Here is a 69,529-nt window from a genome sequence, read left to right as displayed (position 1 = left end):
TGGTGGTACGACCATGGAGTTCCTCTCGCCTTTCCTGTTGAGAGTGCCTCCTCTTGAGATGCGACGGGAACGCCGGGAATTCTTTCCCGTTCAAAGCAGGGAAAGGATCCCTCATCTCGAGCTACGAGGGGGAAACGGGGCTCCTCTGGATGTGGGCGGGACCATCGTGCTTCCTCTCGAGTGGAGAAGGGTATGGCGGTGAACTTCTTGAGTTGCAGCAAGGGTTTGAAAAACCCTTTCGAAGTTCCAGAGGTTAGGTGTCATTAGTCTCCAGACGCCTCATCGGAAATAGGCCTCATCTCGCCTGGAAGGGAGAACTTCCTGGATTTTCTCGAGTTGCGGCAGGTGTTCTCGAGTTACGACGGGGACCTCAGGGACCCGCCCTGGTGGCCTCAGGAGAGGCCAGTCCCCATGCGAGTTGCTAGGGGGCCTCTCGGGATTCCTCTCCCGTCGATACCGGGGCCAAAAACCTTGTGTGGAGTCAGGGCCGGAACCGAGGATTCCTCTCAGGCGCTGACATGGATCTTTGGGAACTTCTGGAGTCTCCCCAGGGGAGTCAGGCCTCGTCTCGAGTGGGGGCATGCACGTGCGCTTTCCTTCCAGGCTGTAGCAGCAATGTCACGCTTCCCGTCACGTGGATCAAAGGATCTGTGGTTTTCCCTCGAGGCTTTCCCTCGAAGCTTTCCTACAGGGCTGTCCCACGTGCCACCGTGGTGTGAGTCGATCCTCGGCGTGAAACATGAGCCAGTGCAGGGCAAAGAGGTTCCTCTGGAATGGACTGAGACATCTGGGGGACTCTTGGCATGGTAGTACGACCATGGAGTTCCTCTCGCTTTTCCTGTTGAGAGTGCCTCCTCTTGAGATGTGACGGAAACGCCGGGAATTCTTTCCCGTTGAATGCAGGGAAAGGATCCCTCATCTCGAGCTACGAGGGGGAAACTGGGCTCCTCTGGATGTGGGCGGGACCATCGTGCTTCCTCTCGAGTGGAGACGGGTATGGCGGTGAACTTCTTGAGTTGCAGCAAGGGTGTGAAAAACCCTTTCGAAGTTCCAGAGGTTAGGTGTCATTAGTCTCCAGACGCCTCATCGGAAATGGGCCTCATCTCGCCTGGAAGGGAGAACTTCCTGGATTTTCTCGAGTTGCGGCAGGTGTTCTCGAGTTACGACGGGGACCTCAGGGACCCGCCCTGGTGGCCTCAGGAGAGGCCAGTCCCCATGCGAGTTGCTAGGGGGCCTCTCGGGATTCCTCTCCCGTCGATACCGGGGCCAAAAACCTTGTGTGGAGTCAGGGCCGGAACCGAGGATTCCTCTCAGGGGCTGACATGGATCTTTGGGTAGTTCTGGATTCTCCCCAGGGAAGTCAGGCCTCGTCTCGAGTGGGGGCATGCACGTGCGCTTTCCTTCCAGGCTGGAGCAGCAATGTCACGCTTCCCGTCGCGTCGATCAAAGGATCTGTGGTTTTCCCTCCAGGCTTTCCCACAGGGCTGTCCCACGTGCCACCGTGGTGTGAGTCGATCCTCGGCGTGAAAGATGAGCCAGTGCAGGGCAAAGAGGTTCCTCTGGAATGGACTGAGACATCTGGGGGACTCTTGACATGGTAGTACGACCATGGAGTTCCTCTCGCCTTTCCTGTTGAGAGTGCCTCCTCTTGAGATGCGACCGGAACGCCGGGAATTCTTTCCCGTTGAAAGCAGGGAAAGGATCCCTCATCTCGAGCTACGAGGGGGAAACTGGGCTCCTCTGGATGTGGGCGGGACCATCGTGCTTCCTCTCGAGTGGAGAAGGGTATGGCGGTGAACTTCTTGAGTTGCAGCAAGGGTTTGAAAGACCCTTTCGAAGTTCCAGAGGTTAGGTGTCATTAGTCTCCAGACGCCTCATCGGAAATAGGCCTCATCTCGCCTGGAAGGGAGAACTTCCTGGATTTTCTCGAGTTGCGGCAGGTGTTCTCGAGTTACGACGGGGACCTCAGGGACCCGCCCTGGTGGCCTCAGGAGAGGCCAGTCCCCATGCGAGTTGCTAGGGGGCCTCTCGGGATTCCTCTCCCGTCGATACCGGGGCCAAAAACCTTGTGTGGAGTCAGGGCCGGAACCGAGGATTCCTCTCAGGCGCTGACATGGATCTTTGGGAACTTCTGGAGTCTCCCCAGGGGAGTCAGGCCTCGTCTCGAGTGGGGGCATGCACGTGCGCTTTCCTTCCAGGCTGTAGCAGCAATGTCACGCTTCCCGTCACGTGGATCAAAGGATCTGTGGTTTTCCCTCGAGGCTTTCCCTCGAAGCTTTCCTACAGGGCTGTCCCACGTGCCACCGTGGTGTGAGTCGATCCTCGGCGTGAAACATGAGCCAGTGCAGGGCAAAGAGGTTCCTCTGGAATGGACTGAGACATCTGGGGGACTCTTGGCATGGTAGTACGACCATGGAGTTCCTCTCGCTTTTCCTGTTGAGAGTGCCTCCTCTTGAGATGTGACGGGAACGCCGGGAATTCTTTCCCGTTGAATGCAGGGAAAGGATCCCTCATCTCGAGCTACGAGGGGGAAACTGGGCTCCTCTGGATGTGGGCGGGACCATCGTGCTTCCTCTCGAGTGGAGACGGGTATGGCGGTGAACTTCTTGAGTTGCAGCAAGGGTGTGAAAAACCCTTTCGAAGTTCCAGAGGTTAGGTGTCATTAGTCTCCAGACGCCTCATCGGAAATGGGCCTCATCTCGCCTGGAAGGGAGAACTTCCTGGATTTTCTCGAGTTGCGGCAGGTGTTCTCGAGTTACGACGGGGACCTCAGGGACCCGCCCTGGTGGCCTCAGGAGAGGCCAGTCCCCATGCGAGTTGCTAGGGGGCCTCTCGGGATTCCTCTCCCGTCGATACCGGGGCCAAAAACCTTGTGTGGAGTCAGGGCCGGAACCGAGGATTCCTCTCAGGGGCTGACATTGATCTTTGGGTAGTTCTGGATTCTCCCCAGGGAAGTCAGGCCTCGTCTCGAGTGGGGGCATGCACGTGCGCTTTCCTTCCAGGCTGGAGCAGCAATGTCACGCTTCCCGTCGCGTCGATCAAAGGATCTGTGGTTTTCCCTCCAGGCTTTCCCACAGGGCTGTCCCACGTGCCACCGTGGTGTGAGTCGATCCTCGGCGTGAAAGATGAGCCAGTGCAGGGCAAAGAGGTTCCTCTGGAATGGACTGAGACATCTGGGGGACTCTTGGCATGGTAGTACGACCATGGAGTTCCTCTCGCCTTTCCTGTTGAGAGTGCCTCCTCTTGAGATGCGACCGGAACGCCGGGAATTCTTTCCCGTTGAAAGCAGGGAAAGGATCCCTCATCTCGAGCTACGAGGGGGAAACTGGGCTCCTCTGGATGTGGGCGGGACCATCGTGCTTCCTCTCGAGTGGAGACGGGTATGGCGGTGAACTTCTTGAGTTGCACCAAGGGTGTGAAAGACCCTTTCGAAGTTCCAGAGTTTAGGTGTCATTAGTCTCCAGACGCCTCATCGGAAATGGGCCTCATCTCGCCTGGAAGGGAGAACTTCCTGGATTTTCTCGAGTTGCGGCAGGTGTTCTCGAGTTACGACGGGGACCTCAGGGACCCGCCCTGGTGGCCTCAGGAGAGGCCAGTCCCCATGCGAGTTGCTAGGGGGCCTCTCGGGATTCCTCTCCCGTCGATACCGGGGCCAAAAACCTTGTGTGGAGTCAGGGCCGGAACCGAGGATTCCTCTCAGGGGCTGACATGGATCTTTGGGAACTTCTGGAGTCTCCCCAGGGGAGTCAGGCCTCGTCTCGAGTGGGGGCATGCACGTGCGCTTTCCTTCCAGGCTCTAGCAGCAATGTCACGCTTCCCGTCGCGTGGATCAAATGATCTGTGGTTTTCCCTCGAGGCTTTCCCTCGAGGCTTTCCCACTGGGCTGTCCCACATGCCACCGTGGTGTGAGTCGATCCTCGGCATGAAAGATGAGCCAGTGCAGGGGAAAGAGGTTCCTCTGCAATGGACTGAGACATCTGGGGGACTCTTGGCATGGTGGTACGACCATGGAGTTCCTCTCGCCTTTCCTGTTGAGAGTGCCTCCTCTTGAGATGCGACGGGTACGCCGGGAATTCTTTCCCGTTGAAAGCAGGGAAACGATCCCTCATCTCGAGCTACGAGGGGGAAACGGGTCTCCCATGGATGGGGGCGGGACCATCGTGCTTCCTCTCGAGTGGAGACGGGTATGGCGGTGAACTTCTTGAGTTGCAGCAAGGGTGGGAAAGACCCTTTCGAAGTTCCAGAGGTTAGGTGTCATTAGTCTCCAGACGCCTCATCGGAAATAGGCCTCATCTCGCCTGGAAGGGAGAACTTCCTGGATTTTCTCGAGTTGCGGCAGGTGTTCTCGAGTTACGACGGGGACCTCAGGGACCGGCCCTGGTGGCCTCAGGAGAGGCCAGTCCCCATGCGAGTTGCTAGGGGGCCTCTCGGGATTCCTCTGCCGTCGATACCGGGGCCAAAAACCTTGTGTGGAGTCAGGGCCAGAACCGAGGATTCCTCTCAGGGGCTGACATGGATCTTTGGGTACTTCTGGAGTCTCCCCAGGGGAGTCAGGCCTCGTCTCGAGTGGGGACATGCACGTGCGCTTTCCTTCCAGGCTGTAGCAGCAATGTCACGCTTCCCGTCGCGTGGATCAAAGGATCTGTGGTTTTCCCTCGAGGCTTTCCCTCGAGGCTTTCCCTCAGGGCTGTCGCACGTGACACCGCGGTGTGAGTCGATCCTCGGCGTGAAAGATTAACCAGTGCAGGGCATAGAGTTTCCTATGGAATGGACTGAGACATCTGGGGGACTCTTGGCATGGTGGTACGACCATGGAGTTCCTCTCGCCTTTCCTGTTGAGAGTGCCTCCACTTGAGATGCGACGGGAACGCCGGGAATTCTTTCCCGTTGAAAGCAGGGAAAGGATCCCTCATCTCGAGCTACGAGGTGGAAACGGGGCTCCTCTGGATGTGGGCGGGACCATCGTGCTTCCTCTCGAGTGGAGACGGGTATGGCGGTGAACTTCTTGAGTTGCAGCAAGGGTGTGAAAGCCCCTTTGAAGTTCCAGAGGTTAGGTGTCATTAGTCTCCAGACGCCTCATCGGAAATAGGCCTCATCTCGCCTGGAAGGGAGAACTTCCTGGATTTTCTCGAGTTGCGGCAGGTGTTCTCGAGTTACGACGGGGACCTCAGGGACCCGCCCTGGTGGCCTCAAGAGAGGCCAGTCCCCATGCGAGTTGCTAGGGAGCCTCTCGAGATTCCTCTCCCGTCGATACCTGGGCCAAAAACCTTGTGTGGAGTCAGGGCCGGAACCGAGGATTCCTCTCAGGGGCTGACATGGATCTTTGGGTACTTCTGGACTCTCCCCAGGGGAGTCAGGCCTCGTCTAGAGTGGGGTCATGCACGTGCGCTTTCCTTCCAGGCTGTAGCAGCAATGTAACACTTCCCGTCGCGTGGATCAAAGGATCTGTGGTTTTCCCTCAAGGCTTTCCCTCGAGGCTTTCCCACAGGGCTGTCCCACGTGCCACCGTGGTGTGAGTCGATCCTCGGCGTGAAAGATGAGCCAGTGCAGGGCAAAGAGGTTCCTCTGGAATGGACTGAGACATCTGGGGGACTCTTGGCATGTTGGTACGACCATGGAGTTCCTCTCGCCTTTCCTGTTGAGAGTGCCTCCTCTTGAGATGCGACGGGTACGCCGGGAATTCTTTCCCGTTGAAAGCAGGGAAAGGATCCCACATCTCGAGCTACGAGGGGGAAGCGGGGCTTCTCTGGATGTTGGCGGGACCATCGTGCTTTCTCTCGAGTGGAGACGGGTATGGCGGTGAACTTCTTGAGTTGCAGCCAGGGTGTGAAAGACTCTTTCGAAGTTCCAGAGGTTAGGTGTCATTAGTCTCCAGACGCCTCATCGGAAATAGGCCTCATCTCACCTGGAAGGGAGAACTTCCTGGATTTTCTCGAGTTACGGCACGTGTTCTCGAGTTACGACGGGGACCTCAGGGACCCGCCCTGGTGGCCTCAGGAGAGGCCAGTCCCCATGCGAGTTGCTAGGGGGCCTCTCGGGATTCCTCTCCCGTCGATACCGGGGCCAAAAACCTTGTGTGGAGTCAGGGCCGGAACCGAGGATTCCTCTCAGGGGCTGACATGGATCTTTGGGTACTTCTGGACTCTCCCCAGGGGAGTCAGGCCTCGTCTCGAGTGGGGGCATGCACGTGCGCTTTCCTTCCAGGCTGTAGCAGCAATGTAACACTTCCCGTCGCGTGGATCAAAGGATCTGTGGTTTTCCCTCGAGGCTTTCCCTCGAGGCTTTCCCACAGGGCTGTCCCACGTGCCACCGTGGTGTGAGTCAATCCTCGGCGTGAAAGATGAGCCAGTGCAGGGCAAAGAGGTTCCTCTGGAATGGACTGAGACATCTGGGGGACTCTTGGCATGTTGGTACGACCATGGAGTTCCTCTCGTCTTTCCTGTTGAGAGTGCCTCCTCTTGAGATGCGACGGGTACGCCGGGAATTCTTTCCCGTTGAAAGCAGGGAAAGGATCCCACATCTCGAGCTACGAGGGGGAAGCGGGGCTCCTCTGGATGTTGGCGGGACCATCGTGCTTCCTCTCGAGTGGAGACGGGTATGGCGGTGAACTTCTTGAGTTGCAGCCAGGGTGTGAAAGACTCTTTCGAAGTTCCAGAGGTTAGGTGTCATTAGTCTCCAGACGCCTCATCAGAAATAGGCCTCATCTCACCTGGAAGGGAGAACTTCCTGGATTTTCTCGAGTTGCGGCAGGTGTTCTCGAGTTACGACGGGGACCTCAGGGACCCGCCCTGGTGGCCTCAGGAGAGGCCAGTCCCCATGCGAGTTGCTAGGGGGCCTCTCGGGATTCCTCTCCCGTCGATACCGGGGCCAAAAACCTTGTGTGGAGTCAGGGCCGGAACCGAGGATTCCTCTCAGGGGCTGACATGGATCTTTGGGTACTTCTGGACTCTCCCCAGGGGAGTCAGGCCTCGTCTCGAGTGGGGGCATGCACGTGCGCTTTCCTTCCAGGCTGTAGCAGCAATGTCACGCTTCCCGTCGCGTGCATTAAAGGATCTGTGGTTTTCCCTCGAGGCTTTCCCTCGAGGCTTTCCCACAGGACTGTCCCACGTGCCACCGTGGTGTGAGTCGATCCTCGGCGTGAAAGATGAGCCAGTGCAGGGCAAAGAGGTTCCTCTGGAATGGACTGAGACATCTGGGGGACTCTTGGAATGGTGGTACGACCATGGAGTTCCTCTCGCCTTTCCTGTTGAGAGTGCCTTCTCTTGAGATGCGACAGGAACGCCGGGAATTCTTTTCCGTTGAAAGCAGGGAAAGGATCCCTCATCTCGAGCTACGAGGGGGAAACGGGGCTCCTCTGGATGGGGGCGGGACCATCGTGCTTCCTCTCGAGTGGAGACGGGTAAGGCGGTGAACTTCTAGAGTTGCAGCAAGGGTGTGAAAGACCCTTTCGAAGTTCCAGAGCTTAGGTGTCATTAGTCTCCAGACGACTCATCGGAAATAGGCCTCATCTCGCCTGGAAGGGAGAACTTCCTGGATTTTCTCGAGTTGCGGCAGGTGTTCTCGAGTTACGACGGGGACCTCAGGGACCCGCCCTGGTGGCCTCAGGAGAGGCCAGTCCCCATGCGAGTTGCTAGGGGGCCTCTCGGGATTCCTCTCCCGTCGATACCGGGGCCAAAACCTTGTGTGGAGTCAGGGCTGGAACCGAGGATTCCTCTCAGGGGCTGACATGGATCTTTGGGTACTTCTGGAGTCTCCCCAGGGGAGTCAGGCCTCGTCTCGAGTGGGGGCATGCACGTGCGCTTTCCTTCCAGGCTGTAGCAGCAATGTCATGCTTCCCGTCGCGTGGATCAAAGGATCTGTGGTTTTCCCTCGAGGCTTTCCCTCGAGGCTTTCCCACAGGGCTGTCCCACGTGCCACCGTGGTGTGAGTCGATCCTCGGCGTGAAAGATGAGCCAGTGCAGGGCAAAGATGTTCCTCTGGAATGGACTGAGACATCTGGGGGACTCTTGGCATGGTGGTACGATCATGGAGTTCCTATCGCCTTTCCTGTTGAGAGTGCCTCCTCTTGAGATGCGACGGGAACGCCGGGAATTCTTTCCCGTTGAAAGCAGGGAAAGGATCCCTCATCTCGAGCTACGAGGGGGAAACGGGGCTCCTCTGGATGTGGGCTGGACCATCGTGCTTCCTCTCGAGTGGAGACGGGTATGGCGGTGAACTTCTTGAGTTGCAGCAAGGGTTTGAAAGACCCTTTCGAAGTTCCAGAGGTTAGGTGTCATTAGTCTCCAGACGCCTCATCGGAAATAGGCCTCATCTCGCCTGGAAGGGAGAACTTCCTGGATTTTCTCGAGTTGCTTCAGGTGTTCTCGAGTTACGACGGGAACATCAGGGACCCGCCCTGGTGGCCTCAGGAGAGGCCAGTCCCCATGCGAGTTGCTAGGGGGCCTCTCGGGATTCCTCTCCCGTCGATACCGGGGCCAAAAACCTTGTGTGGAGTCAGGGCCGGAACCGAGGATTCCTCTCAGGGGCTGACATGGATCTTTGGGTACTTCTGGACTCTCCCCAGGGGAGTCAGGCCTCGTCTCGAGTGGGGGCATGCACGTGCGCTTTCCTTCCAGGCTGTAGCAGCAATGTAACACTTCCCGTCGCGTGGATCAAAGGATCTGTGGTTTTCCCTCGAGGCTTTCCCTCGAGGCTTTCCCACAGGGCTGTCCCACGTGCCACCGTGGTGTGAGTCAATCCTCGGCGTGAAAGATGAGCCAGTGCAGGGCAAAGAGGTTCCTCTGGAATGGACTGAGACATCTGGGGGACTCTTGGCATGTTGGTACGATCATGGAGTTCCTCTCGTCTTTCCTGTTGAGAGTGCCTCCTCTTGAGATGCGACGGGTACGCCGGGAATTCTTTCCCGTTGAAAGCAGGGAAAGGATCCCAAATCTCGAGCTACGAGGGGGAAGCGGGGCTCCTCTGGATGTTGGCGGGACCATCGTGCTTCCTCTCGAGTGGAGACGGGTATGGCGGTGAACTTCTTGAGTTGCAGCCAGGGTGTGAAAGACTCTTTCGAAGTTCCAGAGGTTAGGTGTCATTAGTCTCCAGACGCCTCATCGGAAATAGGCCTCATCTCACCTGGAAGGGAGAACTTCCTGGATTTTCTCGAGTTGCGGCAGGTGTTCTCGAGTTACGACGGGGACCTCAGGGACCCGCCCTGGTGGCCTCAGGAGAGGCCAGTCCCCATGCGAGTTGCTAGGGGGCCTCTCGGGATTCCTCTCCCGTCGATACCGGGGCCAAAAACCTTGTGTGGAGTCAGGGCCGGAACCGAGGATTCCTCTCAGGGGCTGACATGGATCTTTGGGTACTTCTGGCCTCTCCCCAGGGGAGTCAGGCCTCGTCTCGAGTGGGGGCATGCACGTGCGCTTTCCTTCCAGGCTGTAGCAGCAATGTCACGCTTCCCGTCGCGTGCATTAAAGGATCTGTGGTTTTCCCTCGAGGCTTTCCCTCGAGGCTTTCCCACAGGACTGTCCCACGTGCCACCGTGGTGTGAGTCGATCCTCGGCGTGAAAGATGAGCCAGTGCAGGGCAAAGAGGTTCCTCTGGAATGGACTGAGACATCTGGGGGACTCTTGGAATGGTGGTACGACCATGGAGTTCCTCTCGCCTTTCCTGTTGAGAGTGCCTTCTCTTGAGATGCGACAGGAACGCCGGGAATTCTTTTCCGTTGAAAGCAGGGAAAGGATCCCTCATCTCGAGCTACGAGGGGGAAACGGGGCTCCTCTGGATGGGGGCGGGACCATCGTGCTTCCTCTCGAGTGGAGACGGGTAAGGCGGTGAACTTCTAGAGTTGCAGCAAGGGTGTGAAAGACCCTTTCGAAGTTCCAGAGCTTAGGTGTCATTAGTCTCCAGACGACTCATCGGAAATAGGCCTCATCTCGCCTGGAAGGGAGAACTTCCTGGATTTTCTCGAGTTGCGGCAGGTGTTCTCGAGTTACGACGGGGACCTCAGGGACCCGCCCTGGTGGCCTCAGGAGAGGCCAGTCCCCATGCGAGTTGCTAGGGGGCCTCTCGGGATTCCTCTCCCGTCGATACCGGGGCCAAAACCTTGTGTGGAGTCAGGGCCGGAACCGAGGATTCCTCTCAGGGGCTGACATGGATCTTTGGGTACTTCTGGAGTCTCCCCAGGGGAGTCAGGCCTCGTCTCGAGTGGGGGCATGCACGTGCGCTTTCCTTCCAGGCTGTAGCAGCAATGTCATGCTTCCCGTCGCGTGGATCAAAGGATCTGTGGTTTTCCCTCGAGGCTTTCCCTCGAGGCTTTCCCACAGGGCTGTCCCACGTGCCACCGTGGTGTGAGTCGATCCTCGGCGTGAAAGATGAGCCAGTGCAGGGCAAAGATGTTCCTCTGGAATGGACTGAGACATCTGGGGGACTCTTGGCATGGTGGTACGACCATGGAGTTCCTCTCGCCTTTCCTGTTGAGAGTGCCTTCTCTTGAGATGCGACAGGAACGCCGGGAATTCTTTTCCGTTGAAAGCAGGGAAAGGATCCCTCATCTCGAGCTACGAGGGGGAAACGGGGCTCCTCTGGATGGGGGCGGGACCATCGTGCTTCCTCTCGAGTGGAGACGGGTAAGGCGGTGAACTTCTAGAGTTGCAGCAAGGGTGTGAAAGACCCTTTCGAAGTTCCAGAGCTTAGGTGTCATTAGTCTCCAGACGACTCATCGGAAATAGGCCTCATCTCGCCTGGAAGGGAGAACTTCCTGGATTTTCTCGAGTTGCGGCAGGTGTTCTCGAGTTACGACGGGGACCTCATGGACCCGCCCTGGTGGCCTCAGGAGAGGCCAGTCCCCATGCGAGTTGCTAGGGGGCCTCTCGGGATTCCTCTCCCGTCGATACCGGGGCCAAAACCTTGTGTGGAGTCAGGGCCGGAACCGAGGATTCCTCTCAGGGGCTGACATGGATCTTTGGGTACTTCTGGAGTCTCCCCAGGGGAGTCAGGCCTCGTCTCGAGTGGGGGCATGCACGTGCGCTTTCCTTCCAGGCTGTAGCAGCAATGTCATGCTTCCCGTCGCGTGGATCAAAGGATCTGTGGTTTTCCCTCGAGGCTTTCCCTCGAGGCTTTCCCACAGGGCTGTCCCACGTGCCACCGTGGTGTGAGTCGATCCTCGGCGTGAAAGATGAGCCAGTGCAGGGCAAAGATGTTCCTCTGGAATGGACTGAGACATCTGGGGGACTCTTGGCATGGTGGTACGACCATGGAGTTCCTCTCGCCTTTCCTGTTGAGAGTGCCTCCTCTTGAGATGCGACGGGAACGCCGGGAATTCTTTCCCGTTGAAAGCAGGGAAAGGATCCCTCATCTCGAGCTACGAGGGGGAAAAGGGGCTCCTCTGGATGTGGGCTGGACCATCGTGCTTCCTCTCGAGTGGAGACGGGTATGGCGGTGAACTTCTTGAGTTGCAGCAAGGGTTTGAAAGACCCTTTCGAAGTTCCAGAGGTTAGGTGTCATTAGTCTCCAGACGCCTCATCGGAAATAGGCCTCATCTCGCCTGGAAGGGAGAACTTCCTGGATTTTCTCGAGTTGCTTCAGGTGTTCTCGAGTTACGACGGGAACCTCAGGGACCCGCCCTGGTGGCCTCAGGAGAGGCCAGTCCCCATGCGAGTTGCTAGGGGGCCTCTCGGGATTCCTCTCCCGTCGATACCGGGGCCAAAAACCTTGTGTGGAGTCAGGGCCGGAACCGAGGATTCCTCTCATGGGCTGACATGGATCTTTGGGTACTTCTGGAGTCTCCCCAGGGGAGTCAGGCCTCGTCTCGAGTGGGGGCATGCACGTGCGCTTTCCTTCCAGGCTGTAGCAGCAATGTCACGCTTCCCGTCGCGTGCATTAAAGGATCTGTGGTTTTCCCTCGAGGCTTTCCCTCGAGGCTTTCCCACAGGACTGTCCCACGTGCCACCGTGGTGTGAGTCGATCCTCGGCGTGAAAGATGAGCCAGTGCAGGGCAAAGAGGTTCCTCTGGAATGGACTGAGACATCTGGGGGACTCTTGGAATGGTGGTACGACCATGGAGATCCTCTCGCCTTTCCTGTTGAGAGTGCCTTCTCTTGAGATGCGACAGGAACGCCGGGAATTCTTTTCCGTTGAAAGCAGGGAAAGGATCCCTCATCTCGAGCTACGAGGGGGAAACGGGGCTCCTCTGGATGGGGGCGGGACCATCGTGCTTCCTCTCGAGTGGAGACGGGTAAGGCGGTGAACTTCTAGAGTTGCAGCAAGGGTGTGAAAGACCCTTTCGAAGTTCCAGAGCTTAGGTGTCATTAGTCTCCAGACGACTCATCGGAAATAGGCCTCATCTCGCCTGGAAGGGAGAACTTCCTGGATTTTCTCGAGTTGCGGCAGGTGTTCTCGAGTTACGACGGGGACCTCAGGGACCCGCCCTGGTGGCCTCAGGAGAGGCCAGTCCCCATGCGAGTTGCTAGGGGGCCTCTCGGGATTCCTCTCCCGTCGATACCGGGGCCAAAACCTTGTGTGGAGTCAGGGCCGGAACCGAGGATTCCTCTCAGGGGCTGACATGGATCTTTGGGTACTTCTGGAGTCTCCCCAGGGGAGTCAGGCCTCGTCTCGAGTGGGGGCATGCACGTGCGCTTTCCTTCCAGGCTGTAGCAGCAATGTCATGCTTCCCGTCGCGTGGATCAAAGGATCTGTGGTTTTCCCTCGAGGCTTTCCCTCGAGGCTTTCCCACAGGGTTGTCCCACGTGCCACCGTGGTGTGAGTCGATCCTCGGCGTGAAAGATGAGCCAGTGCAGGGCAAAGATGTTCCTCTGGAATGGACTGAGACATCTGGGGGACTCTTGGCATGGTGGTACGACCATGGAGTTCCTCTCGCCTTTCCTGTTGAGAGTGCCTTCTCTTGAGATGCGACAGGAACGCCGGGAATTCTTTTCCGTTGAAAGCAGGGAAAGGATCCCTCATCTCGAGCTACGAGGGGGAAACGGGGCTCCTCTGGATGGGGGCGGGACCATCGTGCTTCCTCTCGAGTGGAGACGGGTAAGGCGGTGAACTTCTAGAGTTGCAGCAAGGGTGTGAAAGACCCTTTCGAAGTTCCAGAGCTTAGGTGTCATTAGTCTCCAGACGACTCATCGGAAATAGGCCTCATCTCGCCTGGAAGGGAGAACTTCCTGGATTTTCTCGAGTTGCGGCAGGTGTTCTCGAGTTACGACGGGGACCTCAGGGACCCGCCCTGGTGGCCTCAGGAGAGGCCAGTCCCCATGCGAGTTGCTAGGGGGCCTCTCGGGATTCCTCTCCCGTCGATACCGGGGCCAAAACCTTGTGTGGAGTCAGGGCCGGAACCGAGGATTCCTCTCAGGGGCTGACATGGATCTTTGGGTACTTCTGGAGTCTCCCCAGGGGAGTCAGGCCTCGTCTCGAGTGGGGGCATGCACGTGCGCTTTCCTTCCAGGCTGTAGCAGCAATGTCATGCTTCCCGTCGCGTGGATCAAAGGATCTGTGGTTTTCCCTCGAGGCTTTCCCTCGAGGCTTTCCCACAGGGCTGTCCCACGTGCCACCGTGGTGTGAGTCGATCCTCGGCGTGAAAGATGAGCCAGTGCAGGGCAAAGATGTTCCTCTGGAATGGACTGAGACATCTGGGGGACTCTTGGCATGGTGGTACGACCATGGAGTTCCTCTCGCCTTTCCTGTTGAGAGTGCCTCCTCTTGAGATGCGACGGGAACGCCGGGAATTCTTTCCCGTTGAAAGCAGGGAAAGGATCCCTCATCTCGAGCTACGAGGGGGAAAAGGGGCTCCTCTGGATGTGGGCTGGACCATCGTGCTTCCTCTCGAGTGGAGACGGGTATGGCGGTGAACTTCTTGAGTTGCAGCAAGGGTTTGAAAGACCCTTTCGAAGTTCCAGAGGTTAGGTGTCATTAGTCTCCAGACGCCTCATCGGAAATAGGCCTCATCTCGCCTGGAAGGGAGAACTTCCTGGATTTTCTCGAGTTGCTTCAGGTGTTCTCGAGTTACGACGGGAACCTCAGGGACCCGCCCTGGTGGCCTCAGGAGAGGCCAGTCCCCATGCGAGTTGCTAGGGGGCCTCTCGGGATTCCTCTCCCGTCGATACCGGGGCCAAAAACCTTGTGTGGAGTCAGGGCCGGAACCGAGGATTCCTCTCATGGGCTGACATGGATCTTTGGGTACTTCTGGAGTCTCCCCAGGGGAGTCAGGCCTCGTCTCGAGTGGGGGCATGCACGTGCGCTTTCCTTCCAGGCTGTAGCAGCAATGTCACGCTTCCCGTCGCGTGCATTAAAGGATCTGTGGTTTTCCCTCGAGGCTTTCCCTCGAGCCTTTCCCACAGGGCTGTCCCACGTGCCACCGTGGTGTGAGTCGATCCTCGGCGTGAAAGATGAGCCAGTGCAGGGCAAAGAGGTTCCTCTGGAATGGACTGAGACATCTGGGGGACTCTTGGCATGTTGGTACGACCATGGAGTTCCTCTCGCCTTTCCTGTTGAGAGTGCCTCCTCTTGAGATGCGACGGGTACGCCGGGAATACTTTCCCGTTGAAAGCAGGGAAAGGATCCCACATCTCGAGCTACGAGGGGGAAGCGGGGCTCCTCTGGATGTGGGCGGGACCATCGTGCTTCCTCTCGAGTGGAGACGGGTATGGCGGTGAACTTCTTGACTTGCAGCAAGGTTGTGAAAGACCCTTTCGAAGTTCCAGAGGTTAGGTGTCATTAGTCTCCAGACGCCTCATCGGAAATGGGCCTCATCTCTCCTGGAAGGGAGAACTTCCTGGATTTTCTCGAGTTGCGGCAGGTGTTCTCGAGTTACGACGGGGACCTCAGGGACCCGCCCTGGTGGCCCCAGGAGAGGCCAGTCCCCATGCGAGTTGCTAGGGGGCCTCTCGGGATTCCTCTCCCGTCGATACCGGGGCCAAAAACCTTGTGTGGAGTCAGGGCCGGAACCGAGGATTCCTCTCAGGGGCTGACATGGATCTTTGGGTACTTCTGGACTCTCCCCAGGGGAGTCAGGCCTCGTCTCGAGTGGGGGCATGCACGTGCGCTTTCCTTCCAGGCTGTAGCAGCAATGTAACACTTCCCGTCGCGTGGATCAAAGGATCTGTGGTTTTCCCTCGAGGCTTTCCCTCGAGGCTTTCCCACAGGGCTGTCCCACGTGCCACCGTGGTGTGAGTCAATCCTCGGCGTGAAAGATGAGCCAGTGCAGGGGAAAGAGGTTCCTCTGGAATGGACTGAGACATCTGGGGGACTCTTGGCATGTTGGTACGACCATGGAGTTCCTCTCGTCTTTCCTGTTGAGAGTGCCTCCTCTTGAGATGCGACGGGTACGCCGGGAATTCTTTCCCGTTGAAAGCAGGGAAAGGATCCCACATCTCGAGCTACGAGGTGGAAGCGGGGCTCCTCTGGATGTTGGCGGGACCATCGTGCTTCCTCTCGAGTGGAGACGGGTATGGCGGTGAACTTCTTGAGTTGCAGCCAGGGTGTGAAAGACTCTTTCGAAGTTCCAGAGGTTAGGTGTCATTAGTCTCCAGACGCCTCATCGGAAATAGGCCTCATCTCACCTGGAAGGGAGAACTTCCTGGATTTTCTCGAGTTGCGGCAGGTGTTCTCGAGTTACGACGGGGACCTCAGGGACCCGCCCTGGTGGCCTCAGGAGAGGCCAGTCCCCATGCGAGTTGCTAGGGGGCCTCTCGGGATTCCTCTCCCGTCGATACCGGGGCCAAAAACCTTGTGTGGAGTCAGGGCCGGAACCGAGGATTCCTCTCAGGGGCTGACATGGATCTTTGGGTACTTCTGGCCTCTCCCCAGGGGAGTCAGGCCTCGTCTCGAGTGGGGGCATGCACGTGCGCTTTCCTTCCAGGCTGTAGCAGCAATGTCACGCTTCCCGTCGCGTGCATTAAAGGATCTGTGGTTTTCCCTCGAGGCTTTCCCTCGAGGCTTTCCCACAGGACTGTCCCACGTGCCACCGTGGTGTGAGTCGATCCTCGGCGTGAAAGATGAGCCAGTGCAGGGCAAAGAGGTTCCTCTGGAATGGACTGAGACATCTGGGGGACTCTTGGAATGGTGGTACGACCATGGAGTTCCTCTCGCCTTTCCTGTTGAGAGTGCCTTCTCTTGAGATGCGACAGGAACGCCGGGAATTCTTTTCCGTTGAAAGCAGGGAAAGGATCCCTCATCTCGAGCTACGAGGGGGAAACGGGGCTCCTCTGGATGGGGGCGGGACCATCGTGCTTCCTCTCGAGTGGAGACGGGTAAGGCGGTGAACTTCTAGAGTTGCAGCAAGGGTGTGAAAGACCCTTTCGAAGTTCCAGAGCTTAGGTGTCATTAGTCTCCAGACGACTCATCGGAAATAGGCCTCATCTCGCCTGGAAGGGAGAACTTCCTGGATTTTCTCGAGTTGCGGCAGGTGTTCTCGAGTTACGACGGGGACCTCAGGGACCCGCCCTGGTGGCCTCAGGAGAGGCCAGTCCCCATGCGAGTTGCTAGGGGGCCTCTCGGGATTCCTCTCCCGTCGATACCGGGGCCAAAACCTTGTGTGGAGTCAGGGCCGGAACCGAGGATTCCTCTCAGGGGCTGACATGGATCTTTGGGTACTTCTGGAGTCTCCCCAGGGGAGTCAGGCCTCGTCTCGAGTGGGGGCATGCACGTGCGCTTTCCTTCCAGGCTGTAGCAGCAATGTCACGCTTCCCGTCGCGTGCATTAAAGGATCTGTGGATTTCCCTCGAGGCTTTCCCTCGAGCCTTTCCCACAGGGCTGTCCCACGTGCCACCGTGGTGTGAGTCGATCCTCGGCGTGAAAGATGAGCCAGTGCAGGGCAAAGAGGTTCCTCTGGAATGGACTGAGACATCTGGGGGACTCTTGGCATGTTGGTACGACCATGGAGTTCCTCTCGCCTTTCCTGTTGAGAGTGCCTCCTCTTGAGATGCGACGGGTACGCCGGGAATTCTTTCCCGTTGAAAGCAGGGAAAGGATCCCACATCTCGAGCTACGAGGGGGAAGCGGGGCTCCTCTGGATGTGGGCGGGACCATCGTGCTTCCTCTCGAGTGGAGACGGGTATGGCAGTGAACTTCTTGACTTGCAGCAAGGTTGTGAAAGACCCTTTCGAAGTTCCAGAGGTTAGGTGTCATTAGTCTCCAGACGCCTCATTGGAAATGGGCCTCATCTCTCCTGGAAGGGAGAACTTCCTGGATTTTCTCGAGTTGCGGCAGGTGTTCTCGAGTTACGACGGGGACCTCAGGGACCCGCCCTGGTGGCCTCAGGAGAGGCCAGTCCCCATGCGAGTTGCTAGGGGGCCTCTCGGGATTCCTCTCCCGTCGATACCGGGGCCAAAAACCTTGTGTGGAGTCAGGGCCGGAACCGAGGATTCCTCTCAGGGGCTGACATGGATCTTTGGGTACTTCTGGAGTCTCCCCAGGGGAGTCAGGCCTCGTCTCGAGTGGGGGCATCACGTGCGCTTTCCTTCCAGGCTGTAGCAGCAATGTCACGCTTCCCGTCGCGTGGATCAAAGGATCTGTGGTTTTCCCTCGAGGCTTTCCCTCGTGGCTTTCCCACTGGGCTGTCCCACGTGCCACCGTGGTGTGAGTCGATCCTCGGCGTGAAAGATGAGCCAGTGCAGGGCAAAGAGGTTCCTCTGGAATGGACTGAGACATCTGGGGGACTCTTGGCATGGTGGTACGACCATGGAGTTCCTCTCGCCTTTCCTGTTGAGAGTGCCTCCTCTTGAGATGCGACGGGAACGCCGGGAATTCTTTCCCGTTGAAAGCAGGGAAAGGATCCCTCATCTCGAGCTACGAGGGGGAAACGGGGCTCCTCTGGATGTGGGCGGGACCATCGTGCTTCCTCTCGAGTGGAGAAGGGTATGGCGGTGAACTTCTTGAGTTGCAGCAAGGGTTTGAAAGACCCTTTCGAAGTTCCAGAGGTTAGGTGTCATTAGTCTCCAGACGCCTCATCGGAAATAGGCCTCATCTCGCCTGGAAGGGAGAACTTCCTGGATTTTCTCGAGTTGCGGCAGGTGTTCTCGAGTTACGACGGGGACCTCAGGGACCCGCCCTGGTGGCCTCAGGAGAGGCCAGTCCCCATGCGAGTTGCTAGGGTGCCTCTCGGGATTCCTCTCCCGTCGATACCGGGGCCAAAAACCTTGTGTGGAGTCAGGGCCGGAACCGAGGATTCCTCTCAGGGCCTGACATGGATCTTTGGGAACTTCTGGAGTCTCCCCAGGGGAGTCAGGCCTCGTCTCGAGTGGGGGCATGCACGTGCGCTTTCCTTTCAGGCTGTAGCAGCAATGTCACGCTTCCCGTCACGTGGATCAAAGGATCTGTGGTTTTCCCTCGAGGCTTTCCCTCGAGGCTTTCCCATAGGGCTGTCCCACGTGCCACCGTGGTGTGAGTCGATCCTCGGCGTGAAACATGAGCCAGTGCAGGGCAAAGAGGTTCCTCTGGAATGGACTGAGACATCTGGGGGACTCTTGGCATGGTAGTACGACCATGGAGTTCCTCTCGCCTTTCCTGTTGAGAGTGCCTCCTCTTGAGATGTGACGGGAACGCCGGGAATTCTTTCCCGTTGAAAGCAGGGAAAGGATCCCTCATCTCGAGCTACGAGGGGGAAACTGGGCTCCTCTGGATGTGGGCGGGACCATCGTGCTTCCTCTCGAGTGGAGACGGGTATGGCGGTGAACTTCTTGAGTTGCAGCAAGGGTGTGAAAGACCCTTTCGAAGTTCCAGAGGTTAGGTGTCATTAGTCTCCAGACGCCTCATCGGAAATGGGCCTCATCTCGCCTGGAAGGGAGAACTTCCTGGATTTTCTCGAGTTGCGGCAGGTGTTCTCGAGTTACGACGGGGACCTCAGGGACCGGCCCTGGTGGCCTCAGGAGAGGCCAGTCCCCATGCGAGTTGCTAGGGGGCCTCTCGGGATTCCTCTGCCGTCGATACCGGGGCCAAAAACCTTGTGTGGAGTCAGGGCCAGAACCGAGGATTCCTCTCAGGGGCTGACATGGATCTTTGGGTACTTCTGGAGTCTCCCCAGGGGAGTCAGGCCTCGTCTCGAGTGGGGGCATGCACGTGCGCTTTCCTTCCAGGCTGTAGCAGCAATGTCACGCTTCCCGTCGCGTGGATAAAAGGATCTGTGGTTTTCCCTCGAGGCTTTCCCTCGAGGCTTTCCCTCAGGGCTGTCCCACGTGCCACCGCGGTGTGAGTCGATCCTCGGCGTGAAAGATGAGCCAGTGCAGGGCATAGAGTTTCCTATGGAATGGACTGAGACATCTGGGGGACTCTTGGCATGGTGGTACGACCATGGAGTTCCTCTCGCCTTTCCTGTTGAGAGTGCCTCCACTTGAGATGCGACGGGAACGCCGGGAATTCTTTCCCGTTGAAAGCAGGGAAAGGATCCCTCATCCTGAGCTACGAGGGGGAAACGGGGCTCCTCTGGATGTGGGCGGGACCATCGTGCTTCCTCTCGAGTGGAGACGGGTACGGCGGTGAACTTCTTGAGTTGCAGGCAGGGTGTGAAAGACTCTTTCGACGTTCCAGAGGTTAGGTGTCATTAGTCTCCAGACGCCTCATCAGAAATAGGCCTCATCTCACCTGTAAGGGAGAACTTCCTGGATTTTCTCGAGTTGCGGCAGGTGTTCTCGAGTTACGATGGGGACCTCAGGAACCCGCCCTGGTGGCCTCAGGAGAGGCCAGTCCCCATGCGAGTTGCTAGGGGGCCTCTCGGGATTCCTCTCCCGTCGATACCGGGGCCAAAAACCTTGTGTGGAGTCAGGGTCGGAACCGAGGATTCCTCTCAGGGGCTGACATGGATCTTTGGGTACTTCTGGAGTCTCCCCAGGGGAGTCAGGCCTCGTCTCGAGTGGGGGCATGCACGTGCGCTTTCCTTCCAGGCTGTAGCAGCAATGTCACGCTTCCCGTCGCGTGGATCAAAGGATCTGTGGTTTTCCCTCGAGGCTTTCCCTCGAGGCTTTCCCACAGGGCTGTCCCACGTGCCACCGTGGTGTGAGTCGATCCTCGGCGTGAAAGATGAGCCAGTGCAGGGCAAAGAGGTTCCTCTGGAATGGACTGAGACATCTGGGGGACTCTTGGCATGGTGGTACGACCATGGAGTTCCTCTCGCCTTTCCTGTTGAGAGTGCCTCCTCTTGAGATGCGACAGGAACGCCGGGAATTCTTTCCCGTTGAAAGCAGGGAAAGGATCCCTCATCTCGAGCTACGAGGGGGAAACGGGGCTCCTCTGGATGGGGGCGGGACCATCGTGCTTCCTCTCGAGTGGAGACGGGTAAGGCGGTGAACTTCTAGAGTTGCAGCAAGGGTGTGAAAGACCCTTTCGAAGTTCCAGAGCTTAGGTGTCATTAGACTCCAGACGACTCATCGGAAATAGGCCTCATCTCGCCTGGAAGGGAGAACTTCCTGGATTTTCTCGAGTTGCAGCAGGTGTTCTCGAGTTACGACGGGGACCTCAGGGACCCGCCCTGGTGGCCTCAGGAGAGGCCAGTCCCCATGCGAGTTGCTAGGGGGCCTCTCGGGATTCGTCTCCCGTCGATACCGGGGCCAAAAACCTTGTGTGGAGTCAGGGCCGGAACCGAGGATTCCTCTCAGGGGCTGACATGGATCTTTGGGTAGTTCTGGATTCTCCCCAGGGAAGTCAGGCCTCGTCTCGAGTGGGGGCATGCACGTGCGCTTTCCTTCCAGGCTGGAGCAGCAATGTCACGCTTCCCGTCGCGTCGATCAAAGGATCTGTGGTTTTCCCTCGAGGCTTTCCCACAGGGCTGTCCCACGTGCCACCGCGGTGTGAGTCGATCCTCGGCGTGAAAGATGAGCCAGTGCAGGGCAAAGAGGTTCCTCTGGAATGGACTGAGACATCTGGGGGACTCTTGGCATGGTGGTACGACCATGGAGTTCCTCTCGCCTTTCCTGTTGAGAGTGCCTCCTCTTGAGATGCGACCGGAACGCCGGGAATTCTTTCCCGTTGAAAGCAGGGAAAGGATCCCTCATCTCGAGCTACGAGGGGGAAACGGGGCTCCTCTGGATGTGGGCGGGACCATCGTGCTTCCTCTCGAGTGGAGACGGGTATGGCGGTGAACTTCTTGAGTTGCAGCAAGGGTGTGAAAGACCCTTTCGAAGTTCCAGAGGTTAGGTGTCATTAGTCTCCAGACGCTTCATCGGAAATGGGCCTCATCTCGCCTGGAAGGGAGAACTTCCTGGATTTTCTCGAGTTGCGGCAGGTGTTCTCGAGTTACGACGGGGACCTCAGGGACCCGCCCTGGTGGCCTCAGGAGAGGCCAGTCCCCATGCGAGTTGCTAGGGGGCCTCTCGGGATTCCTCTCCCGTCGATACCGGGGCCAAAAACCTTGTGTGGAGTCAGGGCCGGAACCGAGGATTCCTCTCAGGGGCTGACATGGATCTTTAGGAACTTCTAGAGTCTCCCCAGGGGAGTCAGGCCTCGTCTCGAGTGGGGGCATGCACGTGCGCTTTCCTTCCAGGCTGTAGCAGCAATGTCACGCTTCCCGTCGCGTGGATCAAAGGATCTGTGGTTTTCCCCCGAGGCTTTCCCTCGAGGCTTTCCCACAGGGCTGTCCCACGTGCCACCGTGGTGTGAGTCAATCCTCGGCGTGAAAGATGAGCCAGTGCAGGGCAAAGAGGTTCCTCTGGAATGGACTGAGACATCTGGGGGACTCTTGGCATGTTGGTACGACCATGGAGTTCCTCTCGTCTTTCCTGTTGAGAGTGCCTCCTCTTGAGATGCGACGGGTACGCCGGGAATTCTTTCCCGTTGAAAGCAGGGAAAGGATCCCTCATCTCGAGCTACGAGGGGGAAGCGGGGCTCCTCTGGATGTTGGCGGGACCATCGTGCTTCCTCTCGAGTGGAGACGGGTATGGCGGTGAACTTCTTGAGTTGCAGCCAGGGTGTGAAAGACTCTTTCGAAGTTCCAGAGGTTAGGTGTCATTAGTCTCCAGACGCCTCATCGGAAATAGGCCTCATCTCACCTGGAAGGGAGAACTTCCTGGATTTTCTCGAGTTGCGGCAGGTGTTCTCGAGTTACGACGGGGACCTCAGGGACCCGCCCTGGTGGCCTCAGGAGAGGCCAGTCCCCATGCGAGTTGCTAGGGGGCCTCTCGGGATTCCTCTCCCGTCGATACCAGGGCCAAAAACCTTGTGTGGAGTCAGGGCCGGAACCGAGGATTCCTCTCAGGGGCTGACATGGATCTTTGGGTACTTCTGGACTCTCCCCAGGGGAGTCAGGCCTCGTCTCGAGTGGGGGCATGCACGTGCGCTTTCCTTCCAGGCTGGAGCAGCAATGTCACGCTTCCCGTCGCGTGCATTAAAGGATCTGTGGTTTTCCCTCGAGGCTTTCCCTCGAGGCTTTCCCACAGGACTGTCCCACGTGCCACCGTGGTGTGAGTCGATCCTCGGCGTGAAAGATGAGCCAGTGCAGGGCAAAGAGGTTCCTCTGGAATGGACTGAGACATCTGGGGGACTCTTGGAATGGTGGTACGACCATGGAGTTCCTCTCGCCTTTCCTGTTGAGAGTGCCTTCTCTTGAGATGCGACAGGAACGCCGGGAATTCTTTTCAGTTGAAAGCAGGGAAAGGATCCCTCATCTCGAGCTACGAGGGGGAAACGGGGCTCCTCTGGATGGGGGCGGGACCATCGTGCTTCCTCTCGAGTGGAGACGGGTATGGCGGTGAACTTCTTGAGTTGCAGCCAGGGTGTGAAAGACTCTTTCGAAGTTCCAGAGGTTAGGTGTCATTAGTCTCCAGACGCCTCATCGGAAATAGGCCTCATCTCACCTGGAAGGGAGAACTTCCTGGATTTTCTCGAGTTGCGGCAGGTGTTCTCGAGTTACGACGGGGACCTCAGGGACCCGCCCTGGTGGCCTCAGGAGAGGCCAGTCCCCATGCGAGTTGCTAGGGGGCCTCTCGGGATTCCTCTCCCGTCGATACCAGGGCCAAAAACCTTGTGTGGAGTCAGGGCCGGAACCGAGGATTCCTCTCAGGGGCTGACATGGATCTTTGGGTACTTCTGGACTCTCCCCAGGGGAGTCAGGCCTCGTCTCGAGTGGGGGCATGCACGTGCGCTTTCCTTCCAGGCTGTAGCAGCAATGTCACGCTTCCCGTCGCGTGCATTAAAGGATCTGTGGTTTTCCCTCGAGGCTTTCCCTCGAGGCTTTCCCACAGGACTGTCCCACGTGCCACCGTGGTGTGAGTCGATCCTCGGCGTGAAAGATGAGCCAGTGCAGGGCAAAGAGGTTCCTCTGGAATGGACTGAGACATCTGGGGGACTCTTGGAATGGTGGTACGACCATGGAGTTCCTCTCGCCTTTCCTGTTGAGAGTGCCTTCTCTTGAGATGCGACAGGAACGCCGGGAATTCTTTTCAGTTGAAAGCAGGGAAAGGATCCCTCATCTCGAGCTACGAGGGGGAAACGGGGCTCCTCTGGATGGGGGCGGGACCATCGTGCTTCCTCTCGAGTGGAGACGGGTAAGGCGGTGAACTTCTAGAGTTGCAGCAAGGGTGTGAAAGACCCTTTCGAAGTTCCAGAGCTTAGGTGTCATTAGTCTCCAGACGACTCATCGGAAATAGGCCTCATCTCGCCTGGAAGGGAGAACTTCCTGGATTTTCTCGAGTTGCGGCAGGTGTTCTCGAGTTACGACGGGGACCTCAGGGACCCGCCCTGGTGGCCTCAGGAGAGGCCAGTCCCCATGCGAGTTGCTAGGGGGCCTCTCGGGATTCCTCTCCCGTCGATACCGGGGCCAAAACCTTGTGTGGAGTCAGGGCCGGAACCGAGGATTCCTCTCAGGGGCTGACATGGATCTTTGGGTACTTCTGGAGTCTCCCCAGGGGAGTCAGGCCTCGTCTCGAGTGGGGGCATGCACGTGCGCTTTCCTTCCAGGCTGTAGCAGCAATGTCATGCTTCCCGTCGCGTGGATCAAAGGATCTGTGGTTTTCCCTCGAGGCTTTCCCTCGAGGCTTTCCCACAGGGCTGTCCCACGTGCCACCGTGGTGTGAGTCGATCCTCGGCGTGAAAGATGAGCCAGTGCAGGGCAAAGATGTTCCTCTGGAATGGACTGAGACATCTGGGGGACTCTTGGCATGGTGGTACGACCATGGAGTTCCTCTCGCCTTTCCTGTTGAGAGTGCCTCCACTTGAGATGCGACGGGAACGCCGGGAATTCTTTCCCGTTGAAAGCAGGGAAAGGATCTCTCATCCTGAGCTACGAGGGGGAAACGGGGCTCCTCTGGATGTGGGCGGGACCATCGTGCTTCCTCTCGAGTGGAGACGGGTACGGCGGTGAACTTCTTAAGTTGCAGGCAGGGTGTGAAAGACTCTTCCGACGTTCCAGAGGTTAGGTGTCATTAGTCTCCAGACGCCTCATCAGAAATAGGCCTCATCTCACCTGTAAGGGAGAACTTCCTGGATTTTCTCGAGTTGCGGCAGGTGTTCTCGAGTTACGATGGGGATCTCAGGAACCCGCCCTGGTGGCCTCAGGAGAGGCCAGTCCCCATGCGAGTTGCTAGGGGGCCTCTAGGGATTCCTCTCCCGTCGATACCGGGGCCAAAAACCTTGTGTGGAGTCAGGGTCGGAACCGAGGATTCCTCTCAGGGGCTGACATGGATCTTTGGGTACTTCTGGAGTCTCCCCAGGGGAGTCAGGCCTCGTCTCGAGTGGGGGCATGCACGTGCGCTTTCCTTCCAGGCTGTAGCAGCAATGTCACGCTTCCCGTCGCGTGGATCAAAGGATCTGTGGTTTTCCCTCGAGGGTTTCCCTCGAGGCTTTCCCACAGGGCTGTCCCACGTGCCACCGTGGTGTGAGTCGATCCTCGGCGTGAAAGATGAGCCAGTGCAGGGCAAAGAGGTTCCTCTGGAATGGACTGAGACATCTGGGGGACTCTTGGCATAGTGGTACGACCATGGAGTTCCTCTCGCCTTTCCTGTTGAGAGTGCCTCCTCTTGAGATGCGACAGGAACGCCGGGAATTCTTTCCCGTTTAAAGCAGGGAAAGGATCCCTCATTTCGAGCTACGAGGGGGAAACGGGGCTCCTCTGGATGGGGGCGGGACCATCTTGCTTCCTCTCGAGTGGAGACGGGTAAGGCGGTGAACTTCTAGAGTTGCAGCAAGGGTGTGAAAGACCCTTTCGAAGTTCCAGAGCTTAGGTGTCATTAGACTCCAGACGACTCATCGGAAATAGGCCTCATCTCGCCTGGAAGGGAGAACTTCCTGGATTTTCTCGAGTTGCGGCAGGTGTTCTCGAGTTACGACGGGGACCTCAGGGACCCGCCCTGGTGGCCTCAGGAGAGGCCAGTCCCCATGCGAGTTGCTAGGGGGCCTCTCGGGATTCCTCTCCCGTCGATACCGGGGCCAAAAACCTTGTGTGGAGTCAGGGCCGGAACCGAGGATTCCTCTCAGGGGCTGACATGGATCTTTGGGTAGTTCTGGATTCTCCCCAGGGAAGTCAGGCCTCGTCTCGAGTGGGGGCATGCACGTGCGCTTTCCTTCCAGGCTGGAGCAGCAATGTCATGCTTCCCGTCGCGTCGATCAAAGGATCTGTGGTTTTCCCTCGAGGCTTTCCCACAGGGCTGTCCCACGTGCCACCGTGGTGTGAGTCGATCCTCGGCGTGAAAGATGAGCCAGTGCAGGGCAAAGAGGTTCCTCTGGAATGGACTGAGACATATGGGGGACTCTTGGCATGGTGGTACGACCATGGAGTTCCTCTCGCCTTTCCTGTTGAGAGTGCCTCCTCTTGAGATGCGACCGGAACGCCGGGAATTCTTTCCCGTTGAAAGCAGGGAAAGGATCCCTCATCTCGAGCTACGAGGGGGAAACTGGGCTCCTCTGGATGTGGGCGGGACCATCGTGCTTCCTCTCGAGTGGAGACGGGTATGGCGGTGGACTTCTTGACTTGCAGCAAGGTTGTGAAAGACCCTTTCGAAGTTCCAGAGGTTAGGTGTCATTAGTCTCCAGACGCCTCATCGGAAATGGGCCTCATCTCTCCTGGAAGGGAGAACTTCCTGGATTTTCTCGAGTTGCGGCAGGTGTTCTCGAGTTACGACGGGGACCTCAGGGACCCGCCCTGGTGGCCCCAGGAGAGGCCAGTCCCCATGCGAGTTGCTAGGGGGCCTCTCGGGATTCCTCTCCCTTCGATACCGGGGCCAAAAACCTTGTGTGGAGTCAGGGCCGGAACCGAGGATTCCTCTCAGGGGCTGACATGGATCTTTGGGTACTTCTGGACTCTCCCCAGGGGAGTCAGGCCTCGTCTCGAGTGGGGGCATGCACGTGCGCTTTCCTTCCAGGCTGTAGCAGCAATGTAACACTTCCCGTCGCGTGGATCAAAGGATCTGTGGTTTTCCCTCGAGGCTTTCCCTCGAGGCTTTCCCACAGGGCTGTCCCACGTGCCACCGTGGTGTGAGTCAATCCTCGGCGTGAAAGATGAGCCAGTGCAGGGCAAAGAGGTTCCTCTGGAATGGACTGAGACATCTGGGGGACTCTTGGCATGTTGGTACGATCATGGAGTTCCTCTCGTCTTTCCTGTTGAGAGTGCCTCCTCTTGAGATGCGACGGGTACGCCGGGAATTCTTTCCCGTTGAAAGCAGGGAAAGGATCCCAAATCTCGAGCTACGAGGGGGAAGCGGGGCTCCTCTGGATGTTGGCGGGACCATCGTGCTTCCTCTCGAGTGGAGACGGGTATGGCGGTGAACTTCTTGAGTTGCAGCCAGGGTGTGAAAGACTCTTTCGAAGTTCCAGAGGTTAGGTGTCATTAGTCTCCAGACGCCTCATCGGAAATAGGCCTCATCTCACCTGGAAGGGAGAACTTCCTGGATTTTCTCGAGTTGCGGCAGGTGTTCTCGAGTTACGACGGGGACCTCAGGGACCCGCCCTGGTGGCCTCAGGAGAGGCCAGTCCCCATGCGAGTTGCTAGGGGGCCTCTCGGGATTCCTCTCCCGTCGATACCGGGGCCAAAAACCTTGTGTGGAGTCAGGGCCGGAACCGAGGATTCCTCTCAGGGGCTGACATGGATCTTTGGGTACTTCTGGCCTCTCCCCAGGGGAGTCAGGCCTCGTCTCGAGTGGGGGCATGCACGTGCGCTTTCCTTCCAGGCTGTAGCAGCAATGTCACGCTTCCCGTCGCGTGCATTAAAGGATCTGTGGTTTTCCCTCGAGGCTTTCCCTCGAGGCTTTCCCACAGGACTGTCCCACGTGCCACCGTGGTGTGAGTCGATCCTCGGCGTGAAAGATGAGCCAGTGCAGGGCAAAGAGGTTCCTCTGGAATGGACTGAGACATCTGGGGGACTCTTGGAATGGTGGTACGACCATGGAGTTCCTCTCGCCTTTCCTGTTGAGAGTGCCTTCTCTTGAGATGCGACAGGAACGCCGGGAATTCTTTTCCGTTGAAAGCAGGGAAAGGATCCCTCATCTCGAGCTACGAGGGGGAAACGGGGCTCCTCTGGATGGGGGCGGGACCATCGTGCTTCCTCTCGAGTGGAGACGGGTAAGGCGGTGAACTTCTAGAGTTGCAGCAAGGGTGTGAAAGACCCTTTCGAAGTTCCAGAGCTTAGGTGTCATTAGTCTCCAGACGACTCATCGGAAATAGGCCTCATCTCGCCTGGAAGGGAGAACTTCCTGGATTTTCTCGAGTTGCGGCAGGTGTTCTCGAGTTACGACGGGGACCTCAGGGACCCGCCCTGGTGGCCTCAGGAGAGGCCAGTCCCCATGCGAGTTGCTAGGGGGCCTCTCGGGATTCCTCTCCCGTCGATACCGGGGCCAAAACCTTGTGTGGAGTCAGGGCCGGAACCGAGGATTCCTCTCAGGGGCTGACATGGATCTTTGGGTACTTCTGGAGTCTCCCCAGGGGAGTCAGGCCTCGTCTCGAGTGGGGGCATGCACGTGCGCTTTCCTTCCAGGCTGTAGCAGCAATGTCATGCTTCCCGTCGCGTGGATCAAAGGATCTGTGGTTTTCCCTCGAGGCTTTCCCTCGAGGCTTTCCCACAGGGCTGTCCCACGTGCCACCGTGGTGTGAGTCGATCCTCGGCGTGAAAGATGAGCCAGTGCAGGGCAAAGATGTTCCTCTGGAATGGACTGAGACATCTGGGGGACTCTTGGCATGGTGGTACGACCATGGAGTTCCTCTCGCCTTTCCTGTTGAGAGTGCCTTCTCTTGAGATGCGACAGGAACGCCGGGAATTCTTTTCCGTTGAAAGCAGGGAAAGGATCCCTCATCTCGAGCTACGAGGGGGAAACGGGGCTCCTCTGGATGGGGGCGGGACCATCGTGCTTCCTCTCGAGTGGAGACGGGTAAGGCGGTGAACTTCTAGAGTTGCAGCAAGGGTGTGAAAGACCCTTTCGAAGTTCCAGAGCTTAGGTGTCATTAGTCTCCAGACGACTCATCGGAAATAGGCCTCATCTCGCCTGGAAGGGAGAACTTCCTGGATTTTCTCGAGTTGCGGCAGGTGTTCTCGAGTTACGACGGGGACCTCAGGGACCCGCCCTGGTGGCCTCAGGAGAGGCCAGTCCCCATGCGAGTTGCTAGGGGGCCTCTCGGGATTCCTCTCCCGTCGATACCGGGGCCAAAACCTTGTGTGGAGTCAGGGCCGGAACCGAGGATTCCTCTCAGGGGCTGACATGGATCTTTGGGTACTTCTGGAGTCTCCCCAGGGGAGTCAGGCCTCGTCTCGAGTGGGGGCATGCACGTGCGCTTTCCTTCCAGGCTGTAGCAGCAATGTCATGCTTCCCGTCGCGTGGATCAAAGGATCTGTGGTTTTCCCTCGAGGCTTTCCCTCGAGGCTTTCCCACAGGGCTGTCCCACGTGCCACCGTGGTGTGAGTCGATCCTCGGCGTGAAAGATGAGCCAGTGCAGGGCAAAGATGTTCCTCTGGAATGGACTGAGACATCTGGGGGACTCTTGGCATGGTGGTACGACCATGGAGTTCCTCTCGCCTTTCCTGTTGAGAGTGCCTCCTCTTGAGATGCGACGGGAACGCCGGGAATTCTTTCCCGTTGAAAGCAGGGAAAGGATCCCTCATCTCGAGCTACGAGGGGGAAAAGGGGCTCCTCTGGATGTGGGCTGGACCATCGTGCTTCCTCTCGAGTGGAGACGGGTATGGCGGTGAACTTCTTGAGTTGCAGCAAGGGTTTGAAAGACCCTTTCGAAGTTCCAGAGGTTAGGTGTCATTAGTCTCCAGACGCCTCATCGGAAATAGGCCTCATCTCGCCTGGAAGGGAGAACTTCCTGGATTTTCTCGAGTTGCTTCAGGTGTTCTCGAGTTACGACGGGAACCTCAGGGACCCGCCCTGGTGGCCTCAGGAGAGGCCAGTCCCCATGCGAGTTGCTAGGGGGCCTCTCAGGATTCCTCTCCCGTCGATACCGGGGCCAAAAACCTTGTGTGGAGTCAGGGCCGGAACCGAGGATTCCTCTCATGGGCTGACATGGATCTTTGGGTACTTCTGGAGTCTCCCCAGGGGAGTCAGGCCTCGTCTCGAGTGGGGGCATGCACGTGCGCTTTCCTTCCAGGCTGTAGCAGCAATGTCACGCTTCCCGTCGCGTGCATTAAAGGATCTGTGGTTTTCCCTCGAGGCTTTCCCTCGAGCCTTTCCCACAGGGCTGTCCCACGTGCCACCGTGGTGTGAGTCGATCCTCGGCGTGAAAGATGAGCCAGTGCAGGGCAAAGAGGTTCCTCTGGAATGGACTGAGACATCTGGGGGACTCTTGGCATGTTGGTACGACCATGGAGTTCCTCTCGCCTTTCCTGTTGAGAGTGCCTCCTCTTGAGATGCGACGGGTACGCCGGGAATACTTTCCCGTTGAAAGCAGGGAAAGGATCCCACATCTCGAGCTACGAGGGGGAAGCGGGGCTCCTCTGGATGTGGGCGGGACCATCGTGCTTCCTCTCGAGTGGAGACGGGTATGGCGGTGAACTTCTTGACTTGCAGCAAGGTTGTGAAAGACCCTTTCGAAGTTCCAGAGGTTAGGTGTCATTAGTCTCCAGACGCCTCATCGGAAATGGGCCTCATCTCTCCTGGAAGGGAGAACTTCCTGGATTTTCTCGAGTTGCGGCAGGTGTTCTCGAGTTACGACGGGGACCTCAGGGACCCGCCCTGGTGGCCCCAGGAGAGGCCAGTCCCCATGCGAGTTGCTAGGGGGCCTCTCGGGATTCCTCTCCCGTCGATACCGGGGCCAAAAACCTTGTGTGGAGTCAGGGCCGGAACCGAGGATTCCTCTCAGGGGCTGACATGGATCTTTGGGTACTTCTGGACTCTCCCCAGGGGAGTCAGGCCTCGTCTCGAGTGGGGGCATGCACGTGCGCTTTCCTTCCAGGCTGTAGCAGCAATGTAACACTTCCCGTCGCGTGGATCAAAGGATCTGTGGTTTTCCCTCGAGGCTTTCCCTCGAGGCTTTCCCACAGGGCTGTCCCACGTGCCACCGTGGTGTGAGTCAATCCTCGGCGTGAAAGATGAGCCAGTGCAGGGGAAAGAGGTTCCTCTGGAATGGACTGAGACATCTGGGGGACTCTTGGCATGTTGGTACGACCATGGAGTTCCTCTCGTCTTTCCTGTTGAGAGTGCCTCCTCTTGAGATGCGACGGGTACGCCGGGAATTCTTTCCCGTTGAAAGCAGGGAAAGGATCCCACATCTCGAGCTACGAGGTGGAAGCGGGGCTCCTCTGGATGTTGGCGGGACCATCGTGCTTCCTCTCGAGTGGAGACGGGTATGGCGGTGAACTTCTTGAGTTGCAGCCAGGGTGTGAAAGACTCTTTCGAAGTTCCAGAGGTTAGGTGTCATTAGTCTCCAGACGCCTCATCGGAAATAGGCCTCATCTCACCTGGAAGGGAGAACTTCCTGGATTTTCTCGAGTTGCGGCAGGTGTTCTCGAGTTACGACGGGGACCTCAGGGACCCGCCCTGGTGGCCTCAGGAGAGGCCAGTCCCCATGCGAGTTGCTAGGGGGCCTCTCGGGATTCCTCTCCCGTCGATACCGGGGCCAAAAACCTTGTGTGGAGTCAGGGCCGGAACCGAGGATTCCTCTCAGGGGCTGACATGGATCTTTGGGTACTTCTGGCCTCTCCCCAGGGGAGTCAGGCCTCGTCTCGAGTGGGGGCATGCACGTGCGCTTTCCTTCCAGGCTGTAGCAGCAATGTCACGCTTCCCGTCGCGTGCATTAAAGGATCTGTGGTTTTCCCTCGAGGCTTTCCCTCGAGGCTTTCCCACAGGACTGTCCCACGTGCCACCGTGGTGTGAGTCGATCCTCGGCGTGAAAGATGAGCCAGTGCAGGGCAAAGAGGTTCCTCTGGAATGGACTGAGACATCTGGGGGACTCTTGGAATGGTGGTACGACCATGGAGTTCCTCTCGCCTTTCCTGTTGAGAGTGCCTTCTCTTGAGATGCGACAGGAACGCCGGGAATTCTTTTCCGTTGAAAGCAGGGAAAGGATCCCTCATCTCGAGCTACGAGGGGGAAACGGGGCTCCTCTGGATGGGGGCGGGACCATCGTGCTTCCTCTCGAGTGGAGACGGGTAAGGCGGTGAACTTCTAGAGTTGCAGCAAGGGTGTGAAAGACCCTTTCGAAGTTCCAGAGCTTAGGTGTCATTAGTCTCCAGACGACTCATCGGAAATAGGCCTCATCTCGCCTGGAAGGGAGAACTTCCTGGATTTTCTCGAGTTGCGGCAGGTGTTCTCGAGTTACGACGGGGACCTCAGGGACCCGCCCTGGTGGCCTCAGGAGAGGCCAGTCCCCATGCGAGTTGCTAGGGGGCCTCTCGGGATTCCTCTCCCGTCGATACCGGGGCCAAAACCTTGTGTGGAGTCAGGGCCGGAACCGAGGATTCCTCTCAGGGGCTGACATGGATCTTTGGGTACTTCTGGAGTCTCCCCAGGGGAGTCAGGCCTCGTCTCGAGTGGGGGCATGCACGTGCGCTTTCCTTCCAGGCTGTAGCAGCAATGTCACGCTTCCCGTCGCGTGGATCAAAGGATCTGTGGTTTTCCCTCGAGGCTTTCCCTCGTGGCTTTCCCACTGGGCTGTCCCACGTGCCACCGTGGTGTGAGTCGATCCTCGGCGTGAAAGATGAGCCAGTGCAGGGCAAAGAGGTTCCTCTGGAATGGACTGAGACATCTGGGGGACTCTTGGCATGGTGGTACGACCATGGAGTTCCTCTCGCCTTTCCTGTTGAGAGTGCCTCCTCTTGAGATGCGACGGGAACGCCGGGAATTCTTTCCCGTTGAAAGCAGGGAAAGGATCCCTCATCTCGAGCTACGAGGGGGAAACGGGGCTCCTCTGGATGTGGGCGGGACCATCGTGCTTCCTCTCGAGTGGAGAAGGGTATGGCGGTGAACTTCTTGAGTTGCAGCAAGGGTTTGAAAGACCCTTTCGAAGTTCCAGAGGTTAGGTGTCATTAGTCTCCAGACGCCTCATCGGAAATAGGCCTCATCTCGCCTGGAAGGGAGAACTTCCTGGATTTTCTCGAGTTGCGGCAGGTGTTCTCGAGTTACGACGGGGACCTCAGGGACCCGCCCTGGTGGCCTCAGGAGAGGCCAGTCCCCATGCGAGTTGCTAGGGTGCCTCTCGGGATTCCTCTCCCGTCGATACCGGGGCCAAAAACCTTGTGTGGAGTCAGGGCCGGAACCGAGGATTCCTCTCAGGGCCTGACATGGATCTTTGGGAACTTCTGGAGTCTCCCCAGGGGAGTCAGGCCTCGTCTCGAGTGGGGGCATGCACGTGCGCTTTCCTTTCAGGCTGTAGCAGCAATGTCACGCTTCCCGTCACGTGGATCAAAGGATCTGTGGTTTTCCCTCGAGGCTTTCCCTCGAGGCTTTCCCATAGGGCTGTCCCACGTGCCACCGTGGTGTGAGTCGATCCTCGGCGTGAAAGATGAGCCAGTGCAGGGCAAAGAGGTTCCTCTGGAATGGACTGAGACATCTGGGGGACTCTTGGCATGGTAGTACGACCATGGAGTTCCTCTCGCCTTTCCTGTTGAGAGTGCCTCCTCTTGAGATGTGACGGGAACGCCGGGAATTCTTTCCCGTTGAAAGCAGGGAAAGGATCCCTCATCTCGAGCTACGAGGGGGAAACTGGGCTCCTCTGGATGTGGGCGGGACCATCGTGCTTCCTCTCGAGTGGAGACGGGTATGGCGGTGAACTTCTTGAGTTGCAGCAAGGGTGTGAAAGACCCTTTCGAAGTTCCAGAGGTTAGGTGTCATTAGTCTCCAGACGCCTCATCGGAAATGGGCCTCATCTCGCCTGGAAGGGAGAACTTCCTGGATTTTCTCGAGTTGCGGCAGGTGTTCTCGAGTTACGACGGGGACCTCAGGGACCGGCCCTGGTGGCCTCAGGAGAGGCCAGTCCCCATGCGAGTTGCTAGGGGGCCTCTCGGGATTCCTCTGCCGTCGATACCGGGGCCAAAAACCTTGTGTGGAGTCAGGGCCAGAACCGAGGATTCCTCTCAGGGGCTGACATGGATCTTTGGGTACTTCTGGAGTCTCCCCAGGGGAGTCAGGCCTCGTCTCGAGTGGGGGCATGCACGTGCGCTTTCCTTCCAGGCTGTAGCAGCAATGTCACGCTTCCCGTCGCGTGGATAAAAGGATCTGTGGTTTTCCCTCGAGGCTTTCCCTCGAGGCTTTCCCTCAGGGCTGTCCCACGTGCCACCGCGGTGTGAGTCGATCCTCGGCGTGAAAGATGAGCCAGTGCAGGGCATAGAGTTTCCTATGGAATGGACTGAGACATCTGGGGGACTCTTGGCATGGTGGTACGACCATGGAGTTCCTCTCGCCTTTCCTGTTGAGAGTGCCTCCACTTGAGATGCGACGGGAACGCCGGGAATTCTTTCCCGTTGAAAGCAGGGAAAGGATCCCTCATCCTGAGCTACGAGGGGGAAACGGGGCTCCTCTGGATGTGGGCGGGACCATCGTGCTTCCTCTCGAGTGGAGACGGGTACGGCGGTGAACTTCTTGAGTTGCAGGCAGGGTGTGAAAGACTCTTTCGACGTTCCAGAGGTTAGGTGTCATTAGTCTCCAGACGCCTCATCAGAAATAGGCCTCATCTCACCTGTAAGGGAGAACTTCCTGGATTTTCTCGAGTTGCGGCAGGTGTTCTCGAGTTACGATGGGGACCTCAGGAACCCGCCCTGGTGGCCTCAGGAGAGGCCAGTCCCCATGCGAGTTGCTAGGGGGCCTCTCGGGATTCCTCTCCCGTCGATACCGGGGCCAAAAACCTTGTGTGGAGTCAGGGTCGGAACCGAGGATTCCTCTCAGGGGCTGACATGGATCTTTGGGTACTTCTGGAGTCTCCCCAGGGGAGTCAGGCCTCGTCTCGAGTGGGGGCATGCACGTGCGCTTTCCTTCCAGGCTGTAGCAGCAATATCACGCTTCCCGTCGCGTGGATCAAAGGATCTGTGGTTTTCCCTCGAGGCTTTCCCTCGAGGCTTTCCCACAGGGCTGTCCCACGTGCCACCGTGGTGTGAGTCGATCCTCGGCGTGAAAGATGAGCCAGTGCAGGGCAAAGAGGTTCCTCTGGAATGGACTGAGACATCTGGGGGACTCTTGGCATGGTGGTACGACCATGGAGTTCCTCTCGCCTTTCCTGTTGAGAGTGCCTCCTCTTGAGATGCGACAGGAACGCCGGGAATTCTTTCCCGTTGAAAGCAGGGAAAGGATCCCTCATCTCGAGCTACGAGGGGGAAACGGGGCTCCTCTGGATGGGGGCGGGACCATCGTGCTTCCTCTCGAGTGGAGACGGGTAAGGCGGTGAACTTCTAGAGTTGCAGCAAGGGTGTGAAAGACCCTTTCGAAGTTCCAGAGCTTAGGTGTCATTAGACTCCAGACGACTCATCGGAAATAGGCCTCATCTCGCCTGGAAGGGAGAACTTCCTGGATTTTCTCGAGTTGCAGCAGGTGTTCTCGAGTTACGACGGGGACCTCAGGGACCCGCCCTGGTGGCCTCAGGAGAGGCCAGTCCCCATGCGAGTTGCTAGGGGGCCTCTCGGGATTCGTCTCCCGTCGATACCGGGGCCAAAAACCTTGTGTGGAGTCAGGGCCGGAACCGACGATTCCTCTCAGGGGCTGACATGGATCTTTGGGTAGTTCTGGATTCTCCCCAGGGAAGTCAGGCCTCGTCTCGAGTGGGGGCATGCACGTGCGCTTTCCTTCCAGGCTGGAGCAGCAATGTCACGCTTCCCGTCGCGTCGATCAAAGGATCTGTGGTTTTCCCTCGAGGCTTTCCCACAGGGCTGTCCCACGTGCCACCGCGGTGTGAGTCGATCCTCGGCGTGAAAGATGAGCCAGTGCAGGGCAAAGAGGTTCCTCTGGAATGGACTGAGACATCTGGGGGACTCTTGGCATGGTGGTACGACCATGGAGTTCCTCTCGCCTTTCCTGTTGAGAGTGCCTCCTCTTGAGATGCGACCGGAACGCCGGGAATTCTTTCCCGTTGAAAGCAGGGAAAGGATCCCTCATCTCGAGCTACGAGGGGGAAACGGGGCTCCTCTGGATGTGGGCGGGACCATCGTGCTTCCTCTCGAGTGGAGACGGGTATGGCGGTGAACTTCTTGAGTTGCAGCAAGGGTGTGAAAGACCCTTTCGAAGTTCCAGAGGTTAGGTGTCATTAGTCTCCAGACGCTTCATCGGAAATGGGCCTCATCTCGCCTGGAAGGGAGAACTTCCTGGATTTTCTCGAGTTGCGGCAGGTGTTCTCGAGTTACGACGGGGACCTCAGGGACCCGCCCTGGTGGCCTCAGGAGAGGCCAGTCCCCATGCGAGTTGCTAGGGGGCCTCTCGGGATTCCTCTCCCGTCGATACCGGGGCCAAAAACCTTGTGTGGAGTCAGGGCCGGAACCGAGGATTCCTCTCAGGGGCTGACATGGATCTTTAGGAACTTCTGGAGTCTCCCCAGGGGAGTCAGGCCTCGTCTCGAGTGGGGGCATGCACGTGCGCTTTCCTTCCAGGCTGTAGCAGCAATGTCACGCTTCCCGTCGCGTGGATCAAAGGATCTGTGGTTTTCCCCCGAGGCTTTCCCTCGAGGCTTTCCCACAGGGCTGTCCCACGTGCCACCGTGGTGTGAGTCAATCCTCGGCGTGAAAGATGAGCCAGTGCAGGGCAAAGAGGTTCCTCTGGAATGGACTGAGACATCTGGGGGACTCTTGGCATGTTGGTACGACCATGGAGTTCCTCTCGTCTTTCCTGTTGAGAGTGCCTCCTCTTGAGATGCGACGGGTACGCCGGGAATTCTTTCCCGTTGAAAGCAGGGAAAGGATCCCTCATCTCGAGCTACGAGGGGGAAGCGGGGCTCCTCTGGATGTTGGCGGGACCATCGTGCTTCCTCTCGAGTGGAGACAGGTATGGCGGTGAACTTCTTGAGTTGCAGCCAGGGTGTGAAAGACTCTTTCGAAGTTCCAGAGGTTAGGTGTCATTAGTCTCCAGACGCCTCATCGGAAATAGGCCTCATCTCACCTGGAAGGGAGAACTTCCTGGATTTTCTCGAGTTGCGGCAGGTGTTCTCGAGTTACGACGGGGACCTCAGGGACCCGCCCTGGTGGCCTCAGGAGAGGCCAGTCCCCATGCGAGTTGCTAGGGGGCCTCTCGGGATTCCTCTCCCGTCGATACCAGGGCCAAAAACCTTGTGTGGAGTCAGGGCCGGAACCGAGGATTCCTCTCAGGGGCTGACATGGATCTTTGGGTACTTCTGGACTCTCCCCAGGGGAGTCAGGCCTCGTCTCGAGTGGGGGCATGCACGTGCGCTTTCCTTCCAGGCTGTAGCAGCAATGTCACGCTTCCCGTCGCGTGCATTAAAGGATCTGTGGTTTTCCCTCGAGGCTTTCCCTCGAGGCTTTCCCACAGGACTGTCCCACGTGCCACCGTGGTGTGAGTCGATCCTCGGCGTGAAAGATGAGCCAGTGCAGGGCAAAGAGGTTCCTCTGGAATGGACTGAGACATCTGGGGGACTCTTGGAATGGTGGTACGACCATGGAGTTCCTCTCGCCTTTCCTGTTGAGAGTGCCTTCTCTTGAGATGCGACAGGAACGCCGGGAATTCTTTTCAGTTGAAAGCAGGGAAAGGATCCCTCATCTCGAGCTACGAGGGGGAAACGGGGCTCCTCTGGATGGGGGCGGGACCATCGTGCTTCCTCTCGAGTGGAGACGGGTAAGGCGGTGAACTTCTAGAGTTGCAGCAAGGGTGTGAAAGACCCTTTCGAAGTTCCAGAGCTTAGGTGTCATTAGTCTCCAGACGACTCATCGGAAATAGGCCTCATCTCGCCTGGAAGGGAGAACTTCCTGGATTTTCTCGAGTTGCGGCAGGTGTTCTCGAGTTACGACGGGGACCTCAGGGACCCGCCCTGGTGGCCTCAGGAGAGGCCAGTCCCCATGCGAGTTGCTAGGGGGCCTCTCGGGATTCCTCTCCCGTCGATACCGGGGCCAAAACCTTGTGTGGAGTCAGGGCCGGAACCGAGGATTCCTCTCAGGGGCTGACATGGATCTTTGGGTACTTCTGGAGTCTCCCCAGGGGAGTCAGGCCTCGTCTCGAGTGGGGGCATGCACGTGCGCTTTCCTTCCAGGCTGTAGCAGCAATGTCATGCTTCCCGTCGCGTGGATCAAAGGATCTGTGGTTTTCCCTCGAGGCTTTCCCTCGAGGCTTTCCCACAGGGCTGTCCCACGTGCCACCGTGGTGTGAGTCGATCCTCGGCGTGAAAGATGAGCCAGTGCAGGGCAAAGATGTTCCTCTGGAATGGACTGAGACATCTGGGGGACTCTTGGCATGGTGGTACGACCATGGAGTTCCTCTCGCCTTTCCTGTTGAGAGTGCCTCCACTTGAGATGCGACGGGAATGCCGGGAATTCTTTCCCGTTGAAAGCAGGGAAAGGATCTCTCATCCTGAGCTACGAGGGGGAAACGGGGCTCCTCTGGATGTGGGCGGGACCATCGTGCTTCCTCTCGAGTGGAGACGGGTACGGCGGTGAACTTCTTAAGTTGCAGGCAGGGTGTGAAAGACTCTTCCGACGTTCCAGAGGTTAGGTGTCATTAGTCTCCAGACGCCTCATCAGAAATAGGCCTCATCTCACCTGTAAGGGAGAACTTCCTGGATTTTCTCGAGTTGCGGCAGGTGTTCTCGAGTTACGATGGGGATCTCAGGAACCCGCCCTGGTGGCCTCAGGAGAGGCCAGTCCCCATGCGAGTTGCTAGGGGGCCTCTAGGGATTCCTCTCCCGTCGATACCGGGGCCAAAAACCTTGTGTGGAGTCAGGGTCGGAACCGAGGATTCCTCTCAGGGGCTGACATGGATCTTTGGGTACTTCTGGAGTCTCCCCAGGGGAGTCAGGCCTCGTCTCGAGTGGGGGCATGCACGTGCGCTTTCCTTCCAGGCTGTAGCAGCAATGTCACGCTTCCCGTCGCGTGGATCAAAGGATCTGTGGTTTTCCCTCGAGGGTTTCCCTCGAGGCTTTCCCACAGGGCTGTCCCACGTGCCACCGTGGTGTGAGTCGATCCTCGGCGTGAAAGATGAGCCAGTGCAGGGCAAAGAGGTTCCTCTGGAATGGACTGAGACATCTGGGGGACTCTTGGCATGGTGGTACGACCATGGAGTTCCTCTCGCCTTTCCTGTTGAGAGTGCCTCCTCTTGAGATGCGACAGGAACGCCGGGAATTCTTTCCCGTTGAAAGCAGGGAAAGGATCCCTCATTTCGAGCTACGAGGGGGAAACGGGGCTCCTCTGGATGGGGGCGGGACCATCTTGCTTCCTCTCGAGTGGAGACGGGTAAGGCGGTGAACTTCTAGAGTTGCAGCAAGGGTGTGAAAGACCCTTTCGAAGTTCCAGAGCTTAGGTGTCATTAGACTCCAGACGACTCATCGGAAATAGGCCTCATCTCGCCTGGAAGGGAGAACTTCCTGGATTTTCTCGAGTTGCGGCAGGTGTTCTCGAGTTACGACGGGGACCTCAGGGACCCGCCCTGGTGGCCTCAGGAGAGGCCAGTCCCCATGCGAGTTGCTAGGGGGCCTCTCGGGATTCGTCTCCCGTCGATACCGGGGCCAAAAACCTTGTGTGGAGTCAGGGCCGGAACCGAGGATTCCTCTCAGGGGCTGACATGGATCTTTGGGTAGTTCTGGATTCTCCCCAGGGAAGTCAGGCCTCGTCTCGAGTGGGGGCATGCACGTGCGCTTTCCTTCCAGGCTGGAGCAGCAATGTCATGCTTCCCGTCGCGTCGATCAAAGGATCTGTGGTTTTCCCTCGAGGCTTTCCCACAGGGCTGTCCCACGTGCCACCGTGGTGTGAGTCGATCCTCGGCGTGAAAGATGAGCCAGTGCAGGGCAAAGAGGTTCCTCTGGAATGGACTGAGACATATGGGGGACTCTTGGCATGGTGGTACGACCATGGAGTTCCTCTCGCCTTTCCTGTTGAGAGTGCCTCCTCTTGAGATGCGACCGGAACGCCGGGAATTCTTTCCCGTTGAAAGCAGGGAAAGGATCCCTCATCTCGAGCTACGAGGGGGAAACTGGGCTCCTCTGGATGTGGGCGGGACCATCGTGCTTCCTCTCGAGTGGAGACGGGTATGGCGGTGAACTTCTTGACTTGCAGCAAGGGTGTGAAAGACCCTTTCGAAGTTCCAGAGGTTAGGTGTCATTAGTCTCCAGACGCCTCATCGGAAATGGGCCTCATCTCGCCTGGAAGGGAGAACTTCCTGGATTTTCTCGAGTTGCGGCAGGTGTTCTCGAGTTACGACGGGGACCTCAGGGACCCGCCCTGGTGGCCTCAGGAGAGGCCAGTCCCCATGCGAGTTGCTAGGGGGCCTCTCGGGATTCCTCTCCCGTCGATACCGGGGCCAAAAACCTTGTGTGGAGTCAGGGCCGGAACCGAGGATTCCTCTCAGGGGCTGACATGGATCTTTGGGTACTTCTGGAGTCTCCCCAGGGGAGTCAGGCCTCGTCTCGAGTGGGGGCATCACGTGCGCTTTCCTTCCAGGCTGGAGCAGCAATGTCACGCTTCCCGTCGCGTGGATCAAAGGATCTGTGGTTTTCCCTCGAGGCTTTCCCTCGAGGCTTTCCCACTGGGCTGTCCCACGTGCCACCGTGGTGTGAGTCGATCCTCGGCGTGAAAGATGAGCCAGTGCAGGGCAAAGAGGTTCCTCTGGAATGGACTGAGACATCTGGGGGACTCTTGGCATGGTGGTACGACCATGGAGTTCCTCTCGCCTTTCCTGTTGAGAGTGCCTCCTCTTGAGATGCGACGGGAACGCCGGGAATTCTTTCCCGTTGAAAGCAGGGAAAGGATCCCTCATCTCGAGCTACGAGGGGGAAACGGGGCTCCTCTGGATGTGGGCGGGACCATCGTGCTTCCTCTCGAGTGGAGAAGGGTATGGCGGTGAACTTCTTGAGTTGCAGCAAGGGTTTGAAAGACCCTTTCGAAGTTCCAGAGGTTAGGTGTCATTAGTCTCCAGACGCCTCATCGGAAATAGGCCTCATCTCGCCTGGAAGGTAGAACTTCCTGGATTTTCTCGAGTTGCGGCAGGTGTTCTCGAGTTACGACGGGGACCTCAGGGACCCGCCCTGGTGGCCTCAGGAGAGGCCAGTCCCCATGCGAGTTGCTAGGGGGCCTCTCGGGATTCCTCTCCCGTCGATACCGGGGCCAAAAACCTTGTGTGGAGTCAGGGCCGGAACCGAGGATTCCTCTCAGGGGCTGACATGGATCTTTGGGTACTTCTGGAGTCTCCCCAGGGGAGTCAGGCCTCGTCTCGAGTGGGGGCATCACGTGCGCTTTCCTTCCAGGCTGGAGCAGCAATGTCACGCTTCCCGTCGCGTGGATCAAAGGATCTGTGGTTTTCCCTCGAGGCTTTCCCTCGAGGCTTTCCCACTGGGCTGTCCCACGTGCCACCGTGGTGTGAGTCGATCCTCGGCGTGAAAGATGAGCCAGTGCAGGGCAAAGAGGTTCCTCTGGAATGGACTGAGACATCTGGGGGACTCTTGGCATGGTGGTACGACCATGGAGTTCCTCTCGCCTTTCCTGTTGAGAGTGCCTCCTCTTGAGATGCGACGGGAACGCCGGGAATTCTTTCCCGTTGAAAGCAGGGAAAGGATCCCTCATCTCGAGCTACGAGGGGGAAACGGGGCTCCTCTGGATGTGGGCGGGACCATCGTGCTTCCTCTCGAGTGGAGAAGGGTATGGCGGTGAACTTCTTGAGTTGCAGCAAGGGTTTGAAAGACCCTTTCGAAGTTCCAGAGGTTAGGTGTCATTAGTCTCCAGACGCCTCATCGGAAATAGGCCTCATCTCGCCTGGAAGGGAGAACTTCCTGGATTTTCTCGAGTTGCGGCAGGTGTTCTCGAGTTACGACGGGGACCTCAGGGACCCGCCCTGGTGGCCTCAGGAGAGGCCAGTCCCCATGCGAGTTGCTAGGGTGCCTCTCGGGATTCCTCTCCCGTCGATACCGGGGACAAAAACCTTGTGTGGAGTCAGGGCCGGAACCGAGGATTCCTCTCAGGGGCTGACATGGATCTTTGGGAACTTCTGGAGTCTCCCCAGGGGAGTCAGGCCTCGTCTCGAGTGGGGGCATGCACGTGCGCTTTCCTTCCAGGCTGTAGCAGCAATGTCACGCTTCCCGTCACGTGGATCAAAGGATCTGTGGTTTTCCCTCGAGGCTTTCCCTCGAGGCTTTCCCTCGAGGCTTTCCCACAGGGCTGTCCCACGTGCCACCGTGGTGTGAGTCGATCCTCGGCGTGAAAGATGAGCCAGTTCAGGGCAAAGAGGTTCCTCTGGAATGGACTGAGACATCTGGGGGACTCTTGGAATGGTGGTACGACCATGGAGTTCCTCTCGCCTTTCCTGTTGAGAGTGCCTCCTCTTGAGATGCCACGGGAACGCCGGGAATTCTTTCCCGTTGAAAGCAGGGAAACGATCCCTCATCTCGAGCTACGAGGGGGAAACGGGGCTCCTCTGGATGTGGGCGGGCCATCGTGCTTCATCTCGAGTGGAGATGGGTACGGCGGTGAACTTCTTGAGTTGCAGCCAGGGTGTGAAAGACTCTTTCGAAGTTCCAGAGGTTAGGTGTCATTAGTCTCCAGACGCCTCATCGGAAATAGGCCTCATCTCACCTGGAAGGGAGAACTGCCTGGATTTTCTCGAGTTGCGGCAGGTGTTCTCGAGTTACGACGGGGACCTCAGGGACCCGCCCTGGTGGCCTCAGGAGAGGCCAGTCCCCATGGGAGTTGCTAGGGGGCCTCTCGGGATTCCTCTCCCGTCGACACCGGGGCCAAAAACCTTGTGTGGAGTCAGGGCCGGAACCGAGGATTCCTCTCAGGGGCTGACATGGATCTTTGGGTACTTCTGGAGTCTCCCCAGGGGAGTCAGGCCTCGTCTCGAGTGGGGGCATGCACGTGCGCTTTCCTTCCAGGCTGTAGCAGCAATGTCACGCTTCCCGTCGCGTGGATCAAAGGATCTGTGGTTTTCCCTCGAGGGTTTCCCTCGAGGCTTTCCCACAGGGCTCTCCCACGTGCCACCGTGGTGTGAGTCGATCCTCGGCGTGAAAGATGAGCCAGTGCAGGGCAAAGAGGTTCCTCTGGAATGGACTGAGACATCTGGGGGACTCTTGGAATGGTGGTACGACCATGGAGTTCCTCTCGCCTTTCCTGTTGAGAGTGCCTTCTCTTGAGATGCGACAGGAACGCCGGGAATTCTTTCCCGTTGAAAGCAGGGAAAGGATCCCTCATCTCGAGCTACGAGGGGGAAACGGGGCTCCTCTGGATGGGGGCGGGACCATCGTGCTTCCTCTCAAGTGGAGACGGGTAAGGCGGTGAACTTCTAGAGTTGCAGCAAGGGTGTGAAAGACCCTTTCGAAGTTCCAGAGCTTAGGTGTCATTAGTCTCCAGACGACTCATCGGAAATAGGCCTCATCTCGCCTGGAAGGGAGAACTTCCTGGATTTTCTCGAGTTGCGGCAGGTGTTCTCGAGTTACGACGGGGACCTCAGGGACCCGCCCTGGTGGCCTCAGGAGAGGCCAGTCCCCATGCGAGTTGCTAGGGGGCCTCTCGGGATTCCTCTCCCGTCGATACCGGGGCCAAAAACCTTGTGTGGAGTCAGGGCCGGAACCGAGGATTCCTCTCAGGGGCTGACATGGATCTTTGGGTACTTCTGGAGTCTCCCCAGGGGAGTCAGGCCTCGTCTCGAGTGGGGGCATCACGTGCGCTTTCCTTCCAGGCTGGAGCAGCAATGTCACGCTTCCCGTCGCGTGGATCAAAGGATCTGTGGTTTTCCCTCGAGGCTTTCCCTCGAGGCTTTCCCACTGGGCTGTCCCACGTGCCACCGTGGTGTGAGTCGATCCTCGGCGTGAAAGATGAGCCAGTGCAGGGCAAAGAGGTTCCTCTGGAATGGACTGAGACATCTGGGGGACTCTTGGCATGGTGGTACGACCATGGAGTTCCTCTCGCCTTTCCTGTTGAGAGTGCCTCCTCTTGAGATGCGACGGGAACGCCGGGAATTCTTTCCCGTTGAAAGCAGGGAAAGGATCCCTCATCTCGAGCTACGAGGGGGAAACGGGGCTCCTCTGGATGTGGGCGGGACCATCGTGCTTCCTCTCGAGTGGAGAAGGGTATGGCGGTGAACTTCTTGAGTTGCAGCAAGGGTTTGAAAGACCCTTTCGAAGTTCCAGATGTTAGGTGTCATTAGTCTCCAGACGCCTCATCGGAAATAGGCCTCATCTCGCCTGGAAGGGAGAACTTCCTGGATTTTCTCGAGTTGCGGCAGGTGTTCTCGAGTTACGACGGGGACCTCAGGGACCCGCCCTGGTGGCCTCAGGAGAGGCCAGTCCCCATGCGAGTTGCTAGGGTGCCTCTCGGGATTCCTCTCCCGTCGATACCGGGGACAAAAACCTTGTGTGGAGTCAGGGCCGGAACCGAGGATTCCTCTCAGGGGCTGACATGGATCTTTGGGAACTTCTGGAGTCTCCCCAGGGGAGTCAGGCCTCGTCTCGAGTGGGGGCATGCACGTGCGCTTTCCTTCCAGGCTGTAGCAGCAATGTCACGCTTCCCGTCACGTGGATCAAAGGATCTGTGGTTTTCCCTCGAGGCTTTCCCTCGAGGCTTTCCCTCGAGGCTTTCCCACAGGGCTGTCCCACGTGCCACCGTGGTGTGAGTCGATCCTCGGCGTGAAAGATGAGCCAGTGCAGGGCAAAGAGGTTCCTCTGGAATGGACTGAGACATCTGGGGGACTCTTGGAATGGTGGTACGACCATGGAGTTCCTCTCGCCTTTCCTGTTGAGAGTGCCTCCTCTTGAGATGCCACGGGAACGCCGGGAATTCTTTCCCGTTGAAAGCAGGGAAACGATCCCTCATCTCGAGCTACGAGGGGGAAACGGGGCTCCTCTGGATGTGGGCGGGCCATCGTGCTTCATCTCGAGTGGAGATGGGTACGGCGGTGAACTTCTTGAGTTGCAGCCAGGGTGTGAAAGACTCTTTCGAAGTTCCAGAGGTTAGGTGTCATTAGTCTCCAGACGCCTCATCGGAAATAGGCCTCATCTCACCTGGAAGGGAGAACTGCCTGGATTTTCTCGAGTTGCGGCAGGTGTTCTCGAGTTACGACGGGGACCTCAGGGACCCGCCCTGGTGGCCTCAGGAGAGGCCAGTCCCCATGGGAGTTGCTAGGGGGCCTCTCGGGATTCCTCTCCCGTCGATACCGGGGCCAAAAACCTTGTGTGGAGTCAGGGCCGGAACCGAGGATTCCTCTCAGGGGCTGACATGGATCTTTGGGTACTTCTGGACTCTCCCCAGGGGAGTCAGGCCTCGTCTCGAGTGGGGGCATGCACGTGCGCTTTCCTTCCAGGCTGTAGCAGCAATGTCACGCTTCCCGTCGCGTGGATCAAAGGATCTGTGGTTTTCCCTCGAGGGTTTCCCTCGAGGCTTTCCCACAGGGCTCTCCCACGTGCCACCGTGGTGTGAGTCGATCCTCGGCGTGAAAGATGAGCCAGTGCAGGGCAAAGAGGTTCCTCTGGAATGGACTGAGACATCTGGGGGACTCTTGGAATGGTGGTACGACCATGGAGTTCCTCTCGCCTTTCCTGTTGAGAGTGCCTTCTCTTGAGATGCGACAGGAACGCCGGGAATTCTTTCCCGTTGAAAGCAGGGAAAGGATCCCTCATCTCGAGCTACGAGGGGGAAACGGGGCTCCTCTGGATGGGGGCGGGACCATCGTGCTTCCTCTCAAGTGGAGATGGGTAAGGCGGTGAACTTCTAGAGTTGCAGCAAGGGTGTGAAAGACCCTTTCGAAGTTCCAGAGCTTAGGTGTCATTAGTCTCCAGACGACTCATCGGAAATAGGCCTCATCTCGCCTGGAAGGGAGAACTTCCTGGATTTTGTCGAGTTTTGGCAGGTGTTCTCGAGTTACGACGGGGACCTCAGGGACCCGCCCTGGTGGCCTCAGGAGAGGCCAGTCCCCATGCGAGTTGCTAGGGGGCCTCTCGGGATTCCTCTCCCGTCGATACCGGGGCCAAAACCTTGTGTGGAGTCAGGGCCGGAACCGAGGATTCCTCTCAGGGGCTGACATGGATCTTTGGGTACTTCTGGAGTCTCCCCAGGGTAGTCAGGCCTCGTCTCGAGTGGGGGCATGCACGTGCGCTTTCCTTCCAGGCTGTAGCAGCAATGTCACGCTTCCCGTCGCGTGGATCAAAGGATCTGTGGTTTTCCCTCGAGGCTTTCCCTCGAGGCTTTCCCACAGGGCTGTCCCACGTGCCACCGTGGTGTGAGTCGATCCTCGGCGTGAAAGATGAGCCAGTGCAGGGCAAAGAGGTTCCTCTGGAATGGACTGAGACATATGGGGGACTCTTGGCATGGTGGTACGACCATGGAGTTCCTCTCGCCTTTCCTGTTGAGTGTGCCTCCTCTTGAGATGCGACCGGAACGCCGGGAATTCTTTCCCGTTGAAAGCAGGGAAAGGATCCCTCATCTCGAGCTACGAGGGGGAAACTGGGCTCCTCTGGATGTGGGCGGGACCATCGTGCTTCCTCTCGAGTGGAGACGGGTATGGCGGTGAACTTCTTGACTTGCAGCAAGGGTGTGAAAGACCCTTTCGAAGTTCCAGAGGTTAGGTGTCATTAGTCTCCAGACGCCTCATCGGAAATGGGCCTCATCTCGCCTGGAAGGGAGAACTTCCTGGATTTTCTCGAGTTGCGGCAGGTGTTCTCGAGTTACGACGGGGACCTCAGGGACCCGCCCTGGTGGCCTCAGGAGAGGCCAGTCCCCATGCGAGTTGCTAGGGGGCCTCTCGGGATTCCTCTCCCGTCGATACCGGGGCCAAAAACCTTGTGTGGAGTCAGGGCCGGAACCGAGGATTCCTCTCAGGGGCTGACATGGATCTTTGGGTACTTCTGGAGTCTCCCCAGGGGAGTCAGGCCTCGTCTCGAGTGGGGGCATGCACGTGCGCTTTCCTTCCAGGCTGGAGCAGCAATGTCACGCTTCCCGTCGCGTGGATCAAAGGATCTGTGGTTTTCCCTCGAGGCTTTCCCTCGAGGCTTTCCCACTGGGCTGTCCCACGTGCCACCGTGGTGTGAGTCGATCCTCGGCGTGAAAGATGAGCCAGTGCAGGGCAAAGAGGTTCCTCTGGAATGGACTGAGACATCTGGGGGACTCTTGGCATGGTGGTACGACCATGGAGTTCCTCTCGCCTTTCCTGTTGAGAGTGCCTCCTCTTGAGATGCGACCGGAACGCCGGGAATTCTTTCCCGTTGAAAGCAGGGAAAGGATCCCTCATCTCGAGCTACGAGGGGGAAACGGGGCTCCTCTGGATGTGGGCGGGACCATCGTGCTTCCTCTCGAGTGGAGAAGGGTATGGCGGTGAACTTCTTGAGTTGCAGCAAGGGTTTGAAAGACCCTTTCGAAGTTCCAGAGGTTAGGTGTCATTAGTCTCCAGAGGCCTCATCGGAAATAGGCCTCATCTCGCCTGGAAGGTAGAACTTCCTGGATTTTCTCGAGTTGCGGCAGGTGTTCTCGAGTTACGACGGGGACCTCAGGGACCCGCCCTGGTGGCCTCAGGAGAGGCCAGTCCCCATGCGAGTTGCTAGGGGGCCTCTCGGGATTCCTCTCCCGTCGATACCGGGGCCAAAAACCTTGTGTGGAGTCAGGGCCGGAACCGAGGATTCCTCTCAGGGGCTGACATGGATCTTTGGGTACTTCTGGAGTCTCCCCAGGGGAGTCAGGCCTCGTCTCGAGTGGGGGCATCACGTGCGCTTTCCTTCCAGGCTGGAGCAGCAATGTCACGCTTCCCGTCGCGTGGATCAAAGGATCTGCGGTTTTCCCTCGAGGCTTTCCCTCGAGGCTTTCCCACTGGGCTGTCCCACGTGCCACCGTGGTGTGAGTCGATCCTCGGCGTGAAAGATGAGCCAGTGCAGGGCAAAGAGGTTCCTCTGGAATGGACTGAGACATCTGGGGGACTCTTGGCATGGTGGTACGACCATGGAGTTCCTCTCGCCTTTCCTGTTGAGAGTGCCTCCTCTTGAGATGCGACGGGAACGCCGGGAATTCTTTCCCGTTGAAAGCAGGGAAAGGATCCCTCATCTCGAGCTACGAGGGGGAAACGGGGCTCCTCTGGATGTGGGCGGGACCATCGTGCTTCCTCTCGAGTGGAGAAGGGTATGGCGGTGAACTTCTTGAGTTGCAGCAAGGGTTTGAAAGACCCTTTCGAAGTTCCAGAGGTTAGGTGTCATTAGTCTCCAGACGCCTCATCGGAAATAGGCCTCATCTCACCTGGAAGGGAGAACTTCCTGGATTTTCTCGAGTTGCGGCAGGTGTTCTCGAGTTACGACGGGGACCTCAGGGACCCGCCCTGGTGGCCTCAGGAGAGGCCAGTCCCCATGCGAGTTGCTAGGGTGCCTCTCGGGATTCCTCTCCCGTCGATACCGGGGACAAAAACCTTGTGTGGAGTCAGGGCCGGAACCGAGGATTCCTCTCAGGGGCTGACATGGATCTTTGGGAACTTCTGGAGTCTCCCCAGGGGAGTCAGGCCTCGTCTCGAGTGGGGGCATGCACGTGCGCTTTCCTTCCAGGCTGTAGCAGCAATGTCACGCTTCCCGTCACGTGGATCAAAGGATCTGTGGTTTTCCCTCGAGGCTTTCCCTCGAGGCTTTCCCTCGAGGCTTTCCCACAGGGCTGTCCCACGTGCCACCGTGGTGTGAGTCGATCCTCGGCGTGAAAGATGAGCCAGTGCAGGGCAAAGAGGTTCCTCTGGAATGGACTGAGACATCTGGGGGACTCTTGGAATGGTGGTACGACCATGGAGTTCCTCTCGCCTTTCCTGTTGAGAGTGCCTCCTCTTGAGATGCCACGGGAACGCCGGGAATTCTTTCCCGTTGAAAGCAGGGAAACGATCCCTCATCTCGAGCTACGAGGGGGAAACGGGGCTCCTCTGGATGTGGGCGGGCCATCGTGCTTCATCTCGAGTGGAGATGGGTACGGCGGTGAACTTCTTGAGTTGCAGCCAGGGTGTGAAAGACTCTTTCGAAGTTCCAGAGGTTAGGTGTCATTAGTCTCCAGACGCCTCATCGGAAATAGGCCTCATCTCACCTGGAAGGGAGAACTGCCTGGATTTTCTCGAGTTGCGGCAGGTGTTCTCGAGTTACGACGGGGACCTCAGGGACCCGCCCTGGTGGCCTCAGGAGAGGCCAGTCCCCATGGGAGTTGCTAGGGGGCCTCTCGGGATTCCTCTCCCGTCGATACCGGGGCCAAAAACCTTGTGTGGAGTCAGGGCCGGAACCGAGGATTCCTCTCAGGGGCTGACATGGATCTTTGGGTACTTCTGGACTCTCCCCAGGGGAGTCAGGCCTCGTCTCGAGTGGGGGCATGCACGTGCGCTTTCCTTCCAGGCTGTAGCAGCAATGTCACGCTTCCCGTCGCGTGGATCAAAGGATCTGTGGTTTTCCCTCGAGGGTTTCCCTCGAGGCTTTCCCACAGGGCTCTCCCACGTGCCACCGTGGTGTGAGTCGATCCTCGGCGTGAAAGATGAGCCAGTGCAGGGCAAAGAGGTTCCTCTGGAATGGACTGAGACATCTGGGGGACTCTTGGAATGGTGGTACGACCATGGAGTTCCTCTCGCCTTTCCTGTTGAGAGTGCCTTCTCTTGAGATGCGACAGGAACGCCGGGAATTCTTTCCCGTTGAAAGCAGGGAAAGGATCCCTCATCTCGAGCTACGAGGGGGAAACGGGGCTCCTCTGGATGGGGGCGGGACCATCGTGCTTCCTCTCAAGTGGAGATGGGTAAGGCGGTGAACTTCTAGAGTTGCAGCAAGGGTGTGAAAGACCCTTTCGAAGTTCCAGAGCTTAGGTGTCATTAGTCTCCAGACGACTCATCGGAAATAGGCCTCATCTCGCCTGGAAGGGAGAACTTCCTGGATTTTGTCGAGTTTTGGCAGGTGTTCTCGAGTTACGACGGGGACCTCAGGGACCCGCCCTGGTGGCCTCAGGAGAGGCCAGTCCCCATGCGAGTTGCTAGGGGGCCTCTCGGGATTCCTCTCCCGTCGATACCGGGGCCAAAACCTTGTGTGGAGTCAGGGCCGGAACCGAGGATTCCTCTCAGGGGCTGACATGGATCTTTGGGTACTTCTGGAGTCTCCCCAGGGGAGTCAGGCCTCGTCTCGAGTGGGGGCATGCACGTGCGCTTTCCTTCCAGGCTGGAGCAGCAATGTCACGCTTCCCGTCGCGTGGATCAAAGGATCTGTGGTTTTCCCTCGAGGCTTTCCCTCGAGGCTTTCCCACTGGGCTGTCCCACGTGCCACCGTGGTGTGAGTCGATCCTCGGCGTGAAAGATGAGCCAGTGCAGGGCAAAGAGGTTCCTCTGGAATGGACTGAGACATCTGGGGGACTCTTGGCATGGTGGTACGACCATGGAGTTCCTCTCGCCTTTCCTGTTGAGAGTGCCTCCTCTTGAGATGCGACCGGAACGCCGGGAATTCTTTCCCGTTGAAAGCAGGGAAAGGATCCCTCATCTCGAGCTACGAGGGGGAAACGGGGCTCCTCTGGATGTGGGCGGGACCATCGTGCTTCCTCTCGAGTGGAGAAGGGTATGGCGGTGAACTTCTTGAGTTGCAGCAAGGGTTTGAAAGACCCTTTCGAAGTTCCAGAGGTTAGGTGTCATTAGTCTCCAGAGGCCTCATCGGAAATAGGCCTCATCTCGCCTGGAAGGTAGAACTTCCTGGATTTTCTCGAGTTGCGGCAGGTGTTCTCGAGTTACGACGGGGACCTCAGGGACCCGCCCTGGTGGCCTCAGGAGAGGCCAGTCCCCATGCGAGTTGCTAGGGGGCCTCTCGGGATTCCTCTCCCGTCGATACCGGGGCCAAAAACCTTGTGTGGAGTCAGGGCCGGAACCGAGGATTCCTCTCAGGGGCTGACATGGATCTTTGGGTACTTCTGGAGTCTCCCCAGGGGAGTCAGGCCTCGTCTCGAGTGGGGGCATCACGTGCGCTTTCCTTCCAGGCTGGAGCAGCAATGTCACGCTTCCCGTCGCGTGGATCAAAGGATCTGCGGTTTTCCCTCGAGGCTTTCCCTCGAGGCTTTCCCACTGGGCTGTCCCACGTGCCACCGTGGTGTGAGTCGATCCTCGGCGTGAAAGATGAGCCAGTGCAGGGCAAAGAGGTTCCTCTGGAATGGACTGAGACATCTGGGGGACTCTTGGCATGGTGGTACGACCATGGAGTTCCTCTCGCCTTTCCTGTTGAGAGTGCCTCCTCTTGAGATGCGACGGGAACGCCGGGAATTCTTTCCCGTTGAAAGCAGGGAAAGGATCCCTCATCTCGAGCTACGAGGGGGAAACGGGGCTCCTCTGGATGTGGGCGGGACCATCGTGCTTCCTCTCGAGTGGAGAAGGGTATGGCGGTGAACTTCTTGAGTTGCAGCAAGGGTTTGAAAGACCCTTTCGAAGTTCCAGAGGTTAGGTGTCATTAGTCTCCAGACGCCTCATCGGAAATAGGCCTCATCTCGCCTGGAAGGGAGAACTTCCTGGATTTTCTCGAGTTGCGGCAGGTGTTCTCGAGTTACGACGGGGACCTCAGGGACCCGCCCTGGTGGCCTCAGGAGAGGCCAGTCCCCATGCGAGTTGCTAGGGTGCCTCTCGGGATTCCTCTCCCGTCGATACCGGGGACAAAAACCTTGTGTGGAGTCAGGGCCGGAACCGAGGATTCCTCTCAGGGGCTGACATGGATCTTTGGGAACTTCTGGAGTCTCCCCAGGGGAGTCAGGCCTCGTCTCGAGTGGGGGCATGCACGTGCGCTTTCCTTCCAGGCTGTAGCAGCAATGTCACGCTTCCCGTCACGTGGATCAAAGGATCTGTGGTTTTCCCTCGAGGCTTTCCCTCGAGGCTTTCCCTCGAGGCTTTCCCACAGGGCTGTCCCACGTGCCACCGTGGTGTGAGTCGATCCTCGGCGTGAAAGATGAGCCAGTGCAGGGCAAAGAGGTTCCTCTGGAATGGACTGAGACATATGGGGGACTCTTGGCATGGTGGTACGACCATGGAGTTCCTCTCGCCTTTCCTGTTGAGAGTGCCTCCTCTTGAGATGCGACCGGAACGCCGGGAATTCTTTCCCGTTGAAAGCAGGGAAAGGATCCCTCATCTCGAGCTACGAGGGGGAAACTGGGCTCCTCTGGATGTGGGCGGGACCATCGTGCTTCCTCTCGAGTGGAGACGGGTATGGCGGTGAACTTCTTGACTTGCAGCAAGGGTGTGAAAGACCCTTTCGAAGTTCCAGAGGTTTGGTGTCATTAGTCTCCAGACGCCTCATCGGAAATGGGCCTCATCTCGCCTGGAAGGGAGAACTTCCTGGATTTTCTCGAGTTGCGGCAGGTGTTCTCGAGTTACGACGGGGACCTCAGGGACCCGCCCTGGTGGCCTCAGGAGAGGCCAGTCCCCATGCGAGTTGCTAGGGGGCCTCTCGGGATTCCTCTCCCGTCGATACCGGGGCCAAAAACCTTGTGTGGAGTCAGGGCCGGAACCGAGGATTCCTCTCAGGGGCTGACATGGATCTTTGGGTACTTCTGGAGTCTCCCCAGGGGAGTCAGGCCTCGTCTCGAGTGGGGGCATCACGTGCGCTTTCCTTCCAGGCTGGAGCAGCAATGTCACGCTTCCCGTCGCGTGGATCAAAGGATCTGCGGTTTTCCCTCGAGGCTTTCCCTCGAGGCTTTCCCACTGGGCTGTCCCACGCGCCACCGTGGTGTGAGTCGATCCTCGGCGTGAAAGATGAGCCAGTGCAGGGCAAAGAGGTTCCTCTGGAATGGACTGAGACATCTGGGGGACTCTTGGCATGGTGGTACGACCATGGAGTTCCTCTCGCCTTTCCTGTTGAGAGTGCCTCCTCTTGAGATGCGACGGGAACGCCGGGAATTCTTTCCCGTTGAAAGCAGGGAAAGGATCCCTCATCTCGAGCTACGAGGGGGAAACGGGGCTCCTCTGGATGTGGGCGGGACCATCGTGCTTCCTCTCGAGTGGAGAAGGGTATGGCGGTGAACTTCTTGAGTTGCAGCAAGGGTTTGAAAGACCCTTTCGAAGTTCCAGAGGTTAGGTGTCATTAGTCTCCAGACGCCTCATCAGAAATAGGCCTCATCTCGCCTGGAAGGGAGAACTTCCTGGATTTTCTCGAGTTGCGGCAGGTGTTCTCGAGTTACGACGGGGACCTCAGGGACCCGCCCTGGTGGCCTCAGGAGAGGCCAGTCCCCATGCGAGTTGCTAGGGTGCCTCTCGGGATTCCTCTCCCATCGATACCGGGGACAAAAACCTTGTGTGGAGTCAGGGCCGGAACCGAGGATTCCTCTCAGGGGCTGACATGGATCTTCGGGAACTTCTGGAGTCTCCCCAGGGGAGTCAGGCCTCGTCTCGAGTGGGGGCATGCACGTGCGCTTTCCTTCCAGGCTGTAGCAGCAATGTTACGCTTCCCGTGGCGTGGATCAAAGGATCTGTGGTTTTCCCTCGAGGGTTTCCCTCGAGGCTTTCCCACAGGGCTCTCCCACGTGCCACCGTGGTGTGAGTCGATCCTCGGCGTGAAAGATGAGCCAGTGCAGGGCAAAGAGGTTCCTCTGGAATGGACTGAGACATCTGGGGGACTCTTGGCATGGTGGTACGACCATGGAGTTCCTCTCGCCTTTCCTGTTGAGAGTGCCTCCTCTTGAGATGCGACCGGAACGCCGGGAATTCTTTCCCGTTGAAAGCAGGGAAAGGATCCCTCATCTCGAGCTACGAGGGGGAAACGGGGCTCCTCTGGATGTGGGCGGGACCATCGTGCTTCCTCTCGAGTGGAGACGGGTATGGCGGTGAACTTCTTGACTTGCAGCAAGGGTGTGAAAGACCCTTTCGAAGTTCCAGAGGTTAGGTGTCATTAGTCTCCAGACGCCTCATCGGAAATGGGCCTCATCTCTCCTGGAAGGGAGAACTTCCTGGATTTTCTCGAGTTGCGGCAGGTGTTCTCGAGTTACGACGGGGACCTCAGGGACCGGCCCTGGTGGCCTCAGGAGAGGCCAGTCCCCATGCGAGTTGCTAGGGGGCCTCTCGGGATTCCTCTCCCGTCGATACCGGGGCCAAAAACCTTGTGTGGAGTCAGGGCCGGAACCGAGGATTCCTCTCAGGGGCTGACATGGATCTTTGGGTACTTCTGGAGTCTCCCCAGGGGAGTCAGGCCTCGTCTCGAGTGGGGGCATCACGTGCGCTTTCCTTCCAGGCTGGAGCAGCAATGTCACGCTTCCCGTCGCGTGGATCAAAGGATCTGCGGTTTTCCCTCGAGGCTTTCCCTCGAGGCTTTCCCACTGGGCTGTCCCACGTGCCACCGTGGTGTGAGTCGATCCTCGGCGTGAAAGATGAGCCAGTGCAGGGCAAAGAGGTTCCTCTGGAATGGACTGAGACATCTGGGGGACTCTTGGCATGGTGGTACGACCATGGAGTTCCTCTCGCCTTTCCTGTTGAGAGTGCCTCCTCTTGAGATGCGACGGGAACGCCGGGAATTCTTTCCCGTTGAAAGCAGGGAAAGGATCCCTCATCTCGAGCTACGAGGGGGAAACGGGGCTCCTCTGGATGTGGGCGGGACCATCGTGCTTCCTCTCGAGTGGAGAAGGGTATGGCGGTGAACTTCTTGAGTTGCAGCAAGGGTTTGAAAGACCCTTTCGAAGTTCCAGAGGTTAGGTGTCATTAGTCTCCAGACGCCTCATCGGAAATAGGCCTCATCTCGCCTGGAAGGGAGAACTTCCTGGATTTTCTCGAGTTGCGGCAGGTGTTCTCGAGTTACGACGGGGACCTCAGGGACCCGCCCTGGTGGCCTCAGGAGAGGCCAGTCCCCATGCGAGTTGCTAGGGTGCCTCTCGGGATTCCTCTCCCGTCGATACCGGGGACAAAAACCTTGTGTGGAGTCAGGGCCGGAACCGAGGATTCCTCTCAGGGGCTGACATGGATCTTTGGGAACTTCTGGAGTCTCCCCAGGGGAGTCAGGCCTCGTCTCGAGTGGGGGCATGCACGTGCGCTTTCCTTCCAGGCTGTAGCAGCAATGTTACGCTTCCCGTGGCGTGGATCAAAGGATCTGTGGTTTTCCCTCGAGGGTTTCCCTCGAGGCTTTCCCACAGGGCTCTCCCACGTGCCACCGTGGTGTGAGTCGATCCTCGGCGTGAAAGATGAGCCAGTGCAGGGCAAAGAGGTTCCTCTGGAATGGACTGAGACATCTGGGGGACTCTTGGCATGGTGGTACGACCATGGAGTTCCTCTCGCCTTTCCTGTTGAGAGTGCCTCCTCTTGAGATGCGACCGGAACGCCGGGAATTCTTTCCCGTTGAAAGCAGGGAAAGGATCCCTCATCTCGAGCTACGAGGGGGAAACGGGGCTCCTCTGGATGTGGGCGGGACCATCGTGCTTCCTCTCGAGTGGAGACGGGTATGGCGGTGAACTTCTTGACTTGCAGCAAGGGTGTGAAAGACCCTTTCGAAGTTCCAGAGGTTAGGTGTCATTAGTCTCCAGACGCCTCATCGGAAATGGGCCTCATCTCTCCTGGAAGGGAGAACTTCCTGGATTTTCTCGAGTTGCGGCAGGTGTTCTCGAGTTACGACGGGGACCTCAGGGACCGGCCCTGGTGGCCTCAGGAGAGGCCAGTCCCCATGCGAGTTGCTAGGGGGCCTCTCGGGATTCCTCTCCCGTCGATACCGGGGCCAAAAACCTTGTGTGGAGTCAGGGCCGGAACCGAGGATTCCTCTCAGGGGCTGACATGGATCTTTGGGTACTTCTGGAGTCTCCCCAGGGGAGTCAGGCCTCGTCTCGAGTGGGGGCATCACGTGCGCTTTCCTTCCAGGCTGGAGCAGCAATGTCACGCTTCCCGTCGCGTGGATCAAAGGATCTGTGGTTTTCCCTCGAGGCTTTCCCTCGAGGCTTTCCCACTGGGCTGTCCCACGTGCCACCGTGGTGTGAGTCGATCCTCGGCGTGAAAGATGAGCCAGTGCAGGGCAAAGAGGTTCCTCTGGAATGGACTGAGACATCTGGGGGACTCTTGGCATGGTGGTACGACCATGGAGTTCCTCTCGCCTTTCCTGTTGAGAGTGCCTCCTCTTGAGATGCGACGGGAACGCCGGGAATTCTTTCCCGTTGAAAGCAGGGAAAGGATCCCTCATCTCGAGCTACGAGGGGGAAACGGGGCTCCTCTGGATGTGGGCGGGACCATCGTGCTTCCTCTCGAGTGGAGAAGGGTATGGCGGTGAACTTCTTGAGTTGCAGCAAGGGTTTGAAAGACCCTTTCGAAGTTCCAGAGGTTAGGTGTCATTAGTCTCCAGACGCCTCATCGGAAATAGGCCTCATCTCGCCTGGAAGGGAGAACTTCCTGGATTTTCTCGAGTTGCGGCAGGTGTTCTCGAGTTACGACGGGGACCTCAGGGGCCCGCCCTGGTGGTCTCAGGAGAGGCCAGTCCCCATGCGAGTTGCTAGGGGGCCTCTCGGGATTCCTCTCCCGTCGATACCGGGGACAAAAACCTTGTGTGGAGTCAGGGCCGGAACCGAGGATTCCTCTCAGGGGCTGACATGGATCTTTGGGAACTTCTGGAGTCTCCCCAGGGGAGTCAGGCCTCGTCTCGAGTGGGGGCATGCACGTGCGCTTTCCTTCCAGGCTGTAGCAGCAATGTCACGCTTCCCGTCACGAGGATCAAAGGATCTGTGGTTTTCCCTCGAGGCTTTCCCTCGAGGCTTTCCCTCGAGGCTTTCCCACAGGGCTGTCCCACGTGCCACCGTGGTGTGAGTCGATCCTCGGCGTGAAAGATGAGCCAGTGCAGGGCAAAGAGGTTCCTCTGGAATGGACTGAGACATCTGGGGGACTCTTGGCATGGTGGTACGACCATGGAGTTCCTCTCGCCTTTCTTGTTGAGAGTGCCTCCTCTTGAGATGCGACGGGAACGCCGGGAATTCTTTCCCGTTGAAAGCAGGGAAAGGATCCCTCATCTCGAGCTACGAGGGGGAAACGGGGCTCCTCTGGATGGGGGCAGGACCATCGTGCTTCATCTCGAGTGGAGACGGGTAAGGCGGTGAACTTCTAGAGTTGCAGCAAGGGTGTGAAAGACCCTTTCGAAGTTCCAGAGCTTAGGTGTCATTAGTCTCCAGACGACTCATCGGAAATAGGCCTCATCTCGCCTGGAAGGGAGAACTTCCTGGATTTTCTCGAGTTGTGGCAGGTGTTCTCGAGTTACGACGGGGACCTCAGGGACCCGCCCTGGTGGCCTCAGGAGAGGCCAGTCCCCATGCGAGTTGCTAGGGGGCCTCTCGGGATTCCTCTCCCGTCGATACCGGGGCCAAAACCTTGTGTGGAGTCAGGGCCGGAACCGAGGATTCCTCTCAGAGGCTGACATGGATCTTTGGGTACTTCTGGAGTCTCCCCAGGGTAGTCAGGCCTCGTCTCGAGTGGGGGCATGCACGTGCGCTTTCCTTCCAGGCTGGAGCAGCAATGTCACGCTTCCCGTCGCGTCGATCAAAGGATCTGTGGTATTCCCTCGAGGCTTTCCCTCGAGGCTTTCCCACTGGGCTGTCCCACGTGCCACCGTGGTGTGAGTCGATCCTCGGCGTGAAACATGAGCCAGTGCAGGGCAAAGAGGTTCCTCTGGAATGGACTGAGACATCTGGGGGACTCTTGGCATGGTAGTACGACCATGGAGTTCCTCTCGCCTTTCCTGTTGAGAGTGCCTCCTCTTGAGATGCGACCGGAACGCCGGGAATTCTTTCCCGTTGAAAGCAGGGAAAGGATCCCTCATCTCGAGCTACGAGGGGGAAACGGGGCTCCTCTGGATGTGGGCGGGACCATCGTGCTTCCTCTCGAGTGGAGACGGGTATGGCGGTGAACTTCTTGAGTTGCAGCAAGGGTGTGAAAGACCCTTTCGAAGTTCCAGAGGTTAGGTGTCATTAGTCTCCAGACGCCTCATCGGAAATGGGCCTCATCTCGCCTGGAAGGGGGAACTTCCTGGATTTTCTCGAGTTGCGGCAGGTGTTCTCGAGTTACGACCGGGACCTCAGGGACCCGCCCTGGTGGCCTCAGGAGAGGCCAGTCCCCATGCGAGTTGCTAGGGGGCCTCTCGGGATTCCTCTCCCGTCGATACCGGGGCCAAAAACCTTGTGTGGAGTCAGGGCCGGAACCGAGGATTCCTCTCAGGGGCTGACATGGATCTTTGGGAACTTCTGGAGTCTCCCCAGGGGAGTCAGGCCTCGTCTCGAGTGGGGGCATGCACGTGCGCTTTCCTTCCAGGCTGTAGCAGCAATGTCACGCTTCCCGTCGCGTGGATCAAAGGATCTGTGGTTTTCCCTCGAGGCTTTCCCTCGAGGCTTTCCCACTGGGCTGTCCCACGTGCCACCGTGGTGTGAGTCGATCCTCGGCGTGAAAGATGAGCCAGTGCAGGGCAAAGAGGTTCCTCTGGAATGGACTGAGACATCTGGGGGACTCTTGGCATGGTGGTACGACCATGGAGTTCCTCTCGCCTTTCCTGTTGAGAGTGCCTCCTCTTGAGATGCGACGGGAACGCCGGGAATTCTTTCCCGTTGAAAGCAGGGAAAGGATCCCTCATCTCGAGCTACGAGGGGGAAACGGGGCTCCTCTGGATGTGGGCGGGACCATCGTGCTTCCTCTCGAGTGGAGAAGGGTATGGCGGTGAACTTCTTGAGTTGCAGCAAGGGTTTGAAAGACCCTTTCGAAGTTCCAGAGGTTAGGTGTCATTAGTCTCCAGACGCCTCATCGGAAATAGGCCTCATCTCGCCTGGAAGGGAGAACTTCCTGGATTTTCTCGAGTTGCGGCAGGTGTTCTCGAGTTACGACGGGGACCTCAGGGACCCGCCCTGGTGGCCTCAGGAGAGGCCAGTCCCCATGCGAGTTGCTAGGGGGCCTCTCGGGATTCCTCTCCCGTCGATACCGGGGACAAAAACCTTGTGTGGAGTCAGGGCCGGAACCGAGGATTCCTCTCAGGGGCTGACATGGATCTTTGGGAACTTCTGGAGTCTCCCCAGGGGAGTCAGGCCTCGTCTCGAGTGGGGGCATGCACGTGCGCTTTCCTTCCAGGCTGTAGCAGCAATGTCACGCTTCCCGTCACGTGGATCAAAGGATCTGTGGTTTTCCCTCGAGGCTTTCCCTCGAGGCTTTCCCTCGAGGCTTTCCCACAGGGCTGTCCCACGTGCCACCGTGGTGTGAGTCGATCCTCGGCGTGAAAGATGAGCCAGTGCAGGGCAAAGAGGTTCCTCTGGAATGGACTGAGACATCTGGGGGACTCTTGGCATGGTGGTACGACCATGGAGTTCCTCTCGCCTTTCTTGTTGAGAGTGCCTCCTCTTGAGATGCGACAGGAACGCCGGGAATTCTTTCCCGTTGAAAGCAGGGAAAGGATCCCTCATCTCGAGCTACGAGGGGGAAACGGGGCTCCTCTGGATGTGGGCGGGACCATCGTGCTTCCTCTCGAGTGGAGACGGGTATGGCGGTGAACTTCTTGAGTTGCAGCAAGGGTGTGAAAGACCCTTTCGAAGTTCCAGAGGTTAGGTGTCATTAGTCTCCAGACGCCTCATCGGAAATGGGCCTCATCTCGCCTGGAAGGGGGAACTTCCTGGATTTTCTCGAGTTGCGGCAGGTGTTCTCGAGTTACGACGGGGACCTCAGGGACCCGCCCTGGTGGCCTCAGGAGAGGCCAGTCCCCATGCGAGTTGCTAGGGGGCCTCTCGGGATTCCTCTCCCGTCGATACCGGGGCCAAAAACCTTGTGTGGAGTCAGGGCCGGAACCGAGGATTCCTCTCAGGGGCTGACATGGATCTTTGGGAACTTCTGGAGTCTCCCCAGGGGAGTCAGGCCTCGTCTCGAGTGGGGGCATGCACGTGCGCTTTCCTTCCAGGCTGGAGCAGCAATGTCACGCTTCCCGTCGCGTGGATCAAAGGATCTGTGGTTTTCCCTCGAGGCTTTCCCTCGAGGCTTTCCCACTGGGCTGTCCCACGTGCCACCGTGGTGTGAGTCGATCCTCGGCGTGAAAGATGAGCCAGTGCAGGGCAAAGAGGTTCCTCTGGAATGGACTGAGACATCTGGGGGACTCTTGGCATGGTGGTACGACCATGGAGTTCCTCTTGCCTTTCCTGTTGAGAGTGCCTCCTCTTGAGATGCGACGGGAGCGCCGGGAATTCTTTCCCGTTGAAAGCAGGGAAAGGATCCCTCATCTCGAGCTACGAGGGGGAAACGGGGCTCCTCTGGATGTGGGCGGGACCATCGTGCTTCCTCTCGAGTGGAGACGGGTATGGCGGTGAACTTCTTGAGTTGCAGCAAGGGTGTGAAAGTCCCTTTCGAAGTTCCAGAGGTTAGGTGTCATTAGTCTCCAGACGCCTCATCGGAAATAGGCCTCATCTCGCCTGGAAGGGAGAACTTCCTGGATTTTCTCGAGTTGCGGCAGGTGTTCTCGAGTTACGACGGGGACCTCAGGGACCCGCCCTGGTGGCCTCAGGAGAGGCCAGTCCCCATGCGATTTGCTAGGGGGCCTCTCGGGATTCGTCTCCCGTCGATACCGGGGCCAAAAACCTTGTGTGGAGTCAGGGCCGGAACCGAGGATTCCTCTCAGGGGCTGACATGGATGTTTGGGTAGTTCTGGAGTGTCCCCAGGGAAGTCAGGCCTCGTCTCGAGTGGGGGCATGCACGTGCGCTTTCCTTCCAGGCTGGAGCAGCAACGTCACGCTTCCAGTCGCGTCGATCAAAGGATCTGTGGTTTTCCCTCGAGGCTTTCCCACAGGGCTGTCCCACGTGCCACCGTGGTGTGAGTCGATCCTCGGCGTGAAACATGAGCCAGTGCAGGGCAAAGAGGTTCCTCTGGAATGGACTGAGACATCTGGGGGACTCTTGGCATGGTAGTACGACCATGGAGTTCCTCTCGCCTTTCCTGTTTAGAGTGCCTCCTCTTGAGATGCGACGGGAACGCCGGGAATTCTTTCCCGTTGAAAGCAGGGAAAGGATCCCTCATCTCGAGCTACGAGGGGGAAACGGGGCTCCTCTGGATGTGGGCGGGACCATCGTGCTTCCTCTCGAGTGGAGACGGGTATGGCGGTGAACTTCTTGAGTTGCAGCAAGGGTGTGAAAGACCCTTTCGAAGTTCCAGAGGTTAGGTGTCATTAGTCTCCAGACGCCTCATCGGAAATAGGCCTCATCTCGCCTGGAAGGGAGAACTTCCTGGATTTTCTCGAGTTGCGGCAGGTGTTCTCGAGTTACGACGGGGACCTCAGGGACCCGCCCTGGTGGCCTCAGGAGAGGCCAGTCCCCATGCGAGTTGCTAGGGGGCCTCTCGGGATTCCTCTCCCGTCGATACCGGGGCCAAAAACCTTGTGTGGAGTCAGGGCCGGAACCGAGGATTCCTCTCAGGGGCTGACATGGATCTTTGGGAACTTCTGGAGTCTCCCCAGGGGAGTCAGGCCTCGTCTCGAGTGGGGGCATGCACGTGCGCTTTCCTTCCAGGCTGTAGCAGCAATGTCACGCTTCCCGTCGCGTGGATCAAAGGATCTGTGGTTTTCCCTCGAGGCTTTCCCTCGAGGCTTTCCCACTGGGCTGTCCCACGTGCCACCGTGGTGTGAGTCGATCCTCGGCATGAAAGATGAGCCAGTGCAGGGGAAAGAGGTTCCTCTGCAATGGACTGAGACATCTGGGGGACTCTTGGCATGGTGGTACGACCATGGAGTTCCTCTCGCCTTTCCTGTTGAGAGTGCCTCCTCTTGAGATGCGACGGGAACGCCGGGAATTCTTTCCCGTTGAAAGCAGGGAAACGATCCCTCATCTCGAGCTACGAGGGGGAAACGTGTCTCCCATGGATGGGGGCGGGACCATCGTGCTTCCTCTCGAGTGGAGACGGGTATGACGGTGAACTTCTTGAGTTGCAGCAAGGGTGGGAAAGACCCTTTCGAAGTTCCAGAGGTTAGGTGTCATTAGTCTCCAGACGCCTCATCGGAAATAGGCCTCATCTCGCCTGGAAGGGAGAACTTCCTGGATTTTCTCGAGTTGCGGCAGGTGTTCTCGAGTTACGACGGGGACCTCAGGGACCGGCCCTGGTGGCCTCAGGAGAGGCCAGTCCCCATGCGAGTTGCTAGGGGGCCTCTCGGGATTCCTCTGCCGTCGATACCGGGGCCAAAAACCTTGTGTGGAGTCAGGGCCAGAACCGAGGATTCCTCTCAGGGGCTGACATGGATCTTTGGATACTTCTGGAGTCTCCCCAGGGGAGTCAGGCCTCGTCTCGAGTGGGGGCATGCACGTGCGCTTTCCTTCCAGTCTGAAGCAGCAATGTCACACTTCCCGTAGCGTGGATCAAAGAATCTGTGGTTTTCCCTCGAGGCTTTCCCACTGGGCTGTCCCACGTGCCACCGTGGTGTGAGTCGATCCTCGGCGTGAAACATGAGCCAGTGCAGGGCAAAGAGGTTCCTCTGGAATGGACTGAGACATCTGGGGGACTCTTGGCATGGTGGTACGACCATGGAGTTCCTCTCGCCTTTCCTGTTTAGAGTGCCTCCTCTTGAGATGCGACGGGAACGCCGGGAATTCTTTCCCGTTGAAAGCAGGGAAAGGATCCCTCATCTCGAGCTACGAGGGGGAAACGGGGCTCCTCTGGATGTGGGCGGGACCATCGTGCTTCCTCTCGAGTGGAGACGGGTATGACGGTGAACTTCTTGAGTTGCAGCAAGGGTGGGAAAGACCCTTTCGAAGTTCCAGAGGTTAGGTGTCATTAGTCTCCAGACGCCTCATCGGAAATAGGCCTCATCTCGCCTGGAAGGGAGAACTTCCTGGATTTTCTCGAGTTGCGGCAGGTGTTCTCGAGTTACGACGGGGACCTCAGGGACCGGCCCTGGTGGCCTCAGGAGAGGCCAGTCCCCATGCGAGTTGCTAGGGGGCCTCTCGGGATTCCTCTGCCGTCGATACCGGGGCCAAAAACCTTGTGTGGAGTCAGGGCCAGAACCGAGGATTCCTCTCAGGGGCTGACATGGATCTTTGGGTACTTCTGGAGTCTCCCCAGGGGAGTCAGGCCTCGGCTCGAGTGGGGGCATGCACGTGCGCTTTCCTTCCAGGCTGTAGCAGCAATGTCACGCTTCCCGTCACGTGGATCAAAGGATCTGTGGTTTTCCCTCGAGGCTTTCCCTCGAGGCTTTCCCACAGGGCTGTCCCACGTGCCACCGTGGTGTGAGTCGATCCTCGGCGTGAAACATGAGCCAGTGCAGGGCAAAGAGGTTCCTCTGGAATGGACTGAGACATCTGGGGGACTCTTGGCATGGTGGTACGACCATGGAGTTCCTCTCGCCTTTCCTGTTGAGAGTGCCTCCTCTTGAGATGCGACGGGAACGCCGGGAATTCTTTCCCGTTGAAAGCAGGGAAAGGATCCCTCATCTCGAGCTACGAGGGGGAAACGGGGCTCCTCTGGATGTGGGCGGGACCATCGTGCTTCCTCTCGAGTGGAGACGGGTATGGCGGTGAACTTCTTGAGTTGCAGCAAGGGTGTGAAAGACCCTTTCGAAGTTCCAGAGGTTAGGTGTCATTAGTCTCCAGACGCCTCATCGGAAATAGGCCTCATCTCGCCTGGAAGGGAGAACTTCCTGGATTTTCTCGAGTTGCGGCAGGTGTTCTCGAGTTACGACGGGGACCTCAGGGACCCGCCCTGGTGGCCTCAGGAGAGGCCAGTCCCCATGCGAGTTACTAGGGGGCCTCTCGGGATTCCTCTCCCGTCGATACCGGGGCCAAAAACCTTGTGTGGAATCAGGGCCGGAACCGAGGATTCCTCTCAGGGGCTCACATGTATCTTTGGGTACTTCTGGAGTCTCCCCAGGCGAGTCAGGCCTCGTCTCGAGTGGGGGCATGCACGTGCGCTTTCCTTCCAGTCTGAAGCAGCAATGTCACACTTCCCGTAGCGTGGATCAAAGAATCTGTGGTTTTCCCTCGAGGCTTTCCCACTGGGCTGTCCCACGTGCCACCGTGGTGTGAGTCGATCCTCGGCGTGAAACATGAGCCAGTGCAGGGCAAAGAGGTTCCTCTGGAATGGACTGAGACATCTGGGGGACTCTTGGCATGGTGGTACGACCATGGAGTTCCTCTCGCCTTTCCTGTTGAGAGTGCCTCCTCTTGAGATGCGACGGGAACGCCGGGAATTCTTTCCCGTTGAAAGCAGGGAAAGGATCCCTCATCTCGAGCTACGAGGGGGAAACGGGGCTCCTCTGGATGTGGGCGGGACCATCGTGCTTCCTCTCGAGTGGAGACGGGTATGGCGGTTAACTTCTTGAGTTGCAGCAAGGGTGTGAAAGACCCTTTCGAAGTTCCAGAGGTTAGGTGTCATTAGTCTCCAGACGCCTCATCGGAAATAGGCCTCATCTCGCCTGGAAGGGAGAACTTCCTGGATTTTCTCGAGTTGCGGCAGGTGTTCTCGAGTTACGACGGGGACCTCAGGGACCCGCCCTGGTGGCCTCAGGAGAGGCCAGTCCCCATGCGAGTTACTAGGGGGCCTCTCGGGATTCCTCTCCCGTCGATACCGGGGCCAAAAACCTTGTGTGGAATCAGGGCCGGAACCGAGGATTCCTCTCAGGGGCTCACATGTATCTTTGGGTACTTCTGGAGTCTCCCCAGGCGAGTCAGGCCTCGTCTCGAGTGGGGGCATGCACGTGCGCTTTCCTTCCAGTCTGAAGCAGCAATGTCACACTTCCCGTAGCGTGGATCAAAGAATCTGTGGTTTTCCCTCGAGGCTTTCCCACTGGGCTGTCCCACGTGCCACCGTGGTGTGAGTCGATCCTCGGCGTGAAAGATGAGCCAGTGCAGGGCAAAGAGGTTCCTCTGGAATGGACTGAGACATCTGGGGGACTCTTGGCATGGTGGTACGACCATGGAGTTCCTCTCGCCTTTCCTGTTGAGAGTGCCTCCTCTTGAGATGTGACGGGAACGCCGGGAATTCTTTCCCGTTGAAAGCAGGGAAAGGATCCCACATCTCGAGCTACGAGGGGGAAACGGGGCTCCTCTGGATGTGGGCGGGACCATCGTGCTTCCTCTCGAGTGGAGACGGGTATGACGGTGAAATTCTTGAGTTGCAGCAAGGGTGTGTAAGACCCTTTCGAAGTTCCAGAGGTTAGGTGTCATTAGTCTCCAGACGCCTCATGGGAAATAGGCCTCATCTCGCCTGGAAGGGAGAACTTCCTGGATTTTCTCGAGGTGCGGCAGGTGTTCTCGAGTTACGACGGGGACCTCAGGGACCCGCCCTGGTGGCCTCAGGAGAGGCCAGTCCCCATGCGAGTTGCTAGGGGGCCTCTCTGGATTCCTCTCCCGTTGATACCGGGGTCAAAAACCTTGTGTGGAGTCAGGGCCGGAACCGAGGATTCCTCTCGGGGCTGACATGGATCTTTGGGTACTGCTGGAGCCTCCCCAGGGGAGTCAGGCCTCGTCTCGCGTGGGAGCATGAAAGTGCGCTTTCCTTCCAGGCTGTAGCAGCAATGTCCCGCTTTCCGTCGCGTGTATCAATGGATCTGTGGTTTTCCCTCGAGGCTTTCCCTCGAAGCTTTCCCACAGGGCTGTCCCACGTGCCACCGTGGTGTGAGTCGATCCTCGGCGTGAAAGATGAGCCAGTGCAGGGCAAAGAGGTTCCTCTGGAATGGACTGAGACATCTGGGGGACTCTTGGCATGGTGGTACGACCATGGAGTTCCTCTCGCCTTTCCTGTTGAGAGTGCCTCCTCTTGAGATGCGACGGGAACGCCGGGAATTCTTTCCCGTTGAAAGCAGGGAAAAGATCCCTCGTCTCGAGCTACGAGGGGGAAACGGGGCTCTTCTGGATGTGGGCGGGACCATCGTGCTTCCTCTCGAGTGGAGACGGGTATGGCGGTGAACTTCTTGAGTTGCAGCAAGGCTGTGAAAGACCCTTTCGAAGTTCCAGAGGTTAGGTGTCATTAGTCTCCAGACGCCTCATCGGAAATAGGCCTCATCTCGCCTGGAAGGGAGAACTTCCTGGATTTTCTCGAGTTGCCGCAGGTGTTCTCGAGTTAGGACGGGGACCTCAGGCACCCGCCCTGGTGGCCTCAGGAGAGGCCAGTCCCCATGCGAGTTGCTAGGGGGCCTCTCGGGATTCCTCTCCCGTCGATACCGGGGCCAAAAACCTTGTGTGGAGTCAGGGCCAAAACCGAGGATTCCTCTCAGGGGATGACATGGATCTTTGGGTACTTCTGGAGTCTCCCCAGGGGAGTCAGGCCTCACCTCGAGTGGGGGCATACACGTGCGCTTTCCTTCCAGGCTGTTGCAGCAATGTCACGCTTCCCGTCGCGTGGATCAAAGGATCTGTGGTTTTCCCTCGAGGCTTTCCCACAGGGCTGTCCCACGTGCCACCGTGGTGTGAGTCGATCCTCGGCGTGAAAGATGAGCCAGTGCAGGGCAAAGAGGTTCCTCTGGAATGGAATGAGACATCTGGGGGACTCTTGGCATGGTGGTACGACCATGGAGTTCCTCTCGCCTTTCCTGTTGAGAGTGCCTCCTCTTGAGATGCGACGGGAATGCCGGGAATTCTTTCCCGTTGAAAGCAGGGAAAGGATCCCTCATCTCGAGCTACGAGGGGGAAACGGGGCTCCTCTGGATGTGGGCGGGACCATCGTGCTTCCTCTCGAGTGGAGACGGGTATGGCGGTGAACTTCTTGAGTTGCAGCAAGGGTGTGAAAGACCCTTTCGAAGTTCCAGAGGTTAGGTGTCATTAGTCTCCAGACGCCTCATCGGAAATAGGCCTCATCTCGCCTGGAAGGGAGAACTTCCTGGATTTTCTCGAGTTGCGGCAGGTGTTCTCGAGTTACGACGGGGACCTCAGGGACCCGCCCTGGTGGCCTCAGGAGAGGTCAGTCCCCATGCGAGTTGCTAGGGGGCCTCTCGAGATTCCTCTCCCGTCGATACCGGGGCCAAAAACCTTGTGTGGAGTCAGGGCCAAAACCGAGGATTCCTCTCAGGGGCTGACATGGATCTTTGGGTAATTCTGGAGTCTCCCCAGGCGAGTCAGGCCTCGTCTCAAGTGGGGGCATGCACGTGCGCTTTCCTTCCAGGCTGTAGCAGCAATGTCACGCTTCCCGTCGCGTGGATCAAAGGATCTGTGGTTTTCCCTCGAGGCTTTCCCTCGAGGCTTTCCCACAGGGCTGTCCCACGTGCCACCGTGGTGTGAGTCGATCCTCGGCGTGAAAGATGAGCCAGTGCAGGGCAAAGAGGTTCATCTGTAATGGACTGAGACATCTGGGGGACTCTTGGCATGGTGGTACGACCATGGAGTTCCTCTCGCCTTTCCTGTTGAGAGTGCCTCCTATTGAGATGCGACGGGAACGCCGGGAATTCTTTCCCGTTGAAAGCAGGGAAAAGATCCCTCATCTCGAGCTACGAGGGGGAAACGGGGCTCTTCTGGATGTGGGCGGGACCATCGTGCTTCCTCTCGAGTGGAGACGGGTATGGCGGTGAACTTCTTGAGTTGCAGCAAGGGTGTGAAAGACCCTTTCGAAGTTCCAGAGGTTAGGTGTCATTAGTCTCCAGACGCCTCATCGGAAATAGGCCTCATCTCGCCTGGAAGGGAGAACTTCCTGGATTTTCTCGAGTTGCGGCAGGTGTTCTCGAGTTACGACGGGGACCTCAGGGACCCGCCCTGGTGGCCTCAGGAGAGGCCAGTCCCCATGCGAGTTGCTAGGGGGCCTTTCGGGATTCCTCTCCCGTCGATACCGGGGCCAAAAACATTGTGTGGAGTCAGGGCCAAAACCGAGGATTCCTCTCAGGGGCTGACATGGATCTTTGGGTACTTCTGGAGTCTCCCCAGGGGAGTCAGGCCTCATCTCGAGTGGGGGCATACACGTGCGCTTTCCTTCCAGGCTGTAGCAGCAATGTCACGCTTCCCGACGCGTGGATCAAAGGATCTGTGGTTTTCCCTCGAGGCTTTCCCTCGAGGCTTTCCCTCAGGGCTGTCCCACGTGCCACCGTGGTGTGAGTCGATCCTCGGCATGAAAGATGAGCCAGTGCAGGGCAAAGAGGTTCCTCTGGAATGGACTGAGACATCTGGGGGACTCTTGGCATGGTGGTACGACCATGGAGTTCCTCTCGCCTTTCCTGTTGAGAGTGCCTCCTCTTGAGATGCGACGGGAATGCCGGGAATTCTTTCCCGTTGAAAGCAGGGCAAGGATCCCTCATCTCGAGCTACGAGGGGGAAACGGGGCTCCTCTGGATGTGGGCGGGACCATCGTGCTTCCTCTCGAGTGGAGACGGGTATGGCGGTGAACTTCTTGAGTTGCAGCAAGGGTGTGAAAGACCCTTTCGAAGTTCCAGAGGTTAGGTGTCATTAGTCTCCAGACGCCTCATCGGAAATAGGCCTCATCTCGCCTGGAAGGGAGAACTTCCTGGATTTTCTCGAGTTGCGGCAGGTGTTCTCGAGTTACGACGGGGACCTCAGGGACCCGCCCTGGTGGCCTCAGGAGAGGCCAGTCCCCATGCGAGTTGCTAGGGTGCCTCTCGGGATTCCTCTCCCGTCGATACCGGGGCCAAAAACCTTGTGTGGAGTCAGGGCCAAACCCGAGGATTCCTCTCAGGGGCTGACATGGATCTTTGGGTAATTCTGGAGTCTCCCCAGGCGAGTCAGGCCTCGTCTCGAGTGGGGGCATGCACGTGCGCTTTCCTTCCAGGCTGTAGCAGCAATGTCACGCTTCCCGTCGCGTGGATCAAAGGATCTGTGGTTTTCCCTCGAGGCTTTCCCTCGAGGCTTTCCCACAGGGCTGTCCCACGTGCCACCGTGGTGTGAGTCGATCCTCGGCGTGAAAGATGAGCCAGTGCAGGGCAAAGAGGTTCATCTGGAATGGACTGAGACATCTGGGGGACTCTTGGCATGGTGGTACGACCATGGAGTTCCTCTCGCCTTTCCTGTTGAGAGTGCCTCCTCTTGAGATGCGACGGGAATGCCGGGAATTCTTTCCCGTTGAAAGCAGGGAAAAGATCCCTCATCTCGAGCTACGAGGGGGAAACGGGGCTCTTCTGGATGTGGACGGGACCATCGTGCTTCCTCTCGAGTGGAGACGGGTATGGCGGTGAACTTCTTGAGTTGCAGCAAGGGTGTGAAAGACCCTTTCGAAGTTCCAGAGGTTAGGTGTCATTAGTCTCCAGACGCCTCATCGGAAATAGGCCTCATCTCGCCTGGAAGGGAGAACTTCATGGATTTTCTCGAGTTGCGGCAGGTGTTCTCGAGTTAGGACGGGGACCTCAGGGACCCGCCCTGGTGGCCTCAGGAGAGGCCAGTCCCCATGCGAGTTGCTAGGGGGCCTCTCGGGATTCCTCTCCCGTCGATACTGGGGCCAAAAACATTGTGTGGAGTCAGGGCCAAAACCGAGGATTCCTCTCAGGGGCTGACATGGATCTTTGGGTACTTCTGGAGTCTCCCCAGGGGAGTCAGGCCTCATCTCGAGTGGGGGCATGCACGTGCGCTTTCCTTCCAGGCTGTAGCAGCAATGTCACGCTTCCCGTCGCGTGGATCAAAGGATCTGTGGTTTTCTCTCGAGGCTTTCCCTCGAGGCTTTCCCTCAGGGCTGTCCCACGTGCCACCGTGGTGTGAGTCGATCCTCGGCGTGAAAGATGAGCCAGTGCAGGGCAAAGAGGTTCCTCTGGAATGGACTGAGACATCTGGGGGACTCTTGGCATGGTGGTATGACCATGGAGTTCCTCTCGCCTTTCCTGTTGAGAGTGCCTCCTCTTGAGATGCGACGGGAATGCCGGGAATTCTTTCCCGTTGAAAGCAGGGAAAGGATTCCTCATCTCGAGCTACGAGGGGGAAACGGGGCTCCTCTGGATGTGGGCGGGACCATCGTGCTTCCTCTCGAGTGGAGACGGGTATGGCGGTGAACTTCTTGAGTTGCAGCAAGGGTGTGAAAGACCCTTTCGAAGTTCCAGAGGTTAGGTGTCATTAGTCTCCAGACGCCTCATCGGAAATAGGCCTCATCTCGCCTGGAAGGGAGAACTTCTTGGATTTTCTCGAGTTGCGGCAGGTGTTCTCGTGTTACGACGGGGACCTCAGGGACCCGCCCTGGTGGCCTCAGGAGAGGCCAGTCCCCATGCGAGTTGCTAGGGGGCCTCTCAGGATTCCTCTCCCGTCCATACCGGGGCCAAAAACCTTGTGTG

This window comes from Capricornis sumatraensis, chromosome X, assembly GCF_032405125.1.
Source record: "Capricornis sumatraensis isolate serow.1 chromosome X, serow.2, whole genome shotgun sequence".
In the NCBI taxonomy this organism is placed as follows: domain Eukaryota; kingdom Metazoa; phylum Chordata; class Mammalia; order Artiodactyla; family Bovidae; genus Capricornis; species Capricornis sumatraensis.
This window is presented reverse-complemented; position numbering follows the sequence as displayed.